The sequence below is a fragment of the Ursus maritimus genome, unplaced genomic scaffold (genome assembly GCF_017311325.1).
Source record: "Ursus maritimus isolate PB19 unplaced genomic scaffold, ASM1731132v1 scaffold_4, whole genome shotgun sequence".
NCBI classification, from domain to species: domain Eukaryota; kingdom Metazoa; phylum Chordata; class Mammalia; order Carnivora; family Ursidae; genus Ursus; species Ursus maritimus.
The window spans coordinates 55,884,201-55,936,278 of record NW_024426552.1 but is presented as its reverse complement, the minus strand read 5'-3'; the positions used below and the strand labels follow the sequence as shown (position 1 = coordinate 55,936,278).

Genomic DNA, 52,078 nt, shown 5'->3' with positions numbered 1-52,078 from the left:
GGGAGCAGGACTTTGAAGGATGGACAGGGAAAGGCATTCCCAACCCAGGACAGAGCATCCGCAATGCTGACTCAGAGCGGAGCTGGCCGGCAGGACCCTCGGCCGGCAATGTGGGCTCCGGAGACCAGTCCCGAGAGTTAAGAGACACAGTGAAAGGCTGGAGCGCCCTCGAGAGGGTTCTCGGTGCCGCCAGAGCAGTCCGGACTTCTGGCGCAGCACTGCTGGGGGCCTAGCAAAGGTTCCAGCACAGGAGCTGAGTTGAAGATGAAGAGAAAAAGGACGTGGGGCTCGGAGAGGGCCGGGCGAGGGCAAGCTCAGCGGCTCCGCCGGGCGCGCACCACCGCATCGGGGCCTGCGAAGGGACGTGAAAGGAGCGTGGGAGCGACTCCAGGAAGGAGGCCGCGCGGGTGTAGGGAGGCCACAACTGCCATGCTTGATGGAGCCAACGCCATCTCGTGTGAGTCCAACGGCCCCGCAGGAGCGGGACCCCAAGATGCAGCCCGAGCGGGCGGCAGGACGCGCTGCGGTCACGGTCACGGCGAAGCCGGCCCCTCTCGTCCACTGCCCCCTCCCCCGCGTCACGGTGCAGGGCTCCAGGTCCCCAGCGTGCCCGGCTGCCGTGGGGGCCTCCACGCGGGCCGCCCCCGCTCTACCGGCGTCCGTGACTCTTCTCCTGCTGCCCACTGGGCCGTTGGGGAGTCCCCACACAGACAGCACGGCGTCCGAGGGGGGAAAGTGGGTTCCCTGTCGCCATTCCCGTCCACACCTGCAGGCAGGGCCTCGTTCAGCAAGCTGCGGAAGCTCACCAGCCCCAGCCCTCACCTGTCGCGTCGTAAACCTGGCTCCCAGGGCTGCTGGAAAGACAGACATCGCGGACACGAAGCCCTCGCCGCACAAACGTTAGGACCTCCGCACAAGGGAGCCATTGTTACCGCGCTCCCCTGTCCCACGGAGCAGCGGCAGGCACTCCCGGGCTCCTGAGCCAACACCTGGTTGGCTTCCTCCCCCTCGTGGCTGTGGTGAAGGCCACCAGACAATGAAGTCGTTCACTTCAGGACCACCGTTCAGCCTCGCTCAGTGACAGGCTCCCAAGCCTGGCTGCACGTCGGCAGAGGGGGAATTTCAACTGCACACACCTAGGCCCCACCTGGACACAGGGGACCAGACTGTAGAGGAGGGACCAGACTGGGCGGTAGGCCCCAGCCTGTCATTTTTTAAAATTTATTCATTTGAGGGAGAGAGAGAGCATGAGCTGGGGCAGCGGCAGGGAGCAGGGGCAGAGGGAGAAGCAGACTCGACGAAGGGCTCGATCCCAGGACCCTAAAATCATGACCTAAGCTGAAGGCAGACGCCTAACCGACTGAGCCACCCAGGCGCCCCAACCCCCCTACCCCAGTCTGTAATTTTGAGCCTCCCAGAGTGAATCAGTTGCTTTATCAGGATTGAGACTTCTGTTCTGAAGCCTTGTCACTCTTCAGGAGCCAGGTCAGATCCCTCCTTTTGTGGAGGCCTCCCTGCCACGTCGCCCATGGAGAGATCCCCCAGAACATGAGCTCTCCACACAGCTCATTTGTCCCTGCTTTGTCTGATTTCATGTTCAAAGATAAACAGATACCAGCCTATCTTCCAAGGTAAACTGAAACCAGATAGAAGGAGGGGTGGTTCTTAAACTTCCTCATTCTTACATCCCACGTTTGTGCCTCATTCAGGTATAAGGCTCTTAATACACTGTAGAAGGTTCTAGAATTTTTAAAAAGGTAATTTGACATTCTAGAGCCCCTGAGTATACTTTATACTGGCTCTTTTGGTCGGGTGTGAGGGGAGCAATAAAGGGAACATCTGGACAGAAGAAAATGCTCTTGAGGTAGGTGTGTTTCCGGAGTCCAAGGACAGAGCCACCCGAAGACCGAAAACTGCTTCACAGCCACCAAAGCCAAGAGCCCGATAAGGAACATGGGAAGTCCCAGAACAAGGAATCTTCAACCTCCCAGGGAACAGAAACATATCTTCCTACTTACAGAGGTCCTGAGAACAAAATGGCCTCATGCCACTTTCAGTCCTTCTACAAGAAGCAGCCAGGACCACAAGATTAGTACAAAATGAAAGGGGTTGGAGTCTCAAATGAACCACAAAATGAGAGTCAGTGGACCTCTTTGGCCTCTTGTGCCTTCACTTATGATTTCCCTTAGAAATAATACACTAGGACCCTGGTGCTATGAAGAGACCATTACTCTGACTTCCTAGGGATAGTCACCTCGCAAGGCCACAGCCCTCGCCTGCAGGAAATGCCTCTTCCTGTCCAGCCCAAAGCTGCCAACCTACAGCCTGGCCCCTTCACTGCCTGCCATCAGCCCTGGGGGAGAGACACTAGCCTTTGCAAAATTAATCTTCACAGACTTGAAGTCATTGTGAGGTAGTCCATCAGCTTACTCCCAACCCAAGAATAAATTACAGTGCTTCTCGGCTCTTTGCACATTAGAATCAACCAAGAAATTTGTATTTTTTTAGAAGGTCCTCCAGGAGATTCCACTGTGCCCTGAGGGTGAAGAGCCTCTGATACAGCAGGTGTGTGCCACCTGCTGAAACTCCCCTAAAAACCGGATCACAAAGACACACTGCCTCCTTCACTAGCATCTTCTTTCTCTCATGCCCAAATACTAGGTCACGAGGAGAAGCCACAGGCAGGTTTTTCTACAGGGTGCTTTCCAGTGATTTTTGCAAACTGCATCTTACATTCTATGATTGCATCACATGGCCGGAGAATTTTTGTAGCTTTCCTCTGAACAGGCCCCCAGACAGTCACATCCCTCTTCAGGTAGGGATCCAAATACATGACCTAAGGTCCTGCAACAATGGCAGGAATCTCTCTCTCTTAGATACAAAAAGCTTTTCTTCTCTTTGGCTCTATTAAGAGCAGATATTATATACATTTGGAAAAATTTTCTTAGCACGTAGGAAAATCTGTACTTTGTAATCTCATTGTGGGATTTAATCCACTTATCCACCCACAGAAAATCCGGTTGATTCTTGTCCTAAATTCTGAACAATGCATAGCAATAGGGCTAATTTCCCTCAAGCTCCAAGCCCAGAACAAGCAAGGGAAAGAAATTCTTTCCCCTAAGGGATAAAGAAAGGGGGGGTAATCAGAAGGGGGAATGAAACATGAGAGACTATGGACTATGAGAAACAAACTGAGGACTTCAGAGGGGAGGGGGGTGGGGGAATGGGATAGACCGGTGATGGGTAGTAAGGAGGGCACGTATTGCATGGTGCACTGGGTGTTATACACAACTAATGAATCATCGAGCCTTACATCGGAAACCGGGGATGTACTGTATGGTGACTAACATAATATAATAAAAAATCATTTAAAAAAAATAAAAATAAAAAAAAAAAAAAAAAAAAAAAGAAATTCTTTCCCCTGCCCTTGTAGACTCTTCCAGATCAGCCTTTCCAACTAGGAAGTTACCCGTGAGGAGGGCTATCTTCTTCCCAACAGTCCCAAATTGAGCGTGAAGCCTACTTGAGATTCTCTCTCTCCCTCTCCCTCTGCCCCTCCCCCTACTATTTGTGGGTGCACGTTCTCTCAATAAATAAATAGATAAATAAATAAATAAATAAATAAGTCCTTTAAAAAAAATAAAATACACTTCAACCTATTCTATGTAACCAAAGAGAAAGACTAACACATTAGATGAGGATGTTTTTTCTCTTTTTAAATGTTTCCTGTTCAAATATTTGAAAGCCCTCCAAGTGCTCACATACCCTTCACCTTCACGCCATTCTGTCACTCCCCGTAGCTTTTCCTATTTGGTGACCTACAGAACTAATTCACAAGGAAGTCTAGGCTATCAGTGTACAGCTGGCTGACGAGGAAGTAATCAGAACACGAAGGAGCCACCTCTCCGGGGTCGGTACTACACACTTATAAAATACTGATGGCCTACATGCGTGTGGCATGTTCTTCTACTCATCTGCTTTCAGCAAGGCATTCCCAGGCCTCCTAGAGAAGCCCGGTTAACCACACCACATGACCAGTTGACTGCTGGGAACATAAAGACCTTAGTACCTTGCCGCAGGGCACACCTTTTAGTGTTGAAACTGTCACCAAAGCACCTATCTCTGAATTGAGTCCCAGGAGTCCTTGGTATGTCCTGAGTCTACCTGACACGAAGCAAGTACTCCCGAATCCATTCCCACACCCTGCCTTGGAGGACTGACACAGCAAGCCCACTGCCGTGGCCAATGCACAGGAAACAGACCATCTTCCTCTAACCTTCATTCTTCTGTGGGGGTCACCTTTCTCTCAAACATAAAGTCCCAAATCACTCTTCAGGGTACCTATACGTCCTTAGAAAAGCAGACTTTACAGCGTTTCCAGGAATCGATGCAGAGGCAAAAGCAATGCTTTTCCCTTTTTGATGTCCTTGCTTATCCCTGAAATCAGCAGGTCAAGAGTCAAAGGGAGGGGAGTGGAGAAACGGGACCTAGAAAGATCAGGCTGGAGCCATATATATGGGGAGCTCCAAGCACCCTGTAAACCTCAAGCCAGTCTTAAGGGTTAATCAGAAGGTAGATGGCTGTGAATTCAAAGTCTCTGCTGTTTTACAAGCATTTGATGAGAATGAATAATGTTCCCATCACTGCCAGGGCTGGATCAGAAAAGAGCTCAGCCTAAACCCCACCATGGCTTCCTTTAGAGATTGAGAGGAGGGAAAGCAAATGAGGCGTAGTCTAGTTCTTTCGGACAAAAACTTTGAAATTACTTCCCATCAACTGAGCAGACAAATTCACTCGCCTCTCCGGTCTCTTTTAAAACCTACCAAATCAAAAGGCCAGATCAGTAAAGGACAGACAGTGTATGTCTGGGGGGTGTGAAGCAGGATAGGGGATGGCTGGGCAGTGGGTGAGTGTTGGGAGGGTGGAGGGTGGGTGGAAATGGCAAGGCAGTAAAGCTAAGGCAAGGTGATTCTGAAGAGAGAAGACTCCACCTATCACTCTAGTTCTTTCTCCCTGCTTGAAAAGGAAAATACTTAATTGAAAGTTACAGAACTTTTTAAAACCACCTCTAACCCTGGGGATTCTCTCTGAAGAGAAGAGCCACACACCTCCACGGTAAGGTTCCTCAAGTTCCATGGGGGTCAGAGGGATCGGAGGGGTCGCAGGGGCTCTGTCGGGCTCAGGCGGGAGCGCGCTCCAGTGTCCGCTCCATTCAGAAGATTCCAGGGCGCACCAGCGCTCCGCGTCTGCGACACCAGGAGAGTTGGCTGGAACCCCGCAACTTTGAGGGTGCCAGGCCCGGGTCCTGGCCGGCAGCCCGGCTCAGAGTGCGCTCGGACACCGCCCGCAGCGCCAAGCAGGCCTTACCTGGGCGGGGCACGGCTCCTCGACCGAAAGAGGGATAACCTGGACGGTTCCATTGAGAGGCTTCTGCTCGTCGGGCTGCCCCCCGAGCGCCAAGAGCTCCAGGTCTTCCCCCGGCGATGGGGATCTGGCCTCTTCCATGGACGGGCGGAGGAGCGCTGAGCGGCCCGCGGGAAGCAGGGCACACACACGCAAGGGTGCAGAGTCCAGAGTGGCCTCCCGACGGGCTCGCACTCCGCCCCCCGCGGGCGCGGCGGGGCCGACCTCGGGCGGCGGGCGGGGCGGGGCGGCGCTAGGGAGGCGCCCCAGGCCCCTGCGGGGTCTGGCCGCCGCGCCTACTGCGGGCTCGCGAGCGCCGCGGAGGAGAGCTGTTTTTCTGGTTTGTTCAGGGCGCTGCCGGCTCAGCCTTTCCCAGTGCGCGCAGATCCAAGCAGACGCCGAGCCGAGGGCCCGGTCGGAGCGGCTGTGACCCGGAGGGGCCCGGCAGTGCGGTGCCACGGAGGAAACAAAGTGGACGTCCCGCCCCCCGGAGCCGCCTGCTGCCGGGCTTGCCCGGCTTCCTCTGCCTCGCGGCGGTTCGTGCATTTCATCAGCAAGGAACTGGGAAGCGCCTCCTGCGTGCCAGGCACCGTACGAGGTTCCGAGCAGGTGAAGACGACGACTACCCGCGAGCACATGCCTTCCCCGTGCAAGCCCAGAGTCGGGCAAAGAGCCCGGGTGCGGTGGTGGCGGGGAGGCAGGCGCTGGGGCCAGGCGTCCCAGCTTAATCCCCTTTCACAGGGTTCCTGCAGGGAGCCCTGGGGCTTCATCTCTCCTGCCGGCTTTCTCACCTGGAAAGTTGGCAGCGTGTTCGTGCCTACGTAATGGCGCCGTGGCCCGGATGGAAGGAGTCGGTGTCAGTAAAGCACTGAGGGCAGTGACTAACTTGCAGGAAACATTCACAAACGTTTATTAGTATCTGCCTTTGAGACGAGGAGTCACGGACACCCCTCACCCCCAAGGACACACACACACACACACACACACACACACACACAACCTGAGGGAGAGGCACAGGCACTCACACACAATCCATAGTTCAGAACTTCCGGTTTGGGGAGACTGGAATTAGGTTTGCTAAGCACCATGTGTGTTGATCCTCTCAAGCCTCTGTTCGGAGCAGGCTTGCCCCCAGCACGCGTATTGAGACCAGTCTGAGGTGCGGACAGGATGCATATAAATAAGCTTCACTTCAGAAGATCTTGACTTGTGTCCAAAAGCCTGGAACAGCACTGCCTACTGTGCAGAGACTTCCTAAATATCGGGTCTCTAGTTGGCTCTTGCCTGGTACCAGATCATCTGGACTCCATCTGCCTGCCTTCGGGGCACCTGGTGGTTCAGTCGGTTGAGCCTCCCACTCTTGGTTTTGGCTCAGGTCATGACCTGGGGGTCTTGGGATCCAGCCAGCCTTGGGCTCCCTGCTCAGCATGGAGTCTGCTGGAGATTCTCTCCCTCCTCCTCTCCCTCTACCCCTCTCCTGGCTCACTCTCTCTCTCTCTTTCTCTCTCTCTAAATAAATAAATAAAATCTTTTTTTACTGGAGCCTTCAAAGAGGGCCCTCCTGATAGGATCTGTAGTGACAGACAAGTCGCAGCCACTGCCAGGCCTGCAGCCCAGCAAGGAGGAAACAGACAGGAGTAAATACTCTGACCTCTCTCCCTGCCTGCCACTCTCCTTTCTGTGACTCCCATTGGGAACTGGCGATGGAAGCTGGGGGTCAGAGAGCTCATGGAAGAAAATGAATATGGGGTGCAAAGAGAAAGGGAGACTTTCCCGTACCTTTCCCTACAATCACTGACATCTTGTCTTCCTTCTCTCAATAGTCAGGACACCCCTCTCGTCTGATCAGACTCCTCTTCCGGGCTGGCCCTCCTCGGTCCCATTCCATTGCCGCCCCCACTTCTTTGTATATGATGTTCCCTCGCTTACAATGTTTTCCCTACCCACCTTCTGCATGGACTATTCCCATTCATCTTTAGATTCTAGCTGAGGCATACTTTTTCCACAAAACCTTCCCTGGCTTGCCTCCTTCACCAGAAGTTATCCACTCTCTCCTCCGCGACCAATACACATTGTAGAATGCTAAATGCATCAACTTCGGCCCAATTTAATTTAACAAATAGTACTGAGTGCTTGCCATGTGTCAAACATTCTTCCGGGTGCTTGAGATATGTCTGAAGAGATAGCTAAATAAAACCAAATCACGGCCATTGTGAGGCTTATATTTAATGAGGGGAAATAAACTGAAACAACATTTCTAGAATATTTGAAATGCCTTGTGCTATGGGAAAAAATAAAGCAGAGGAAGGGAGGCTGGAGTGTCTAGTGGTGAAGGCCGGGAGAAAGAGGAGGTGCAATTATAATTAGGGCAATCACCCCAGGGCCCATTGAGAAGGTGGAGTAAATAGGACATGGGGATGCAATGTCCAGCAGGGCAACTGTAGTTGACAGTATGCGTCGCATATTTGAAAGTTGCTCAGAGAGTAGGTCTTAAAAGTTCTCATCAGGAGAAAAAACCTGTAACTATGTGTGGGGATGGACATTAGCTAGACTTACTGTGGTGCTCATTTACAGAAACTCCGAATCGGGGGCGCCTGGGTGGCTCAGTCGTTAAGCGTCTGCCTTTGGCTCAGGGCGTGATCCCAGAGTCCTGGGATCGAGCCCCATATCAGGCTCATCCACTGGGAGCCTGCTTCTTTCTCTCCTGCTCCCTCTGCCTGTGTTCCCTCTCTCACTGGCTGTCAAATAAATAAATAAAATCTTTAAAAAAAAAAAAAAAGAAACACCAAATCGTTATGTGTACACCCGAAACTAATATCATGTGATATGCCGAATATTCCTTCAGTTTTTTAATGTGCAGTTGGAACAAAGATTTAAAGGTGGCAAGGACAGTAGCCGTGCTGTGCGGAAAGAAGAGGGACATTCAGGATGAGGACTGTAAACCGGGGCCTGTTTGACCTTTACTGTCTAAAAATCAGTAAAGCAGTCTGAACAGTTAACGTGAAGTATGAGCAGTAATTTTTTGTCTTGTCTGTCTCCTCCTGCTTAAGCTCCTTGAGGTACCTATGAATTCCCAGGGCTTACTCCGTGTCGAGCACCGTGCCCTATATAAATGTCGGTTAATTGGAATGATAGAATGATATTCTCAGCAACGATGGTTTGTTAGGCCCAGAGCCTGAGACCCTGACCAGCACCACCAAGACCTCTCAAACCCAGACCCCCAATCCTTACCCAGGGCCCGGACAATCCTCTCCCACAGTCCCTGGTTTGACTGCAGGAGCTTAGTCTCAATGGAAGTTTTCCTCCCTGTGTTGGATGAATCGTAGCTGTCTTCTGAACCCAGTTTCTCCTTGAACAGATGCTTAAAATCTCCTTCACCCTCCAGGGGATCAAAAAGCTACTGTTTCTGTCACAAACATACTCTAAACCAGATCTCCTAACGCTTTCTGAGTAGTGGGGAGCAGGGTTTATGTAATCTCTACACTAGATTAGGATGAATTTCTAGAATGCCATAAACCTAAACCTTGTATACAGTTGGCATCTCTATGGTAATACAGGTTTTAAAGACAAACAGATTTAGGACTCTCACTACTGTGTGTTCTTGGGCAAGTTGTTTAATATCTATGAGATGCTGCTGCTTTTTTTTTTTTTTTTAAGAGAGAAAGAGAGAGAGAGAAATAGAGTGTGTGCACACAAGCGGGGTGGGGTGGGGGCCAGAGAGAGAGGGAGAGAGAGAATCTTAATTCTCAACATGGGGCTCGATCTCACCACCTGAGCTCATGACCTGAGCTGAAACCAAGTTGGAAGCCTAACCGACTGATCTCCCAGGCGCCCCAAGCTTCTTTCCTCATTATAAAATGATTCCCACTCAGTAAAGACAATTCAATGAAGTAATTATAGTAAAGGATTTATTCCTGTGCCTGACGAATAGCAGGAGTCTCAGGAAATACTCGCTTACTTTCTGTGACTGTAATCATCTCTGCAACTAATACCCACCCACCTTCAACCCTTAGCAGCCAGCAATAATCCTTGACTCAATAGATTTTCTTTTGATATTGATTTGTGTTCCTGTCCTGTTGCATTTTCTTGATCACTGACACTTGCTGACACTTCCCAATATTACCTGAACTACTTAAATTCTTCCAACTTGTTTCTGATTTCTGATAACAGCAAACATCTTAATCTCCAGAGAGTGGATCTAGAATGTAGATAAGTGTTCCAGTGTCTTCTTGAGGACTTTTTCATCCTGCTAGTCGGTCTGACTCTAAACTAAGGATTCACAATGAGTAAGAAAGAAATGTTTCTCCTGTGAGGTAGAACCAAATTCAGATTAAACAATTCTTGATGGAAGTTAAAGACTTTTGGATGAGAAACCAAATTCTACAAAGATTTGTTTTTGCCATTTCTTTAAAATCTCTTTCTATAGGATAGCTTTTTAAAGGGTATTGTTCTTTTATAAAGGTATTCAAATATGCTTTTTAAAGTATACCATTCTTGCACAAATAGTTCTTTTTAATACAATTTCAAATTATTATTGACTCAATTGCTTTAGTTAAAGGAGTAAAATGTAAATACCTTTAAGAAATTAAAAACTACTTGTTGCCAAGACTTGCTGACCAGTATAAGATTTTCAATTTTGCTTTTCTTGTCATAGTACTTGCTATTTTTCTTCATCTCTCCTTTGAGAGCAAATACTTTCCCAAACGATTATTGTATTAACCGAAAAGTAAAGTAACATCATCTAAGTGACATCAGCAAAGCACCAAAGCATCTCATTCCCTTCAGACAGGCATATGTTTCTTGAAAGCACAACAGTACGTAGCCGTATGTTGTCAGGTGACAAGCACGACCACTGTAAACACAAGCAACTGGGTCACTCTCTGACTAATCAAGCAGAAAACAACTGAGAAAGGGTTGGTTTGTGATGTTGCACTTTGCAGATTTGAAGACACTGTGAAGGCGGGCAAGATACCCCGGAGGCTGCAACATGGAAATGCTCCTGTCTTGGTTTATGGAGGCCATTCCACTCTGCCAACTAAATCAGTCTTTGGATTTGCCTCTATCCATGCTTTTGCAAGAATAAAGTATATAGTTCCATGTCATCCTGGCATCTTGGCATAAAATAGCCAAGTAAGTTAGGCTGGTGTTTCTGAACCTTTTCTCCACCCCTGCACTGCTGAAGAACATGGTACCCTCACATGTGTGCAAGCACGTGCCTACAGTGGTCGTGTGTATGTGTGGTTTGAAAAATTCCCTGCCATGAATCTGATGCTAGCCCTCCTCCATCTCCTGAGATCACAAACTTACTCAAGGTGTTGGTGAAGTTTTTAAATAGTAAATCTCCTTAGAATTGACCATGAATGAAAAGTACAATTCAGGGACGCCTGGGTGGCTCAGTCGGCTAAGCATCTGCTTTCAGTTTAGGTCATTGATCCCAGAATCCTGGGATCCAGTCCCACATGGGGCTCCCTGCTCAGTGGGGAGTCTGCTTCTCCCTCCGCCTGCCACTCCCTCTGCTTGTGCTCACTCTCTCTCTCTCTCTCTTTCTCTCTCTTTCACTCTCTTTCTGGCAAATAAATAAAATCTTAAAAAAAAAAGTACAATTCTCCTAGTACCTAGGTCATAGCAATCCCAGGCAAAATAAACCTGGTTTTAAGAACTGTCAGCCTAATTCATTCTTACACAGTGAATTTAGTAGCTAAGTCCCACTTTGTGAATTCAAGGGTACACTTAGCTGTCTGAATTGTACTATGCCATAGCTGGTTTACTCAATCCGTTGGAACCCGTTCAGAAAGGTAGCATTAAAATGTTGCGTCTTTTACCTGAAGGAAACAGTCTTTTGGCAAATTAAAATATATTCTGTGAACTGGAAATTATTCACTATTTCAGGGATATTAAACCCACATTTCAGTTTTTCTGTCTGATCCACAGGATGACCCCTTCTGCGCTCTCTCTCTCCTTTTACTGTTACACTGGGATATTCGGAAGCCCCACGAAAACCATTTTCATTATTCTGGACCCTACTTAAAAATAGCATTGTTATTACTCCTTTGACTTTGTCCCAGGGAAAACAAATGATATCATTCTTCTCCTTCCTGCTGTTTTCACCTACTCAGTGGTATTGTTAAGTCTAGCCTCTGTTCATGGAAAGTTTATTCTGAGATCAATTTTGAAACCCTCGAAGTTAAGATCAAATAAATCAATAACTATATTGAGAAGTAGTGGAGGTTTACAACCATGCTACGTATTATAATGCCCTGAAAAGAGAAGTAAGTCTAGGCCATTGGAGTTTTAGGAAAAAAAAAAATCAGAAGCCAAATGATAATCTGAAAATTTTGACTTTCAAAACAATCATCTAAAAATTCCCTTATCATTCAACTCCTGACCAGCATTATCACAATTCCTTAAATCCCGTGTAAGTGCTTTCAATTGAACTACCATGATGCTTCATTCCATGATTTTACTGAATATAGTTCCATGGCATCCTGGCATCTTGGCATAAAATAGCCAAGTAAGTTAGGCTGTTAGTTTTGTTACTCAATTGATTGGTTCCTCCGTACATAATATTACCCTGTGCCACGGCTGAAGAAAGTCTGTTATGTGCTTAGACAAAATTGGATTAGAAACCAACAACAGAGGTACTACCTTTGTCAATAACTGAGCTTGGGTTCATTTGCATTTATGAAAGAGACATTTTTGTGCATTTACTTTTATTAGAACACTGAAATCAGGCATTTTTAATGGAATTTTTTATTTTAATACATCAGATTTGCCTAAATCCTTATAAACATCTGTACCTTGAATAGAAACATAACTTTAAGAATGGATTCCTAAGGGGCGCCTGGGTGGCACAGCGGTTAAGCGTCTGCCTTCGGCTCAGGGCGTGATCCCGGCGTTATGGGATCGAGCCCCACATCAGGCTCCTCTGCTATGAGCCTGCTTCTTCCTCTCCCACTCTCCCTGCTTGTGTTCCCTCTCTCGCTGGCTGTCTCTATCTCTGTCAAATAAATAAATAAAATCTTTAAAAAAAAAAAAAAGAATGGATTCCTGAGCACCTCACCCATTTCTTATCTTATTTTAGAGTCTTGATTCATGACATTACTTTAGGTTTCCTCCGTTTCTGAATCAATGGCCCCTTGATGCTTAAGAATGAATACAACTCTATCCTTGAGGCAACTTTTCATGGGATAAAATACATATTAATTTCTCTGTCTTTCAAAAAATACCAAATGTAAGCAATCTGAAATTTACAGAAGAAAAAAATTGGGTCTCCTTTTATGGATAATTACTGCTTTCTTTTTTAAAGAATGTATCACAGAAATCATAGTCAAAACTCCTATCTGTACTTTTACAAAAGAGAAGGGACATATTTATGAATCCAGGGAACAAAGTTTGACACTCTTGTGTAAACACCAGGAAAGTTTGGTCTTCCGCATCCATATCCCCAGCTAACGATGCCAGTCAAAATCCATTTTCCATCACTTTTTCTTCGACAAGATAAAGGTCCACCCGAATCTCCCTACACAAGAAGATAATGTAAGCAGGAAGTACCTTTCTCCAGTGATCCTCAATTTTATCACTAATGTGTCTAATGGATTGTATCAAAACTCCCGTTCTGGAAAGTTTTCACTTGGCTAATTATTATGTAGTTTGGAGAAGGGTCAGGAAATACTGTGAAACTTCTAATGTCATTTTAGAATTATTCTTCCTAAAATCAAAAAGCTGCATTTGTCACAAGAAATGTAATTCCTTAGGCCAAGAATATCTTTAGAATATTCTTGTAGGGGAAACAACTCTCACACCCCCCAAACAAAGAACAAACCTCATTAGTAGTGGAGGTAGCCATAGTAGTAGTAGCAATAACAGAGGCTAACATTTATTTAGCGGGAGCTGTCTGCCAAGCACTATTTTGGGTCATTTAGCCCTGACAACAACCTCAGGAGCCAGGGTTATCTTGGAAAGCTGACCCCTGCCTCTGGGCCATGCAAAGTCAGCGGGTGGGTTGGCTCGGGATTCTGACAATGAACGATGAAGACCCACAACCGTGGCAACCCCTACGGCTCACTGGCCCACGGCCGTCAGGGGACATACCACCCTCGTTTGAGAGTCCCTTCTGATATCTCAACTCCACAAAGCAAAGACGAAAATAATTCAAAGTGTAAACATAGTTCCTACAGTATCCATCCTCTAAATTATAACATCTGGGCTTTATTCTTCTAGTTTGGAGGATAGGTAAAGCTGCAACTTAGCTAGAGGCAAAGATAAAAAAAAATTCTGAATTTGCCCCTGAGTCCCACCCCCCAACTCCAAACCTGATTAGGTGAATTCTGACTGGTAGAGAAACTGGACTCTCTATTTCAGTTATCTCCACACCAGCCCTACTAAGTCTAAGTTGACCTGTAAACTTTGGTGGCTTTGGGGGAACAGGGCCCTAGAACTGATTAGCCTCAGGAAGCAGCCAAAACACAGCAGCTTTAGCATTAGACAGATAAGGGTTCACATTCCAGCTCAGGTATTTACTTACTAGCTGTGTGACCTTGGGTAATTTGCTTACCCTCTCTGTATCCCAGTTTCCTCTTCTGTAAAATGGGCGTGAAAGAAAGACTTGAATGAATTTACCTAACGCATCTAGCACAGTGCTTGCCACAAAATAGGGGCTCAGAAGATAAAATCCATCATCTAGTAAGATGAGTTTTTGTGGCATAGTGCCTAATGTTGCGGAGAGATGGAGGAACAGCTCCCACTGCCCTCTTCATCCTCTAAATCATCTGTTCACTTTTTGGCAATCATAGAGCTATCTGCATAGATTGGAATCTGAGACTTAGAAATGTCCCCGCGAAGACGAACTCCAACTTGACCACTGTCAGGAGGCCTGACCAGAGGCATACGAATGAGTGCTCTGTCACCTCTCCCAGCCCCCTCTCCCTCCCCCAGCCTATGCATCAAAGGAGCAAGTTAATAAAACCCTGATATCTCAGAAGGGAAGGGGCTGCTAGCCATCCTAAGACAGTGTGTGTGTGTGTGTGTGTGTGTGTGTGTGTGTGTGTGTGAGAGAGAGAGAGAGAGAGAGAGAGCTGCTTTGTTCTTTAGTTTTGGGCTATAAGAGATTAAATCATGGCAGAATGATAAATCGCAGCCTCATTTTCTAAATGTTGGAGGAAAATACATGGTAACCAGAAAACTGAGTTTTATAGACCTAATTATTTAATCACCTTTCCCTGGTCTTAGACAATTAGATTATAATTAATATCTGAATTAAGGGAAATACCTGTCCCAGTTATTTCGCAGTGTTGCACGAGTTAAACATGAAAGCATGTATGGAAAGCATAACATCTTGGCAAGGGAAAGGTGCGATGACTTACCCGGCAAGCATCTCTCTTGCCTGACATGACCCCTGCGCAGAGCATCCTCGAGGTGATGATTCCATAGGTGGAAACACAGAGGGTTTGATCAATGAGCTCCACCTCCGCTTGCTGCAAAACAGGGGAGCCTTTATTGTCTGGAAAACACATTGCAAGTAGAAATCATGGTAACCATTACGCTCATTCAGGCTATCAGACCATCTACTCACATTATCTCCTTATCCTCAGAACAATTTTTAATGTAAATTCTTTTATAATCCCCATTTTGCTGGTGAAGAACTAGAAGCCGAGGAGGTTAGAGGGAGTGCCCGATGGCAGCTCACAGGTAACAGAGCAGGATCCAGACCCAAGGTCTGACTCAATCATCAGAGCCACTGAGCCGTAATCCTTCACTACGTACTTCCTGCGGCCGGTAGCACTGTGAATCCCAACAGTTACCAATACTTACGAGTCGAGAGGCCTGCTCCTTAAATGGAGCAGCATAATCTGATATATGGGAGAGTCCTGGGAACCATAAAAACATAACAGTTTTGTTGTAGCCCTTTCACTTCCTTTTTATCCTGTCTGGCTAAAATGATGCAGAAAAATAAATACACTCACACTCATGCTTATAAAGAAATGTCTCATGATAAGCTGGTTGAATAGTCTCTTCCCTCCTGTGATACCGGATAATATAATTAAAGCCCCGAGAACAGTCCTGATAGGTTACAGGTGTTGGAGCCGGGAGCCATCCTCCCTCATTAGGGTCCTGAGATCCCAGCAGGCCACTGTGATGGCATTAACTACATGCCAGCAGTGAGCCCTGGAGAAGCTGCCCGCAAGGAATCTTTAGAGAGTGTCAAAACGAGGCCAAGGGTAAGATTCAAGGTTTGCAGAAAATGCTTCTGTCCTAAACCCTTGGAAAGGGCTGCACGGGAATCTGAGATGCGGGTGGGAGACGAAGGGAAGCATCAGCTCCGGGGTGGTCCTCACAAAGCTGTGGCCGCTTCCCCTCACTGCATATTCAGAATCAACCTTGAACCCTGGACCATGAAAAACCTCAACAGAGCAGATGTAGGGACTTCCCTACCACTCTGACCTTTGCGCATAATGACAGAGATGCCAGCTAGGGTGAAGGGATTGTAAAGAGGCATCCCCTCTGGGCCGTCTGATTCTAGGCTGATGGAACCCTCGGGCCTGAATCTGCAGTCTGGGGAGCTAAGGGCAGGCTGGCTTTCAGCCCTTCTGCCTGGCGGGTTGCCCTCATGACAGACATACTTGCATAAGCCTCCAGACAGTTGCCTGTGACTTGACACAATAGGGTGTATGTGGGGGGCGGGTATCCTCTTCTTTAAGAAAAGGAATCACTTCTTTGGGTGAAGGTAACCTAAAGGTAAAAAGGAATTGCTCTTCTATAGTGAAAAACCTAGCAAAGTTTGAAAAGGGCCCATACTGTCTATCCAATCTTGCCTTGCTCATAGACCCCCTCCCCCCGCCTGCCTCCCATTATGAACTGGGTCTTTCTTCTTTTGGGTGAGGGAAGAACATCATAATAGGAATAATTACATCATAAATAGGAATAATAACACTTTCCTCCATTCTACTTCTTTGAATTATCAGGAAGCTCAAATGAGATCATTCACAAAAACCCTGTGAACCCCAAAGCACTACGTCAGTGCAAGTTAGTATTCTCTGGAGGGGGAGGGCATGACCATTCACTCATTCACACACCTGCTTCGTGCCTTCGCCCCCAGCCAGTTACCCAGCACTTCTCCCCACTGCGCACTTTCTGGCCAGCAGGAGGAATGCATATTGGCTGAATGAGCTGTTTCAGGGTCTCGGGCCAGGCCGTACTGAGCTCTAGCAAGGCAATATCATAGTCAAAGGTCTGACTGTTGTAGTACTCATGGACCACAATTCTTTTCACCGGGGAGATGAACTTGGCATTCCCCTGCACATACATCCCAAGGTGAGCAGTCCACGGCGTGGGGTCTGACAACCTGGCAGAAAAGGAAGGAAGCATGAAGTCAGTGGCCAGGGTCTGAAGAACCATCCAGGGTTTGGACACAGGCCCTCTGCAGACAGCTGAGGGCTGAGGGAAGGAGGCCTGCATTCTAGTTCCTGTGGTAGTCCTTGGCTCTGTCCACTGACATGGCAAAAACCACAACTTTTCTGAGCCTCCCTTTTCTCCTAGTAAAACCAGAGATGAAGGTATAGCAGGGGTGGTGCATGGTAGCTATGTTCCAGAAAATTCGCTCCCCCATCCTAAAGAACTGCTGGAAATTCTGTTGGCCCTGCTATCTCGTGAACCACACACAGGTCAAGAATGTGACTGAATTCTTTTGTTACATTCTTCCTATTCATGCCGACATTGGCATTTGATGGGGACAGACAGGGCCGGCAGGACAGTGGTCTGGGAATCCTTTTGCCAAATTCAAATGATATGACTCCCAAGAGAGGTTAGAAATCAAAGTGTGATAAGGAGGAATTGATGAAATTCCTTCTCGTCATCTACCAGAAGCCTGAAAGATCACGGCCACAACTGCTCAAGCATGACCATTCACAGGGGCCCAACTCTCTGTCGGCCCTCCCAGAACTCTACTTCTGACCCCTGTGGCCTTGCACAGAATCACTGAGGGTCTTGCCATCTCCATGTGAGGCTACACAGCAGCCCTGTTCTAGTGGGGTGAAGAGATTGCGAAAGGTTTGCAAGAAAAATAAGGACAGAGTCAAAGAGTGGGGCCCCGAATCTGCTCAGCTGACATCTCACGGGTGGCACCGGGGACCCTGGGGGATTAGTACAGCTAACATAGTACTTGGAGCGGTGTCACAGTGTAAAAGACTAACGATCAAAGAGAAGCATAGCCATTTGAGTCATAAACGTGAATTCTGTAATTTCCAAAAGAAGATTCCAAATAAGGTTACAGTTCAGTGAGGTTATTTGTTCTAAGCTTCCTTTTCACTCTTAGCTGGAAAAGCATCTGCCCCATAATAATCCCACTGGTAAAGGCAGTCCGAGCCCTTCCAACGCCAACCCTAATAATGGACCTTTGCATGATCCACCTCCATGAGAATGTGATTTATAATAAGAAATATGTATTTGATCTTTATCTCATTTCTGACAAAGCTCTTAAAGCCCTTGGAGTTTCCCAAGTGAATAGAGCCACACAGCTGTTTTTGTTATGCTGTTATGTTAATGAGTGACTTTTGGACCCCACGTAAGCAGGTGGCCGGAGAACCAACTATGTGATTGGAGGGTTGCGATCCAGTCCCACTCACTGACCTCTGAGGAGGGGAGAGGGGCTGGAGGTTGAATCCACCGCCAACACCAATGATTTAATCAATCATGCCTGTGCAATGAAGCCTCCGTAAACCCCAAAAGGACAGGGTTCTGCAGCGGGCATGACAGCTTCTCCCCCTTTCCTCAAACCCTGCCTTGTGCTTCTCTTCCCTCCGCTTGTTCCTGAGTTATACCCTTTGATGATAAACCAGTGATCTGGAAAGTAAACTGTTTTTCTGAGCTCTGTGAACTGCTCTAGCAAGTTAATTGAACCCCAGGAAGGGATGGTTGGAACCTCCAATCTATAGCTGTTGAGCCAGAACTATGGTGACAGCATGGACTTACAACTGTGTCTGAGGAGGGAGGAGGGACAGTCTTGCGGGTTTGAGCCCCTCACCTGCTTTATCTGATGCTATGTGCAGGCAGACAGGGTCAGAATGGAGTTCAACTGCGGGGCACTCAACTCGTGTCAGAGCTGCCTGGTGGTGTGGGAACCCTCCCCCCAACCACCACTTTGGAAACTGGGTGCAGAATCATTACCCTTCCACTCTAACTAGAAGTCCAGTGCCCATTCTTCACACACACACACACACACACACACACACACACACACACACACTCACACACTCACACACACACACACACACACACACACACACGCAGACCACACCATTTAAATTGCTCGGACGTTCCCAGAGGGCAGCTCCGCTCCACAACTTGAGGGCAGATGTCCGGTCTGGGGTCAGACAGCGTGCCATCCTAGAGCAAGACCTGGGAGGCCCTACCTGTTTCCATGGAAACAGTGGGCCGCAGAAAGAAGCCACTCGCTGGAGATGACCGAGGCTGCACAGTAAGCGGATCCGACAAAGTGGAGGCTGACTTGCCATGGCCAACCCCCTTCCTGGGTGTCGGTGCCCCCAATGATGCGGTGGAGGGTGGAGGAGCCCCTGCTGCAGCCTTCAGGAAAGGAAGAGCCACGTGATTTAAAAGCAGACTTGGAAGAAACACTGGAAATTAAGTCACATTTCCAGCTGCATTGGGACCCGAGGCACCAGGCAAGCAAATTGAAACCTCTTGCTTATCTAGAGAAAAGGCGCCCCCAAGCCACTCCCTCCTGAGAACAGGAGGGACACACAGTCTCCATACAATAAAGCACATTGATTCAAGGAGGAGGGGACATGTAAGCAACGGCTGCCCTACTCCCCCACGAGCAGTAGCCGTGGGGCTTAGACTATAAGAGAGGAAAGATTCGTTCCAAATGCAACAGAATTGAGTGTGTCTTTGGAGGCTTGCTGATTTGAGAGAAAGCATTCGGGAGAGAATTTCTAAGCCCAAGACAAATGAAAACCTATTAAGAAAAACTAGTTATCAGAACAATTATTTTCCAGGGCAAACTGTACCGATAAGGATTCATTACTACCACGTTGCCAGCTGGCCAGTTAGAGACGACATATTAACCTAGGGCAGATTACAGTCCTCAGGGGGTCACTAAAGAAAGAAGCTGCACTTGGTATCAATGATAACATAAGGCCTAAATAATAGTCACCCACGGTGTTCCAGTATCTGTTTCTTTTCTTGTGGACTTTTTACTTAGGAACTTCTCCCTTGATTAGAGTTACCAGAAAGTGAAAGTTCTCATTAGGAACACCTGATGCTTTCATGCTTGTTATCAAGGAAGCAGACAGAATCCTCTCCAGAGTTTTTAATTCTGAGAAACCATTTCAGATGCAGTTCGCCAATATTTATTATTCTTCCCTGGACCCCAACTTTTGCCAGGGGGATGTACTCCAAGAAGGGAATGAAAATGAACACGTGGAAACCGAGGAAGGAATACAGGGAGCCGGAAGGAATGTACTCACTGCAGCCTTCTTCATCACTTCCATCTGGGCAGTCCACGGTCCCATCACACTGTGCATTTTGTTTCCTAAAGCAAATATCATTGCCACACTTAAAAGTCCTGTCGTTACACGGAATGCCTAAAAAAGAACAAAAGAGGGAAGAGTTTTTCCTGCCCAGAAACAGACTCGAGGGAATGACACTCAACTCCCATCTTCCAAGGATGGTGTAGCCGTGGCATGGGTATTTGCTGCTCTGGGAAACACGGCAGAGGGCGACGAAGCAAGCCCATGGGGACCAGTCCCCTCACCTCAGCAGAGCCATCGGAAGGTAGGCAGGTGCACCTGTTGACAATCAATCTGATGGCCCCTCCTTTCTTCCACTAGAGGTGAGATTCAAAGCAGTTGGCCATATCGGTGGCTTTAGGCCGTGGCCTCTTTGCTATTAATTATTTTGTCCTGTTCTCCAAGACAATTTTGAGCAAAGATCAATACCATATTCAGTCCTTTCATCGCATTATGGAGAAAATGGGCAGCCTTTGTGAATCACAGCACGTTTGCTCAGCACTCCAACAGTCTGCGTTTCTGCAGGGGCTGGAATAGAACATCACGGTATCTGGCAAGTCCTGCTACATCACGTCCTCAGCACCCTTTACTCTCGAGCAGCATTAAAAGCAAATAAGCAATGGAAATCTTCCAGTATTCACACACACACACACACACACACACACGCACACTCAACACGCACACTCAGTGACCAACTGTCCCGTTTTGCCTGGGGCCAAGAGGATTCCAGGGAACTGGGATTTTCAGTGCTAAAACTGGGTGAGTCTAGGGAAAACTGGAGCAAGTCCATTGCCCTGAGCCCCCAGGGGTATTTCAGTTCCGACTTAGCAGAGTGTACAGGAAGCGCAGCAGCGTGCAGAGGACTCGCCCTCACTTTGAGTGCAGTTCTGCTCGTCCTGGCCGTCCTCACAGTCCCTGAAGCCGTCACAGACCAGACGGCCGTGCTGCCTGAAGGAGCTGGCATTGCAGGCAGGCTTAAGAGTCACTAGAATGAGAACAGACAGAAAGCTCATGAGCCTGAGACATCAGCAGGCCTCTGAGAACCAGCAGTGCCCCTCTAATGGTGCAAACGGTTAAGATGACTTACATCAAATAAAAAGTGTGTTTTCCTCAAACCTGACACCTGCGTGAGACAAGCGGAGGCTGCAGCTTGGCTGTAATTCCTAGTGCTCTGAGTTTCTCAGGTCTGGTTTTTGCTTTTGCCTAAATGCCTTCAAGTCTGGCAATTTGTTTACTTAATGACAATTAAATGCATTGGGAGATTTTCTTTTAAGGAAAATAAAAATGATAAGCTGTTATCTAAATTAAACTTGTCTGGGGCGCCTGGGTGACTCAGTCCATTCCACTCTAACTCTTGATTTCGGCTCAGGTCATCGTCTCAGGGCATGGAGACTGCTTAAGATTCTCTCTCTTTCTGCCCCTCCTCTCTCACTCTCTCTCCAAAAAAAAAAAAAAAAAAATTAAATAACTAAATACTTAAAATTGAACTTGTCTGCCTTGCTAAACAAAGAGGGAGTGTCCTTACATTGAGGATTTTGTCTTATTCATCTTTGTACTTCAGGCCCCTGACTACACAGTAGGTGCTCACTAAGGTTTTGTTGAATAGATTAACAGCTGTGAGATCTTAAAGGACAACAGGCTTATCTTAATCTGCGTATAAAGAAAACTCTCTTTAAAGTGATTTTGTCGTGGGTGATCCACTTCCTGGATTAAGAAACACCATTGTAAATTATCACAATTTTTCTTCTTTGGAACATCTTCATGAATTGCCTTTGGACAAGTGACAGGACAGGCACAGTGATAATAGCAAACAGTCTTGGGAGGTATGATTCCTTAGGCATTTCTGGTTTTGTGAAAAGTGATCATTTTTGTTACCTGCTCTCGTGTTTTCAGTGGCATCTGTTGTTAGGGGCCGGGGATAGGGGGAAGGACATCACTGCCCTGAAATGCTCATTGAGCTTCTGGATGTACCTAGCTGACTCCCAGAGAATAGTTTCCAAAACGGCACAATGAGAAATAATGATTACCAAAAACAGTCCTGCTTATGAAGTAACAATAATCATTTCTGTTTGGAGCATTGTAACAGGGCATGATAATAACGTAAAACATACCAGCAACCTCGCCCACTATATAATGGCCAGCATTTATTTTTTTTAAGCAACAGAAAACCCTGTAGATTGAAAAGGTCAACGAGCCCTAAGTTAAGGGAGTTTTATTTTGTTTGGTCTAAATAAATAAATAAATAAATGTGTAGGGCCATAGGTTATTTTTCATGAATATAAGCTTTTCATAGTTACATTAACTGTACTTTTTCTCCAAGAATATGAAAGAAATTAAATAGCTTCACCATCGCAATTGTATTTGAATTAAACTCTGGACCTTTAGGAGAAAGTGTTGTCAAAGGTGTCACAAGGTCTGGTGAACTATCCTCCCCATGTTTCTCTCTGAAACAGGAGGTAGACTCAGGAATGATGTGCAAATAGTAATGAAAAACCAAGAGAGAGAATCTCTGTCCAAAATAGGAATGTCCAATACCCTGCTCCTTAGTCGCTGCAGCTGTGACGTTGCTGCAGACTATACAGGTGATAGTAATAATTCTCCCTTCACAACACCTGTGTGCCATGAACGACTGTGCTGAAAGAGTCGACTTCTCTGCAGATCTGGGCTGCTCCCTAGATGAAAGATCTGTGCTTTAAAATAGGATTGTTAGTTGAGGACTGTGGGTCATTGAATTACTAGCCACCGATCCTCACTCCCTGTGGTAGTATTATACATCTCCGCCCTCGCCATGGCCCCGAAGTGTGCCGGATAAGCTTCCTGCCCCTTGACCTTGGCCTTAGTTCTAGGACGCACTTGGACTGGAGGAATATGATGTAAGTGATGGTGTGGCAGCTCCAAGCCCAGAACTTAAGAGGAACCACGTGGTTTTGCTCACCCATCCTTTGCTTCTACCACTGCCATGGCCAGCCCACTAGTTCAATGAGAAAAAGAGCCACGAACAGTAGACCTGACCCCAAACAGGAAAGAAGCAAGCTTAGGAGGACCTACTGCTTAAAGCAGAGCCACCCAGCTGAGGCCAGCCTAGATGAGTCAGATCTCAAACAACCCATGGATGCATGGTCCAGAATACATGACAGTTGTCAGCCACTGAGTTTTGGGGTAACTTGTTATGCAGCAATAGATAACAGCTGCAAAGGCCCAGGATATACACCAGAAGCAACAATGGCCTTGAGAAGTTACTTATTCGTAAGAAAGCCATAGTACAACTTGAATACCCACCACAGAAAAGTTCGTCACTTTCGTCAAAGCAGTCATTCACTCCATCACATCGCTGGGCCTGAGGGACACACAAGCCCGAGGAGCATCGAAAAGATCCAGCAGGACAGGCTAGAGACAATAAAACACAGGAAGTCTTGTGCGAGTCCCTAAAAGTCACCAGACCACATGAACAAAGAACTATGAAGCATTAGGTGCTTAAGGAGCTGGCAATGTAGCGATACTAATTATACAATTTCTCCAGCAAATCGAGCTACAGGTGATAACTGAAAGACAAAAAAGGTGAATTTAGGAGAACAGAGAAAGTAAACTAATCCACCAGAGGCTCTGAGGGGATAACGCATCCAGCTCACATGTGTAGTCAGACTTCTACGATCTCCATTTTTCACTCAGCAATCCGGCTTTGTCACTGGCTCGGAGAAAGTGAAAACTAGAATACACTTCAGAGAGTCCAGCAGACTTGGCGTGCAGTCTTTAGACTCCTCGGGGAATTACAGATGGCCTTCCAGTGTCTCTGAATCCTATATGATCGGATGCACTGTTCTGAGGAGTCTGTGCTTTTAATTACATTATCAAGTGATCTCTGTCTCCAAATACACCAGTAACCACTGATCTTAGACACTCGGACCTAGAGAGATTAGCGACTGGCCTCAAAACTCAGGACTCCTGTCTTCTGCCTCCCAGTCGCTTCAATCAGGCTGCTCGGCAAAGATCCATTCCCTGCCTGATCTTGAATCACAAATCCTGGGCTTATCGCCAATACATTAGAAATAATAAATCCTTCTTCGTTGTTATGGTCTGCATATTTGCGGTCCCCACAAATTCGTATGTTGAAATCTTAGTGCCCAATGTGATGATGTTAGGAAGACGGGCCTTAGGGAGGGAATTAAGTGATGACGGCAGAGGCCTCAGGAATAAGATCGATGCCTTTATAAAAGAGGTCCCGCAGAGCCCCCTCACCCACTTCCACCACGTGAGCATACAAGAAGCCTGCGACCCAGAGAGAGCCCTCACCTGACCATGCTGGCACCCTGATCTCAGACATCCAGCCTCCAGAACTGTGAGAAATAAATTCCTGCTCTTTATAAGCTACCCAGTCTGTGGTATTTAGTTAGAGTAGTCGGAACAGACTAAGATGCTCCCTTGTGCCAAAGAATGGGGGAAAACGCATGGTCAGGTCAACCGCTATCTCACTGGCACACGATGGAGAGGGTGAGTTTCGAGAAAATATTCACGGTTTGAAAAAGCAATTGAAAAGAAGATGGCTCACTATTTACCTGGTATTCTTGCTGGAAATTGTAATGTTCTGAGATTCAGAACTACAATATTTCAGATCAAGAAGCAGGTATATGGGCAAAGAAGGTTCTAAATGAGCTTCCTCTCAAGCCTTAACCTCATGGGCTCCCAAGGGGTTAACCCTTACTTTTTCCCTTTTAAAATGGGTTGAGAATTTCCTGAGTCAATATCTATTCTCTTCAGCTCTAAAGACTTCCCTCAAACACTGCCGACCAGTTCCCGGCCACTGTCCCTGTGGTTCTCAGTGTGGAGTGCAACATTCTGAGGGCTGATGTTGAACTCTCTTTGCCCGACCAGCTCTCCCTACACGTCATGGGCTAAAGTGAGTCACAACAGTTGCCTTCTGATCCACCAAATATTGGCACAAACATCATATGTACAAAGATTAATGAGTAGCAGAAACAATAAATCAAGAAATGGGTTTGTCCCATATTTCAGGAATAACGTAAGAAACTATTTTTCAATTGTAACAAATAATTATGTTATTTCTTCTATAACTTAAACTATAGCTGTAATAAATACATAATTTTATGACTTATTTATTATATATTTTGTTTATATTCCTTATTTATAGCATATTAATTTGCATATTAATAGTAAATAGAAATATTCCTTAATTTCTCAAGGTTTTGAGTTACCAAGTATTAGGCTCTGTTTAACCATTTCTTAGGAGTTTCTAAAGAGCTAATTCCAGGCTTACGTTGACTAATGTTGTAACTTCCATATTCCACCAAAAGTGGCTTGTCGGAAAGCCTTGAACCGCACCGCAGCTGAATGTGGGCGAGCGGACTAGGCACTCGGAAAATCGTCTGGTGATCCACGTAGAAGCCGCAGTACCTGAGGAGAGTCAGGGAGGAGGCGTGGCATCAGGCTCTGCGACTGCATCCCCATCGACAGGGAGCGCACTGATACTTTGGTACTTCGGGCTTCATCAGCGGAGATGCTTATGGCAGAGTTAACAGTAGTTCTCCAATCTATGCTAAGTGACTGTGATGGAGGAACTTCTGACCCCTCGATTTTCTACTCTGCTACATATAATAGCAGTCTTATTGACTGTGACCTAGTGTTTTCCTCACCAATACTCGTAATTAGAAGAAATATGGGTCCTCTCTTTTTTTCTGCGTCAGTAACCATGTGACAGCAAGAACTGCCTGCTTTTGCCCACAAACCTCGCCATGGAGCAGAGTAGAATCCGTGAGCTCAGGATGGAAATATACAAAGAATCCCAGCAATACTTAAGTAAAACACAACAATATTTTTTCAAACTAAATTGAAAACCAGTGTGTACTTTGGGGCTTGTCCCGGGTAGAATTTCAAAACAGTCATGTCTGTCTGCAAGATCTCCTTACCCTGACTTTTCTCACTTCTTGTATGTAAGAGGAAATGCCCCTCCTGTTAGTAATTCTTATTCTGTGAGCCCTGTGGTTAGTAGAACATGAAATATTACCATGCTGGGGGACCATGATAAGTTAGGTCTCTGCCCTGTGTAGACAAAGCTCTTCCCAGGGTGAAACCTGCAACGTCTCAAAGGGAAACAGCAAACCCACGGGCTGAGGAGGGACGGCCTCCCCTGGAATCTGTGAATGCCAATCACTCCTCGCCCCTAAGGCACTTGGGAACCACAAAAGTTCCGTGGATCAGACACTGGCATTCTGTGGGAGGACCACGGAGGTGTTGTTTTAAGGCTCAGAGAAGGAAAGTGTTCACATGTATTTCGGGAGGACTCTTTTGCCGCTGGCTAAAGTTCGGGCCCTGATGGCCTGATAGACCAGCTGCGGGAACAGAGGAAGAGATAGCAGCTACAGGTAGGTGGCCACTTGGCCAAGTAGGAGCTGGGATCTGAAAGGCACGTGGAATCCACGTTAACCTTTTAGGGCCAGAGTCTTCTCCAGTTGGTCGTCTTGGGATCAGACCATGAAAACATGGTCATTGTTACGTGTGTCTCATGGTGATTTTATTTGTGCTCTCCATCAACACTTACTAGAACTTTCTTGCAAAGATGGATCTTACTGGGATGTTAAAGAAGAGTCAAGAAAAAAGGAATCTTTGAATCCATGCTTGGGCTGGAGTTCGGGGTGGAACAGCAGGGAATGGGGCATAGTGGTGGCTAATGGAACAAAAGTTAAAAAAAATAAAAGTGAGAAATTGGAGAAACCACAAGAGTTGGTTTACAGATACAGACACATGACAGGTAAGAAAGCCGAGAAGTTAAATAAGCAAAGTAATGGGTCGAAGTTCAAAATAGAAGCAGCAGGATTAGGACACAAATCTGCCTGATACTAAACCCTAGCACTTTCTAGGGCACCAACAGCTTTCCCTTCAGGAACTTCACTCTGCAAAGCTTCCTAGGAAGGACATCCATTCCTTCAGGGTTCACAGGCTGCATTCTAGCTGCTCGAGCAAACACACGCCATCCCCACCTTCTCTGAACTCAGGAGTACTAGGCTTCCTGGAGTCAGCATTACCTTTTCCTACTGCCCCATTACAAACGCAGTGCCTTTAGGCAACTTTTCAGCAAGGTGTCAGAAATTAGTGTAATTAGAGCCTTTCCTTTTTAGATGAAAAGAACTGATAATGGGAAGGGTTGGCATTTTAAATCCTAAAAGGCACAACTAGCATCAAAATAATCTGATAGGACTTCAGCCAGCCCGCAAGACCAAGGGAAGAGCTGGCCCTTCAGAGAAAGTATTTAGGGCAGAGAGCTTCCCTGGTATTGATTGCTTGCGAGAAGATTTTGCTCATAATTTGGCAGCAACACTCCTTGGGTGGTGGGGGTTGTTAGTTAGGACAGAAAAAAAAAATAGTACCGCATTTTACAAGAGAATTCCACAGATTTGTTTTCTGGGCCTCTATCTACTTAAATATCAGAATGCAGTATTCTTAAAACTTGGAGGGGGAGTACATTCTATATTGCAGGCTATAATATATAATATATATATAATATAGTCTATATTTTTTGGTGTGTAGTATGCTTTATCTCATTAAATGCTTACCAAATCATTGGGTAATTTAGGTATTTAGGAATCGTTAGCTCATTTACAGACTGAAAATCAAAGAGGTTAAATAATTTGTCCTAGTTAATACAGCTACTAAGTAACAGAGCTGGAACCCGAATGCAGGTATTCTGCCTCCTACGTAATAGACCCTGATTCAAAAATATTCCCAAAAGGAGTCCAAGCCACATCTTAATAATGGATCCAAGCATGCTCTTAAATCAGATAGGATCTAGTCCAGTGCAGACAGAACCAATGACTATTTTAGCACGTAATCTGAGAGTCTAAAGGAAATGAAAGAAGTTGTTCAGCAAAATCATCTAGAAAAGGAAGGTCTCATTCATGGATTAACAATGAGCACAGAATTAGCTGGCAGATCCCTTAGGCTAAATTCACACAAAAAAAGCTTACCTCACAGTAAACTTAGAAGCTATTCTGCTGCAAAGACAGAACATTCTATATTTTTAAATACAAGATCGATTACAGCTTCAGAAGCAATTAAACAATAACAACCACCAAAGGACAAATAAAAGGTGAGAGCGAGGTGCTCCTAGGTCAGTTCAGAAAGCTCAGTCGTCTAGATTTCTCTGATCAGCCTCAACCCACGTCCCAGCCTCAGGCTACAGCCGGGCCAATCCAGCCTCCCCTCCCGCAAAGAATTGGCTAATGGTTTCTACCTTTCCTATCACCAGGACTCCAATTTACTATTTCCTCCAGGGCTCCGCGGTTTGAAAGACTTTATCTACCAAACTATTTTTGTAAAGCGTAGGGTGTACACGCCCATAGCCCAGTAGCAAAGAGCAGTGGGGCAGCAAGGCCTTGGGAGCCCTTAAGACAGGAATTTGAATCCTGGCTTAATCACGTAGGAGCTGAGTGACCTTGAGCAAGTTCTTTAACCCCTGTATCCTTCGATTTCCCTATCTGTAAACAGTAAAGTACAAACTCTTTGGGGACAAGGAATCCAAGGCTTTGAACCTCTGGGTCAGGCCTTTCATCAGATTCTTTCCATCTGGAACCCACTTACATGTGCTCATTAATTTCCCACCATCCATGGTCACAGCCTTTCACACTCTTCTTGGTTATTGAATAGTTATGGAATTTCAGTGCTACGCCAAGGGTTGATAGGGAAGTCTGTGAAAAACAAACATAAGTTAGAAAAATGTTTCAGTTGAAGGACATGTTTCGGGCTGATTCCTCACTCAGAACTCATTCCCTTGACTTGCTGTTCTCAGGGCAATTTATTCTTTGTGCCCTATGGCCTTTGGTGGGGTAGACCCAAACCCCCCTTCCCCAACAAACTAGAAGGAGGAGAGCATAATAGAGAGGGAAGTGGGTGGCCCAGTGCTCAGAGAGCCACTGTTAGGCCCCAGTTTGAGTGAGCTGGGTGACATGGGACACATTAGATTATCTCCGGGTGTCGGTTTCCTCCTTGTAAATGAACTTGAAAACACCCCCTTGTTAATGAGGACACACAGTTTTCTCCTTCAGTGACAATAATGACATAGTTTATTTAAAGCATTATTCAGATTATTTAGATAAAGGAGAAATGAATCAGCATCCTCCTCATAGTCAACCTGGGTGTTCCTGAGGCCAGTTACCGAGTCACTCCTAGGTCTGCTCCGACAGGATCCAACAAGAGAAGAGGCTGTCCGTACTGCACACGCCCACGTGAGAGCATGTGTGTGCACGCTCACACACACACACACACAGCTGAGCTGTTTACAACACTGTATGACATACACATACATTATGTTTGTTATGTCCCGATTTTCGTTTTAATTTTCACTCTGACCCAGGAATTATTTAGAGAGAGTTTACACATTTCCAGAGAGTGGAACTTTTGTTTACCCACTCTCTAGTTTTCTAATTCTATACTAATTAGATAAGAGATTATTTGTCGCCTGTATTGCTTTTTAATGTTTTTATTTATTAAGGATTTTGATGTGATCGAATTTGTGAATGCTCCAAGGCCATTTGAAAGAAAAGGGTAATGTATGTATGTATGTATGTACGTTAGTATATAGCCAAACTCATTATCTGTGTGGTTTAATATCCTTCCTAGCTGTAGTTATTCTCCCCACTATCTCTGTCAGGAACCAACGGAAAAGAACTAAAATCTCTTAGTTAAGCATTGACCATTTCTCTTTGAATGTGCTATAGATTTTGATTTAAGAGTATTAATGTTAACGTCCTTTGGTAAGTAAATAATTATCACAAAAGTTCACGTGGATTGCCCTCATTATCATTACAGATCACCTTCCGTTTCTCACCCAGTGTTGTTGCCCTAATGTTGATTTCCATGTTGTCTCGTGCTAAGGTTCTGAACCCTACTTTCTTTCTGTTTATAATGTCTGGTATGATATTCCCATCCTTTTACTTTCAGCTAAATCACTTTTTATTCTGCCATCTTTTGTAAATAATATACAATTAAGTTATAGGTAATACTTTGTGATTCAATTCTGTTGTCTTTTTGGTTTAAGAGATGGATTTTACCCATTGATTTTTATTGCTCTGCTACTTGGTTTTTTTAGAGATGTCATCATATTTGATGCTACAATTTCTTTGTTGTGTGTATGTACTTCTTTCTAACATGTACTAAATATAGTAGCCCTCCTCCCTCAACTTATCTTTGAGAAAGAATGAATCAGGCTCTTTATGTATCTCATTTAAACATCACAACAACACAGTTAAAAAGGTAGTATGAGTCCTATGTTACAGAAGAAATCAAAACTAACCAAAAATAAATCACATGCCCAAGGTTACCCTGCATTTCCCTGAAGGCCACATGGTGGTCTTTCCTGGCTCCATAGTGCATCATGGCGCCTGGAAATGGGCAGTGAGGGCTCAAGAGGAATGGGATCGTCTTAGGTTCAATAAAAACCAGGGGTTCCTGAGGGCACACGTCAATTTTTTTCCCCAGTCGTGTTATCTGAGTTTTTCTTCACATTAAAAAAAAAGAAGAAAATATGCAAACCGATAGTAAATACCTTGAGTAATCACTGTAATTTTACAGCGTAAGGACATATTCCAATGCAATTCTCCATAGGAAACTGACATGGCATTTTCACTGTTCCATCACTCCAAAGTAAAATCGATTTAAATGCATCACCGACCCATCTACGAAGCCTCTCCAAAGTGAAAAGAATTAAGTTCCTTTGCACACCAGATTCTACTGACACAGATTTGCACACAAATCTACATTTGTGTCCAGATTGGCCAAGAGGCTCTACTGATATTAGTCAGCTTGACCAGCGGGGTCACGAGGGGCAGGTCCACCAAGCATTGTGAGCTGTTTTGTTCAACAAATGGACAAAAATGAAAAACCGCCAAGTATGCTATTTCCTTCTACGTCCTGTGTTCTCAGTTCCCAATGCCCAACCCCTGCCTTTGCTTTGGGCATGTTTACTGAGTAAGGGGAGGGTTTCTCCAGATCTGGACCTGCTGTGTTGACATATTTCTCTAGTCGGTGGTAGCAACAGGATGCAGGACACGCTTTAAGCTTGTCACCTCTCACCAGTGGTTATGTATATACAGCTCAACCCACCTACAACAGGCACTGGAAACTTCAGTGGTTAGAAGTTTGCCACAGAAGCAGGGAAGAGGGACTCCTCTCTGGGGAATCCCACCTATTTCCTAAGTGATGCGAGGAGGTGAATTGACACGGGCCACAGTAATCTCTGCTTGGGTCGGATACACCTGAATTGGTGGGTGCTAGGCTGATGACACCTGTGATAAAACAATTCAAAACCCCACTCCCTGTTTCTCTTCTAAGATCCCATAGCAAAATATATTAGTCGGAAAACAAAAAGAAGGAAGAGAGAGGGAGGCAAATATTCAACTAAGCGATTGTTATGAAACATAGGGAAACTGAACATCTTTAGGAACCCAGAAAAGGAGGGGGGTGCCGAACTTGCTTACGGAGGGCGGCATGATTCTTTTGAATGCTGCCTAGGTCACTTTTTATTTGAGTAGCCTCTGACCAATGGCTTGCCCCAGCTCTATTTCCTTATCTCTAAAATGTGACAAGACGTCTCTCTCCTATATCCGAGGTATGCTTTAAGAGCAAATAAAAATGTGTGTGCCTGAAACAAATGGAGGTGACATGTTATAAGCCTCAATACTCTTTTTCACTTTCTCTTGTTTCGCCACACCTTCTTCCCCTGCAATCTGTAAGCTCGGAAAGAGCAAGGACTACCTTGCTACTGAGTGTTCCCTATGGTCATGCGCCTGAAACTGACATTCAATAAACATTTGTTTATTCTTGGGAGAAAAAAATCACAGGAATTTGAAGTTGGAGCTGGAGTTAGTCCTTCTCAGATAAATGAGACCTTAAAAACTCAGCTGAAAGGGAGTCTGCAAGAGGGATTGATCGCTCTGCAGTTACATTTGGAAATCAGACCAGGCACTAAGAAGGATTGAGGATGAAAGAAATCAACTCATGTGTATAAAAGGTTTTATCATGACTTGAGTCAATACTTTTGTCACTTAAGTCATTCTTCTCAGTTGTTGTAATAAATTCAAAGCTATTTTACCGGTGACATTATTGTTTTTACATGATTTCCATAAGCGGAAACATGCCATCACGAAATTTTAGGTGGCTGTTCAAAGCCGTCCGAGAAAGGAACAGCTTTATTTAATGTCCACACTGAGGAGGACCAACCTTGACCTTTGGGAAATGGTGTCATCAACCAAACTCTGTCCCCAGTATTTCCTGTCTTCCCTCTCCCATTCTCCACTCCCTCAGTGGCATGCTTTTTTCTTTATAAAGAGTTCTTTTTACTCAGCATTTCTAACACTTGACCTGCAGTGAGACAGAATCTGATATTCTTATTTACACCCTGACTAGAACAATGTTTAGGAATCTTCTCATTAGGTCTTATGGGTTATCATGGAATCAATGTTCATTTTACCTCCAAGGAACTTCAAACACTTGAACTTCAAGCATTTGGGAATGGCTTTTCTTGTTCTGGATGTCCTAAAGAATATACACCTACTTTTTGCAGAGACGGAAGAGACAGATTGCTGTCCCTCTTTTTCCTCCCCCAACTGCTGAAGTCACCTGAGACACAGAGATTCTGCTGCCCTGAGGCCTTAAGAATCTGGTGGTGAGCAAGAGTCCAAAACCTTTGGGTTTTCATTATTTTGGAAATGTTTGCAACAATGATGAAAAAATAATGTAAGGATGTATGCCATCAGGACATTGACACTAAGTACACATTTGGGTATAGTAAAATTATTAAAAATATTTAACTCTATGTACAAATGACACATGGAGCAAGCATGCACCTGCCTCAGGGCCTTTGCCTCCGCTGTTCCTTTGCCTGCAACACTCCGATTCTGGGCATGCATAGGGTTAGTTTCCCCATCTCTCTCAGGTTTCTATGCAAATGTCCGCTTGTCAGCGAGGCTTCCCCTGGCCGTGCTACTTAAGGTAACAAATTCCTGACATCCCATGCTTCGTACTCCGGATCACCCACCGAGCTCCGGAGCCTCCTTCCCTGCTTTAGTCTTCTCCATAGCACTGTCCCACCATGTACCATACTGCACATATGTGTGTTCGTTTGTCGCCTGTCTCCCCCTGCTGTACGGTAAGCTCCGTGAGAGCAGAGCTTTTGTGCATGTGTGTCAGATATCGTGGATCCCAGTGTCTAGAATACTCCCAGACACATAGTAGGCATTTAATAGCAACATGGTGAATGAATGCAAACCCTGAACTGCTTGCCACTTACATCTAGTTTCTATGCCTCACAAAAATGGGTTTATACATACAGGCTGAAGGAGCCTTGCCCTTTGTCCCTTCACAGGACACTACAGTTGGAGAAAGAAAAACAGTTATAGACTAAAATTTTAAAGGAAAAATAAAAAGGAACTCTGTTAAGGTTCAGACGGAGATGTATATATTTTATATAAATTTACAAAGTTTGGTTTGCTTATATAACTGAAATATACATTGCCTAATTCAGTTTATTACTTCTTTATTATTCTTACAATAATGCTGATAGTGAAATAATTAAAAATGGATAAGTGAGCTCTATCAGAGTAAAATAATAAGGTGTTTGAGTCCCTAACAGTATCTTTGCATTTTTTGGTACAACCAAACAAAATAACAGTTGGAAAAATAAGCCCATCTGCAAAGAACAGTTAATTTATGGGCAGAGGGTTGAAATGACAAGGACCTTTCATATTCCAGGTAATGTATTTGATTAAGGTTTAGATATTATAAAATTAACATTCTTTTTGTAGTAAAAAATAAAGGTAATTAAAAATAGATTGCTACTAAACATAAGATAACAATATTTTTCTAAAGCAGTGGTAAAACTACGCTACCTGAAATTTCCAGGTACACTTGCATTTCGGAGGATAGTAGCTTGGGTAATATGGACTTGAAATTTTCCCTTCAAAGCCAGTGATTTCTTTGACCAATACTGTGTTTTCACATTCTGAAAAAAATATCCAGTAACACACAATGATTCACAGTCGTGAGACTATGGGAAATGCACCGCATACATTTCTTTAACTACAAGCACACACTCCTTGATCAACAAACTTATATACTTTTGTGAAATTTAAACTAGTTTTTCCAAAAGGAAATAGTATCCTATAGATATATAGCTAAGCTTCTTATTTAAATTCTATATTTGTTTTCAGATCACATTTAGACTACAGATCTATAGGATGCTATTACTCTCTTTAAAAACATAGTTTAAATATATTTTTAAATCTTCTGAGCTTATTTGTTCAAATGAGTGTTTATTTGTTGTTGAAAGAAATACACCCAATTTACATAACATATTGTTCTGTTTATATAAAGCAATCTAAACATCTGTTCTTACTGTAGGGTCATCTTTCTGCTAAAATACAATTTCCTTGAGAGTAGTGATTTTTATCGATTTTGTTTGCTGCTTTCCCTAACACCTGGAATCATTCCTGGCATATAGAACCTGCCCCAATAAATGTTTGTTCACAAATTCCACCGCAGTATTTCTGAGCTAATAATTTTTTTTAACCTTTGGAGTTAGAGATAATTTTCAACCCAACAACACGTCAAATAGCTAGTTCAATTTGGTTCAATAAATCAATTTTACATTTAGTTTTGTAATAATTTGACAGAAAAAAAAATCTATCAAAATAAGCCACTGCCTTAAAATGTAGGTGGACCTGTGAAGCTATGACCATCTAACTTAAGCCAAATACACTGCCCTCCTCACCCATCTCTCATTCTGATCCTTTTGGCCTTGTCAGTCCTCGTAAAGAAGTTACCAAGACGTGACCTGTAAGAGTTGACCGGTTACAAGGCAACAAATAACACAAAAAAACTAGAGTTTCAGTGAAGGCTCTTTTTGTTTTGTTTTGTTTTACTTCATCAACCCAAGTCAAAAAGAGAAGAATGAAAGGAAGCTAGGTCCCTTTTTGCTCACTCTCCAACCTAGGAAAACCCATTAGATCTCTGGGTTTTGCTTCCCGTGCACTTATTAGGATGGCATTCACACGCACTGCTATGAGCTAGAATTCACGAAAGACAGCCACTGTGGTGTGCTAGGTACCGGGCTATTATCACCCAGCTCCCAACGCACCCTTCCTTCTCTGTTCTGTGAGGACTTGGGGAACCTTTGCCACTTGGCTCCCTGACAGGCCCTGCCAATAGGGGGCGCTACAGGGAACCTCGAAGACTGGAGGAGGAAGAACAGGGCTTCTTGCGTGTTTCCTTTCCTCTTCCTGGGAAAGCCACCGCAGCAAGGATTCTTACTCTCCCTCCCCCCCATTCTCTCTCACCCCGCCTCCGGCCCTCCCCTGCCCGCCCCCCTTTGGCGCAGCTACTCTTTCTTCCTGTAGCAGAGGTGAATCCTGTTAGCAATTTTGCCAACTTCCACTTCATTGCATCTTCCTCAAAGATGCCAGCCCCGGCTGTCTGGCACCCCCTCCTGGAAGGTCTGGGTCCCAAGTCCGTGAACACCCGCCTCTGAACTCAGAGACAGGTGCACCAGCCGAGTAGCAACATCCCCTCCTCCCGCCGCCGGAGGTCTGAGTTTTAGTCCACAGATCCCCCCTCCACACTCTAAATTGTCAGCATTGCCGCCACTTTCCTTTGTCCCCCTTACGGGGCGGGGGGAGTAGTTGCTTCCTACATGTATTACACCCAGAACACCTTACAGTGTTCCTTCTGCCTTTTGAGTGACCTAGCTGACACCTTTATGCCGAGTTAACAGTTCTCACATTAAATTCTCTCTGTTTAAATAGTACGATCTCTCTCCTCTGACTGAACCCTGAGCCAAGGTCCCTGACTAATAGGACTGGTATTACCACACAGCCTCAGGAGAGATAAGACTGGAGTATATCACAATAGATATTTTTCAAGGTGACTTTTTTCTATTAAGAAAGACTTACTTTCTTCTGGAATGACCTCGAAAAATGCCCGGATTCCTGATAGCCTTCGTATGTGAGGAGACTTAAATGACACCAACATGAGATTATTTGTGGAGACAAAGGACATTACTGTTCTTGTGGGTTCACAAATTCTGAAACCAGACAACAAAACAAAAGCCTATGAATAATAGGTTCTTGAGCAGTGAGCCTCCCTCCACCACTAATTCCACCCATTTCCCAGGCCATCCACACAGTTCTTGTGAGTCAGACTCTGCCAGCCAGATCTTCATCTGCCCCAGGGCACCACGGAGGGGAGCTGATAAAGGTACAGAAACTTTTGCCCAGTAACTATCGAAGAATTCCGGATGGCTGTCACTGAACCTGCCTTGAGAGCAAGCAAGGCATAGGCAACTATTGAAATGGCTACGGTCCCGAGCTCTGGCGTCAAGAAAACTGGGTTTAAAACTCAGTTCCATCACTTAACTGGCTGAAAGAGCCTGGGCAGTCAAGTAACTAATTTTCATGAATGCCAGCTCCCCTACTATGAAACGGTGGTAGTAACAAGAGTACTCCTCATGGCATTGGGGTGAGGATTAAGTGTGATAATAGCAAAGTATGTCTGGAAGGATGAAAAGAAACAAAAATAATGACTGAGGAATGGGAGCCAGGGATCAACTTCCTTTTCACTGCAACCATTACATACTGTTGAAATTTCTAGCATATGCATATTCATCACCAAACTATACAAACATAGGTAAAACAGTTACATACATACATAAGCACTGTTAAAAAATAATTAGTAATTCATGTGCCTTTTTAGCATAGTGCATAACAAAGACTACATTTTTAATAAAGTACAACTATCATTATTAAATCATCAAGAGAGTAAGCACTCACAAAAAGATATCTATCAGTAAGTAAAAAATACTAGGGTATGTGTATATGTGTGTGTGTGTAATTACATATCTATATAGGAATGAAAATATTTATGCAAAAACATAGCAGACATTTGTTCTAGGTAATGCGATTGTGAAATATTGATCTTGTCTTTCTCTGTTCACTGTCACAATGAACACTGTGTTATCTATATAATAAGGGGGAAATTTTTAATTGTTTTACTAATGGTATGCAATCATCAGAATATTTATTCTCACAGTCTAATGAAACAAAATTAAACAAAATTTTGTTGCAGTTGCAACAAAAGTAAAATCAAACAAAAAAGTCAGCGAGATTTCAGGGGCGCCTGGGTGGCTCAGGCGTTAAGGGTCTGCCTTCACCTCAGGGCGTGATCCCAGAGTCCTGGGATGGAGCCCTGCATCGGGCTCCTCCGCTGGGAGCCTGCTTCTTCCTCTCCCACTCCCCCTGCTTGTGTTCCCTCTCTCACTGGCTGTCTCTCTCTCTGTCAAATAAATAAATAAAATCTTAAAAAAAAAAAAGTCAGTGAGATTTCAGAAATACCGTCTGAAGTTCCTGCTATACTGATTTGGACCCTCGTATGCTATAAGTAAAAAAACAAACGTTCTGTGTGATAGGCTCTGGTTAGTACAGGGGATACTAAGTAAGGCATGGGTCAGTCTTTGAACGCATGAGCGCACACAAAAATAGTTTTAAAAGTCTAAGGGAGGGGCACCTGGGTGGCACAGCGGTTAAGCGTCTGCCTTCGGCTCAGGGCGTGATTCTGGCATTACAGGATCGAGTCCCGCATCAGGCTTCTCTGCTATGAGCCTGCTTCTTCCTCTCCCACTCCCCCTGCTTGTGTTCCCTCTCTCGCTGGCTGTCTCTCTCTCTCTCTGTCAAATAAATAAATAAAATCTTTAAAAAAAAAAAAAAAGTCTAAGGGAAACGAGATACTGCCCAAGAGAGACACTGTAAAAAAGTCTTCACTCGCAAATCCCAGTACCTATACAAGATGGCGCTCCGGATTGGCAAGAGGGAGTCGTAAATGGTCAGAGAGTCCGTGACACAGTTGTCAGCTTCAATCTGGACGGACTCTATCGAGAGACGGATCAGATAGCCCACGATGGCCACCAGCTTGAAGTGGCACAGCAGCAGCCCTGAGGTTGCAGAAATCTCCAGAGGGTAGCGGAGAGACAGGCGATCCGCATACAAGTGCTGAGAGCAGCCTTTGTCTGTGGAGACAGCACTTTTGTTTTAGGAATGACTTTTCTAGACATCTTTATAAAGCGTAAAGAGCAAAGAGTTCATGAGGAGGACAGCTGCTGTTTTGCCAGCCCGGAGTCTACTCCGCTCTCTTCTGGTAATAACACCAAGTCTTTACTTTGAGAAGCTATCCCTACCCTGCCTGTATGATTTGGTCGGGGTTAAACTTACCTCTAGGTCCAGAGATGGGCACATGACCCAGACTGGCCAATCAGAGTAAAAGAAGCTGGTTCATAAATGGGCAGGCCAGCCAATCTGAGACACTAAGCTCAGCCCCACGACTTCTGCAAAAATTCTGGAAATTTGTGTGGCCTTTTTTTTCCTACTATTGCTGCTACTGATAAATTATAAGCTTGAATCTACCAGTTGTCATTCATGAGACCACATGAGAAAAATACCCTCGATGAAGCTTCGACAGGGAAAAGCACAGATGCAGAGTCCTGATGATATTTTATTTTACAACCTGGCCCCAAACATGCCTGAAACCAATACATTCCATAATATGTCCCAGTTATAAGAGCCGATCACGTTTCTTCTGGGCTTAAGCCAGTTCGAGTGTATTTCTGTCACAGGCAACTGAGAGAGCACTAACAAATACCATTATTTGAAAATAAAACTATAGCCAAAAAGGATACTGATTTGGAGACAGCGTAGAAGAAGCCGCATGTCATACTTTACCAGAACCTATGGTTGAAGAGTAATCTGACCGAAGCCCAGCTGCATCGAAAAAACACATGGAAAAGAGACGGTCAGTTCCAACATTTCACTTTGTTAGAATTTTGTTTAGTAAAAATTCCTTTCAGTCCTTTAAAAGCAATTCATCCTATCTGGGATTTGCTTTAAAATAATCCAGGGAGGGTAGGGGAAGTTGTTTATGTATTTCGAGAGAAGTGGGAGGGCCGTGAGTTCATAGTTGTTGCAGTTGAGTAAAAGGATGCATGAGAGTTCATGATCACACTCTCTTTACTTTTCTTGATGCTTGAAATTGTCCTTAGTGACACATTTTAAACATCTTTAAAGGTAAAAAGCAACAAAACAAATATAATAATAATTAGTCCCAGATCTGAAATAGTATTTGTGGTGCCGACTTTTTCACTAGAGGTATTTCATTCATTCATTTAGCAACACTTATCAGCCACATACTACTACATTACATGCCTGGCAGATGGATAGATAGATGGATAGACAGATGCCGATGATTTATATATATGTGTGTGTGTGTGTGTGTGTATGATTTAAATCAAGAGAGAAAGCATAATTTTGGGGTCACATAATTAAAGTATTTTACTGGCAAATCAAATGATGAGATAGCATTTTGGCGGGGCTATTCAGCAGGCCATTGTGGAACATTGGGTAACACTCTATAACATAGGCGCATTGGGTCTGGACAAGGGAAAAGACAAGATAAGCCTCAGTAAAATTCCTTCTTCTTCAGGACTTGGAGCCTTAGTTTGAAGATTCGTGAAGCTGAATTAAATATAGGGCAGGGGACACTTGAACAAATTCAATTTCATATGTATTTTGAACCCACTTCTATTGTCCAATCATTGTATATAACATTTAGCAACTTCCTTTATCAATGTCCTCAGCTAATCTTGTTTTACTGGGATTGCAGAAGAGAATACTTCATTACAATATTGACTAAGTTTAATGGCAGTATCAGGAGTGCTGCAGGAAGGAATGCATGAAGGAGAATTACCCAACAATCACCATTTAGTACCACAGAGTCCATGTCTACAGCCAGGCCCTGCAAGCTCCCCACAGAGGTTCGGTTTATGATGCTCGTCTGGATGGAGTCCTTCAAAATGGCGGCCACGCAGTCCTCACAGAAGATATGACCCTTGGCATGTGGCATGACAAACACAATCCAAAAGTGGACAAGGAGGCCACCTTTGTTGTTGCTGCTATAGAAAAAAAAAAAAAGAGGGATGTTCATGTGTGTATCTTAGGAAGTGGACTCTCATAGAAAACCAGTGACCCAACTGAATGATTCAAGGTAAGGCCAGTGAGGACATCCTTCAACTTCCAAAATCCCTTCTTTAAGAAGTCATTGACTCCTATTGTGGGGGTTGGGAAGGGAAAGCATCATAGTATGTGTCTTCCTGTGTTGGGTTCACATCTAGAATCATTCGTGTATTGTTGCATCTCCCTGGAGAATATACTATTTTTACGGATATCAATCATTCACTGCTATTACAAATAACAACAACTCTGATTTTTGATACTTTGCCTTGTCCAGACACAGTGCTCAATTCCGCTTGATCCCACTTAATCTTAGAAGGAAGGTCCTATTATTCTAGCTTTACAGAAAAGGAAGTCAAGGCCAACTACGACTGAAAATCATATGGCTAATAAGTAGCAAATCCAGGAATCCAGTCCAACTTGGTGTTTAGCCAAACCCTGGAGCAAGAGCTCTAAGGGCACAAATACCGTCATGTTTTATGAAAAACAAACCTGGAGTGTTCTATGGTAAATAATGCAGGAAAGAGAAAGTAAACAAATTGCTCTACTCCCAGACTTCTTATTGCCTTTGGTATGTCAAAGTGAATTGTGAGTCTCTGCAGAGACACTGGAGGTGGGGGAACATGGCACACAATTTAAAAAATAAGTTTTAATAAAATGAATCCATTAAAAACTCATAAAATAAATTTTAATAAAAATTATTTGACCATGAGATCCTTTTTTTTTCTCAGAAAATCTCCCGTGACCAATTTTTGGCTGAACATATTTTGAGAAATACTGGACTGTAGTTTGGTTTTACCCCCACCCAATGCTAGTCATGTTTGTGGCCATTTTGCCCAGCAGTAACAATACCGGGGGCCCAGGATCCCGGCTGTGGGGAGAGGGCAGGCTTTGGCAGATGAAGAGAAAAACGTAGCATGACAGCACGGCAGAGATGGGTCACCCGTTGTGCTAAAAAAGTATTAACCCAAAGCCACCTCCAGGAAGTTGCTGGAGAATGGTGCTATCTGAGCCCTTCCACAGCCTTGAGAGGAATTTACAGCAGTAAACACAGAAGTCCCAAAGCAAGGGACATGTATTACCTGACATCTGCAACGACAGACTGCTTGTAAAATTCAGAGAAGGCAGATGTTGTATAAATCAGGTTTACCTGGAAAAAAAAAAAAAAAAGGAGGTGTCTGAGTCTTTCAAGCTTGGCTTCGTCTCACAGTACCTAGCATACGTAGGTGCAAGCCCCGACAGCTAGCAAGCAGAAAGCAGGGCCCTGGCTGAAGCCTCGAGTCTTCGGTTACTTACTCTGTGTTCTCTTTGAAGAATAATCAGTTACCGTCATTCATTCCTCGCTGTCTTGAGACACCCTAATCAAGTTTAACTTCTGTATTCTGCCTACTCCAAAGGTTAATTTTCTCCACAATTAATAAATCAAACTCCTTTAAGTACATTTTCAAAGTACTTGACCCAACCACTTTTCTATCAATGCGCAGCCTGGCAAGTTTATATTCTTATGGACACATTGCCCTACTAGCCACTAGGGGGCAGGCGGCGCCCTCCGCCAGGTCTACCAACCCCCCTCCTCCCACGCAGTCTCAAGAGAAACACCCAGCCCTTGTAAGGAGAGTTTGATCCAAAGGAGAGCTATTTGAATTTACCTTCTTTGCCCTTCCATAGCATTTCTAAAGCCAAACTGAGTCTCTGCCGAATCTCCTCCTCCTGTGTTCCCCTTCCTACCTAAAGGCAAAATCACCCACCTGACTATGCAACACGGAACATGTTACCTAAAACGGCTGAGCCCCCGCTTTTTTTTTCTTTTTCTTTCTCTTTTTCTTTCTCCTCTTTCTCTTTCCCTCCATCTCTCCTTTCTTTTCTTTCTTTCTCTCTCTCCCTCTTCCTTCCTTCCATCCCTTTTTCTTTCTTTCTTTCTTTCTTTCTTTCTCTCTCTCTCTCTCCCTCCCTCCCTCCCTCCCTCCCTCCCTCCCTCTCTCTCTCTCTCTCTCTCTCTTTCTTTCTTTCTTTCTTTCTTTCTTTCTTTCTTTCTTTCTTTCTTTCTTTCTTTCTTGTCGCTGTGCCCGCCATTGTTCTAGCTTGTCCTCTCTCACACACAGCCTATCCGCAGTCTACACGGCAGGGCGCCTGTCACAGGAGTGACATTACTCCATTACTGTGCACTACAAATTGGCAGAAGTTTCTAGTTGGTGATATGTACCAAGAGCCATGAACAGATATTTTTATATACTTTTAGGGGATCGGCTAAGGAAGTAATCACAGAGATACACAATCTATGTAGCGCTTTTGTGTAGCTATGTAGCACTTTTGCTACTTTTTGTGTAGCAAATATCCAATAAAAAGGATTGGCTGTGCCATTTGCAAGAACGGGACGGAACTAGAGGTTATTAGGCTGAGCGCAATAAGTCAGCCAGAGAAAGACAAACACCATATGATTTCACTCATATGTGGAATTTAAGATACAAAACAGATAAACATAGGGGAAGGAAAAATAAAATAAGATAAAATCAGAGAGGGAAACAAATCATGAGACTCTGAACTATGGGGAAGGAAGTGAGGGCTGCTGGAGGGGAGGTGGGGGGGATGGGATAACTGGGTGATGGGCATCAAGGAGGCATTTGATGTGATGAGCACTGGGTGTTATATGCAACTGATGAATCCCTAAATTCTACCCCTGAAACTAATAATATCCAGTATGTTAACTAAATTGAATTTAAATTAAAAAAAATTTTTTAAAGGATTTAGCTAACTTTGTAGCTGTTAAAACTTACATTTTTAAAAGAATATTTACTTGCATAGAAACATTCAGATTATAAAACTGAATATCTACTAATATTCCAATATTGTGCTGTCCTCTATGCCTATGTGGCCCAGAATAAAAAGGGACTCTATCTCTGGAGATGATATTAAAGAAAATTTTAATGTTCCTTTTTTGTAATTTTCTGAATTTTATAATTTTTATAGCTAAATACATATTAGTTTTATAAAGAGAATTTTTAAAAAAGTAAAGAGATTCCAGTGTGTTGAGGTTGAGATAAATGTGTACAGCTCCTAGAATCAATCACTATGATTGTAACTTTAGTTCTGGAAGGCATTTTAAAGATCACGTGATCCAATTCCTTTATCTTACAGATGAGAAAAACTGGAGCTCAGAGAGCTATTTGCTTTTACTTTCAGCAATAAATAAAATACATGAGTAAACAAATAAATTAAATTGAATTAATTAGCAATTCTGTCAAGCAATTACAGCCAACAGGAGCTAAATCCCATGTTTCCCTCTGACTTCTTCCTTCATCCTCCCTGCTCACCTGTGACACTTGTGACCCCGCCATCCTAACCCCTCATCCCCTGACCCCGACCCCACTCTCCCAGCCTTTCACAAAACCCTCCCCCCCCCACACACCCCCATCACCTCACCACTTGCTGCACAGTCCATGCCACTGACAGAAATTCCCTGGACTCCTTCTGTCGGTATTCAGGAAGAAACTCAATGTTGGTGATGCGAAACATCCCCACAAAGTAAAAAGCATCTTTGCTTTCTGTCTTACCTGTAAGACAGGAGAGAAAGCAGGTAAGGGTCTCCCCTCTGCGTGGCAGTGAAACATTGTCTGCTCTACGTCAGTATCAGGCTCCGCAAATGGTTTTATTGGGCAGCTACGTGTGTTACTGGTTCATAGCCTGGGAAGCTCTAAATGTCGTTAATAACAACACTTCCATCAGCAATAAATCACCATTTCTCTTAGGATAGTCTGTTCTATCGACTCCTGATAAATATTTATGAACAAGATTAAAAGGTAAAAGGTACACCTTTTTGACTTTATACACATCCTAGAGTCACTAAGGGACCAAAAAGAGCATATGCAGTTTTCATGGATCCTGAGTCTGTAGACGGCAAGGAGGTAAGAAATGTCTGCTCGGGGGCGCCTGGGTGGCTCAGTCGTTAAGTGTCTGCCTTCAGCTCAGGGCATGATCCGAGCATTCTGGGATCAAGCCCCACATCAGGCTCCTCCGCTAGGAGCCTGCTTCTTCCTCTCCCACTCCCCCTGCTTGTGTTCCCTCTCTCGCTGGCTGTCTCTGTCAAATAAATAAATAAAATCTTTAAAAAAAAAAAAAAAAGAAATGTCTGCTGGGCGGTCAAGTGAGCATAGTGGCGGAAGAGGGAAGGGCCTCCAGCTGACATTCACTGAGCTGCTGGGGGCTCATCCTTATCTGACTTGGGTGCTGAGGCGCAGGGTGCTGGGCTGGCCTTCAGCTCTGTGCAATACATGGAGAACTCATTCTTCCTGTGGGCCCCAAAGCATGGTTTCAGCCCAGTGTCAGGTCACTCGTGCTCAAATACTCTGCCCAGTGAGGACTATAGGACTGGGTGTCCGGCCTGCCCGGAAACCACTGACAACATGAGCAAGAACACTGCTGTGTCTGAGTTGCCTTAGGGCACCTGAGAATAGCTTGGGGGAGTGGGGGGGTGAGGGATGAGGGGCTCTTCTTTCTTCCTTTCCTTTTTGTTACCAAGGTCTTCCTCCTTGGTGGTAACATTCCCCTGGCTCCCGTGGCCAGGGTACATTTCTCTCCTGTGATGTATGTCCCACTATATCATAACTTCTGTCTGTATTTCTGTCCTTTAAGAGTAACAGTAACTTCTTTTTGTCCCTCAGCCCTTTTTGTAGCTTTGAAGCTCAATAAATATTTGAGGGAAGGAAGAGAGAAAGGAAGGGTGGTAGAGAAAGAAAAGGAGAGAATATTCTCTCCCAGCGCAATGCCCAGCACATGGAAATGCTGCCATAAGGGACGACTGAATTAGGAAGAAGGGGCGCCTATGCGAGTGGTAGGAAGCCACCTCCCTTGTTTGGGCCATCCAAAGTCACAGTAGCCCCTTGCAGTGGAGTGAGGCTGTGGGGGTGTGGGAAAGGGGCACAGGGGCAGAAGGCCTGAGCTGATGTCCTAGATTTATTCTTTCAAGCTATGTGACCTTGGATGGATCACCTTGACTCACTAGCCTCCCGTATAAAACAATGGTTGTTTTCATTCCTGATTTTCACAGGGAAATGCTTCTTAGATTTTTGTTGTTGTTACAGACTCTTTAAAATTTGAGTGAAAGCCATGCCTTCTATCTAGAAGCTCATACAGTCTTCCTCTATCAGTAAGTACTCAAGGGTCCGGATAACAACAATATAAGCGAGATCAATTTAGTCTAGAACTAGATTACATTCACCTAACTCTCCAGCTCAGCCCGACATACAACAAGCTGCATGGTCACAATATCATTGTTTGTTGAACAGTTCCCTTTGCTCATACTGGTCTGTCTTCCTGAAACATCCTTCTCTGATTTTTCACACAGACAGACTCCCTCTACATGTGTGATGTTCCAAAACTTTACACAGAAATGCCAAAGCAAGGCGAATGCATCAGTTGAGGGCCAGCAGAGAACCGATGGGAAATAAGTTGGTTCATTCTGGGTTGGGATTGTGTCTTGTGTTTCTCTTAATTGCCTATTGACTTGACTTCCTTTGCTAGTCTTTAAGCTCTTTCAGGATAGAGAATCTCCCTGCTCTACCACTCTGTTTCCACACTGATCACAGGACCCAGCTCGTCGCGGGCATGCTCAAGTTAGGAAAGAAGTGAATTTTGAACCACCAGTTCATGAAGCCTTCCCTGGACTCTATTCCTGGGCAGGCTAGATGCCTCTCTTCTGTGATTGCAAAGTAATTGCTTCAGCAAAAAAATAAACATAAATAAAAATAAAAATCAACTCACACCCCCTCTCCAGCACTGAACTGTAAGTTTTTTGAAAGTAGAAAATGCATCTGTGAGCTTTTTGAAGGTAGGAGATATATCTTGGTATGTCTGATGTCTTACGTTGTGAAGTGCAAATCGTAAGTAATCAGTTTGTGTGTGTGTATATATATATATATGACCTGAACTGTTCAATACAATATTCATTAATTCTTTGCCTATAAATCCTGCCTCATAACCAATTTTTAATATCCTTGAGAGTACACGTATCTTGTATCAAACATATTACCATGTATGGGGTTGGAAGTTGAGCATAAGTCAACGAATGCTATAGTGACTGAGCAGCATGGGTAAGTACTCTTTACGAAAAACTTAGTCATAACTCCCGTCCAAAAGGATCAGTCAGATAGACAAAAGCATAACCAATCAGCTTGACAAAAACATAAACACAGCGGAGAGAAAGATGCGTGAGTGAAAGAAGCTCGGGGAGCAGGAAATGTGAGGTTGCCTAGAAACCAGCAGTGGGTGGAATGAGGAAATGAAACAACTGAGAATCCCATTCATTTCTTAAAGCTAAAAATACATTACATTTCTGAACTCTTCCAAAGCTCCTGAGCCTCCTCCTCAGCTCTTGTCCTCCCCTCCCCCAGCCCTGTTCCTCTTGCTCTCCCATGGGAAGAAAGCAGCGGTGGTAAAAGAAGAAATGGGAAAGACAATTCTGCTTTCTTCCTCCTGACAATCTTCACAGTTTTGGGAGTGGCTATCAGCCTGGGAACTTGGGGAATTCTCTCAGACACACCCAGGGCCAGATGGGGCGAGCCCTGCCGATGCTGAAGCCACAGGACAAGGCCTAGCCCCAAAGGAACACGGATTTTCACTCACGGATGTAGAGCCACAGAAGTGTCCAGGCTATGACTGCTAGGATGAAGAGAAATACTGTGAAGACAATGATTTTGTTTTGGACATTCCAGAAGGGAGCTTTCTTCTTGGATGGCTTCTTGGGTTTGGCTTTGCCGGCGGGTTTCCGAGGTGCCCGTCTACCTGGCAGCTTCCCTTGGGCGCTGATCACCTGAACTGAGATATTGGATATCTAGAGAGGGAGAGAAAAGGGAGAAGGGAAGGAAGGAAGGAAGGAAGGAAGGAAGGAAAGAAGGAAGGAAAGAAGGAAGGAAAGAAAGGAAAATAGAAAGAAAAAGAAAAAGAAAGAAAGAAAGAAAGAAAAGAAAGAAAGAAAGAAAGAAAGAAAGAAAGAAAGAAAGAAAGAAAGAAAGAAGAAAGAAAGAGAAGAAAGGGGAAGAAAAGAAGATATATTAGTCTAGAACACATGTGGAATGGAGGCATCCAAGGAGAATCTTAGCACTAAAAGGCCTCATTATATCAGTCAAATCATCGATATAAGTGTAATGAATGACTTGCATTAAATCAGGTAATTAAGATCAGAAAAATCAGACACTATATGAACTTCAGTGAATTATTCGTTATATGAATCCCAGATCCTCTCCTCAACTCTCCACTTCTGCCAAATAGATGCTGTAAAGGACGGGCCTGAATTTCCTGGAGGAGGAAAGAAGTGAATTTTGAACCACCAGTTCATGAAGCCTTCCCTGGACTCTATTCCTGGGCAGGCTAGATGCCTCTCTTCTGTGATTGCAAAGTAATTGCTTCAGCAAAAAAATAAACATAAATAAAAATAAAAATCAACTCACACCCCCTCTCCAGCACTGAACTGTAAGTTTTTTGAAAGTAGAAAATGCATCTGTGAGCTTTTTGAAGGTAGGAGATATATCTTGGTATGTCTGATGTCTTACGTTGTGAAGTGCAAATCGTAAGTAATCAGTTTGTGTGTGTGTATATATATATATATGACCTGAACTGTTCAATACAATATTCATTAATTCTTTGCCTATAAATCCTGCCTCATAACCAATTTTTAATATCCTTGAGAGTACACGTATCTTGTATCAAACATATTACCATGTATGGGGTTGGAAGTTGAGCATAAGTCAACGAATGCTATAGTGACTGAGCAGCATGGGTAAGTACTCTTTACGAAAAACTTAGTCATAACTCCCGTCCAAAAGGATCAGTCAGATAGACAAAAGCATAACCAATCAGCTTGACAAAAACATAAACACAGCGGAGAGAAAGATGCGTGAGTGAAAGAAGCTCGGGGAGCAGGAAATGTGAGGTTGCCTAGAAACCAGCAGTGGGTGGAATGAGGAAATGAAACAACTGAGAATCCCATTCATTTCTTAAAGCTAAAAATACATTACATTTCTGAACTCTTCCAAAGCTCCTGAGCCTCCTCCTCAGCTCTTGTCCTCCCCTCCCCCAGCCCTGTTCCTCTTGCTCTCCCATGGGAAGAAAGCAGCGGTGGTAAAAGAAGAAATGGGAAAGACAATTCTGCTTTCTTCCTCCTGACAATCTTCACAGTTTTGGGAGTGGCTATCAGCCTGGGAACTTGGGGAATTCTCTCAGACACACCCAGGGCCAGATGGGGCGAGCCCTGCCGATGCTGAAGCCACAGGACAAGGCCTAGCCCCAAAGGAACACGGATTTTCACTCACGGATGTAGAGCCACAGAAGTGTCCAGGCTATGACTGCTAGGATGAAGAGAAATACTGTGAAGACAATGATTTTGTTTTGGACATTCCAGAAGGGAGCTTTCTTCTTGGATGGCTTCTTGGGTTTGGCTTTGCCGGCGGGTTTCCGAGGTGCCCGTCTACCTGGCAGCTTCCCTTGGGCGCTGATCACCTGAACTGAGATATTGGATATCTAAGAAGAAAGAAGGAAGGAAGGAAGGAAGGAAGGAAGGAAGGAAGGAAGGAAGGAAGGAAGGAAAGAAAGGAAAATAGAAAGAAAGAAAGAAAGAAAAGAAAGAAAGAAAGAAAGAAAGAAAGAAAGAAAGAAAGAAAGAAAGAAAGAAGAAAGAAAGAGAAGAAAGGGGAAGAAAAGAAGATATATTAGTCTAGAACACATGTGGAATGGAGGCATCCAAGGAGAATCTTAGCACTAAAAGGCCTCATTATATCAGTCAAATCATCGATATAAGTGTAATGAATGACTTGCATTAAATCAGGTAATTAAGATCAGAAAAATCAGACACTATATGAACTTCAGTGAATTATTCGTTATATGAATCCCAGATCCTCTCCTCAACTCTCCACTTCTGCCAAATAGATGCTGTAAAGGACGGGCCTGAATTTCCTGGAGGGTGGACCAGAGGACCCGAAGGTCAGGCAGCAAGAAGTCTCTGAGGGTCATTTCATGTGTACACAGCTCAGCTGTGGGAATAGGCGTGTGTTTCACGTGTTTGTATTATATTGCTTTTGTCCCACCATCAATTTCTTCTGGCTGAGGCAGGACTAAAAATAAGAATATAAGTGAGTTCCCCAAAGCAACAAATTGATTTCTCACTTATGGCTTCCTGATGGGGTGTTAGAGAAAAACAAGTTGAGGATGATGACGCTGTGGTTTGTGCAGGGCTATGAGATAGGAACCAGGGCCTCCCATGTGTGCACTTTAAAGACAGTCAATGAGCTGATCAGGGACTCAGTTTCTCAATGCCAAATGAAAGAATTATTTAAAAATCAAGAATGAGGGGCACCTGGGTGGCTCAGTCATTAAGTGTCAGCCTTCAGCTCAGGTCATGATCCCAGGGTCCTGGGATCGAGCCCCGCATCAGGCTGCCGGCTAAGCGGGAAGCCTGCTTCTCCCTCTCCCACTCCCCCTGCTTGTGTTCGCTCTCTGTCAAATAAATAAATGAAATCTTTAAAAAAAATAAAGAATGAAATAGAGGACCCGCAAAATTATTGGTTTTAGCATACCGATGTGCAAAACCTTATGTGCAAGAGGAAAAAATGCATTATTTAACTGTTTCCCTCCTCTTTTTTTTTCTCCTCTACCCTCTGTCATCCGATGCTGTGAATTCTTTAATAATGTATTGAAGAGTTTAGCTTCTTTGAAGGAGAGATTTATACATGTCAGGGTAACTAAACTCCAGTGATGAAATAACTTTTAACCACACATTCCTTTAAAGGAAACGACCTAGAACACCAGTTTCAAAGACATCATCTCTTTTGAGTTCTCTCAAGAGTTCTCTCATTCTCTCTTACTCTCCCTCCGTGTTCCATTCAAAGTCCATGTCTCCAGTCTTTAATCCTACCAATTAATGGGATAACATGTGCCAAGTACATTCTGAATTATTCATGGCCTGCTCATTCTTTTTTGCCAAACACCCTTGTCAACCCCTGGAGTGAAATGTAGCTTATATCCCTCCTGGTGAAATTGAACTAGACCAGGGCTCGTGGAATGTGATGTCCCAAGGCATGAAGGTGGTATTTCTACAGAGAAAAAGATTCCATTGCAGGATGAGATGACTATGGTGCCAGACTACTTTCAAATATTCCCCCAAAGAAGTAAAAAAGGGAAACGCGCAGAAAGGCTGGCACTTGTAGGACTGACAGGGCCAAGGCTGGGTCCTTCGGGGCAGGAACACATTATAGGCCGGTTCAGTTAGCACTGATTAAATTTTAAAATGGAATGTGGACGGAGATCAGTACGATTTCCCTGGAGTTTCAGAAAAACAGTTGCAAATCAATTGCCGAGTACAGCACTTTGAAACAGGCTCACATTGGTAAAATCCATTAAGTACCGTAAGAAGATCAAGTACATTATTGCTCTCTTTATTTATATAGAGTCACACAGTCTCATTGTACGAACAAGGTCACCAATACATGGCAGTCAAGTAAGAGAGAAGGCTTCCCATGCTGTACTTACGCTCCCTTCAGCAGGTTTGGATAAAACATCCATCTTTTCTTTGTCCATTGTTAGGTTTTCTTTGTGTGAGCTTTGAAGGGTCTCAAAGCTAGTTTTTATCCTCTTACATTCTCGCTTGAGGAGAATCGGTGGCCGCGTTCAAGCTAGCTTTCAGCGGGAAGGAATCAATTTACCTCCACGGGGTCCAGTTCAGAAACTGAAGCTGCCGCATTGCTATATAGTGAGTGTTAAAGGGAACTCGCACCCCAACTTTGCACCCCAAACCACAGGCTTCTTAACATAACTCCATAAGAGTCAGGCCCTCAGAGCAGAGCCTCAAGGCAAGATTGCTTCACAGGGACACATTCAACAATCGGAAAATATTTCCAAGTTATTAAAATGTTGCCTCCCAGTTATAAAATTAATAAGAGATGAAAAGTTAAATCAAATTAAAAATTTTTTTTTACCTGTATCTTCTCAAGAATTTACTAAGAGATCTAACATATAACCCCCAGTCCTGCTTCTTAGAAATCTCCACACCCCCATTTCTCTTGCTCGGATCCAAGAAGGTTCCAGAAGCCTCACTCTCTGATTCTGCTCTAGACTGTGCAGCTATGAGCTTTGAAAAATCCCCATTCGAGAGGACTTTTTCCTTTTTTCTCCCCACTCTTGCAGCCCTCTGTCAACCTGGGCCTTTTCTGGTGAAAATGCCCTGCACTCATCTCCTCCATTCTTTTTTTTTTTTTTTAAAGATTTTATTTATTTATTTGGCAGAGAGAGACAGTGAGAGAGGGAACACAAGCAGGGGGAGTGGGAGATGGAGAAGCAGGCTTCCCGCCAAGGAGGGAGCCCGATGCGGGGTTCAATGCAGGGCTCGATCCCAGGGTCCTGGGATCATGACCTGAGCCGAAGGCAGACACCTAAGGGCTGAGCCTCCCAGGCGCCCCTCTCTCCCCCATTCTTGCCTACACCAGCCTGACTTAGGTTCAGGGGTGGGACGTGGGGAATCCTGAGGGGCGTCGTCCTTAGCAGACAGCGGAGGAAAAGGCGAGGCTTGCTCACATGTTACCCGGCTCTTCCCTGTGACACAAACAGGCTTTCCTGTGAGCACCAGGCATTAATGGAAAGCCGATCAATGGCCCTTTAGACGAGAAAGCACCGCTCTGGACACAATCTCGGGCGTCACTCAAGGGCCGTTCATAGGAACGCACTAGAGAAACTGCCCGCTGAAAGTGGTCAAACGTTAGTCAGGCACAGACAGAACGACAGCCTGACTATGCCATGTTGTACTAATTCACTTCCTGGCTTTGCAATTTATTAATAACACTGGTGAAATGACTAATAATGCTTTAGGTTTTATAAGATTGGGAAATCTAAAAATAGAGCTTTCTTTAATTGCCCCTCTTTTCTGTATTATTTCCCTTATTTCTATAACTACTCCTTTCACCTGTATAAGTAAGTGCCATGTGGCACTTTGGCAGTGGTCACTGACAAAGACTGTCTCCTTGAGTGTCGACCCTGAGACAGGCTGCTCTGAGCCCTCTTGTTCACTAGGCCCCATCCTTGGGCCCTCTCCGCAGCCTACCCAGGCCAGTTGTAGCAGGAATG

The 52,078-nt window shown here is 44.6% G+C and overlaps 2 protein-coding genes across 3 annotated transcripts in view; both read right to left on the bottom strand.

The window, feature by feature from the left end:
• CUNH3orf52 (chromosome unknown C3orf52 homolog) overlaps nt 1-5,561 on the bottom strand; it is a 28,505-nt gene extending 22,944 nt beyond the window's left edge. The window contains exon 1 of the mRNA XM_008706630.2: nt 5,368-5,561. Within this exon, the coding sequence (XP_008704852.2) occupies nt 5,368-5,505 (138 nt within the window). The 5' untranslated portion in view covers nt 5,506-5,561. The remainder of the gene's footprint in view (nt 1-5,367) is intronic.
• Nucleotides 5,562-12,751: 7,190 nt separating this feature from the next.
• Nucleotides 12,752-43,574, bottom strand: TMPRSS7 (transmembrane serine protease 7). 2 transcript variants are annotated; one of them, XM_040621226.1, is made up of 16 exons: nt 43,397-43,504; nt 41,059-41,126; nt 39,725-39,918; nt 38,693-38,731; nt 37,755-37,983; nt 35,876-36,006; nt 33,818-33,930; nt 28,515-28,621; nt 25,198-25,334; nt 23,205-23,312; nt 20,800-20,910; nt 19,884-20,000; nt 18,810-18,981; nt 16,476-16,744; nt 14,766-14,902; nt 12,752-12,922 (listed from the first exon to the last, which is right to left on the bottom strand). In XM_040621226.1, exons 1-16 carry the CDS (start codon nt 43,487-43,489, stop codon nt 12,752-12,754), a joined length of 2,196 nt encoding a protein of 731 aa, XP_040477160.1. In that variant the 5' UTR covers nt 43,490-43,504. The 2 variants fall into 2 exon arrangements, with proteins under 2 accessions (XP_040477160.1, XP_008704818.1); XM_008706596.1 differs by lacking the exon at nt 38,693-38,731 and having other exon boundaries at nt 39,725-39,915; nt 43,397-43,574.
• Between the last annotated feature and the right edge of the window lie 8,504 nt (nt 43,575-52,078).

What these genes read in the sequence shown, in the direction of transcription:
- TMPRSS7 (XM_040621226.1), bottom strand. Translation starts at nt 43,489, where the DNA reads ATGTTTCGCATCACCAACATTGAGTTTCTTCCTGAATACCGACAGAAG. An exon ending in GGACTCTGTGGTACTAAATG is followed by an intron (nt 38,732 to 39,724) that starts GTGATTGTTGGG and finishes TTTTCGATGCAG; the next exon opens with CTGGGCTTCGGTCAGATTAC. An exon ending in AGTGTACCTGGAAATTTCAG is followed by an intron (nt 28,622 to 33,817) that starts GTAGCGTAGTTT and finishes TGTTTTTCACAG; the next exon opens with ACTTCCCTATCAACCCTTGG.